The sequence below is a fragment of the Vanellus vanellus genome (assembly GCF_965231255.1).
Source record: "Vanellus vanellus genome assembly, chromosome: 5".
NCBI classification, from domain to species: domain Eukaryota; kingdom Metazoa; phylum Chordata; class Aves; order Charadriiformes; family Charadriidae; genus Vanellus; species Vanellus vanellus.
The window spans coordinates 31,529,552-31,590,237 of NC_138910.1; the positions used below are offsets into that span (position 1 = coordinate 31,529,552).

General features: G+C 42.5%; 5 protein-coding genes across 6 annotated transcripts; 3 read left to right on the forward strand and 2 right to left on the reverse strand.

The window, feature by feature from the left end:
• Positions 1-3,836: 3,836 nt before the first annotated feature.
• Positions 3,837-19,274, forward strand: ORC2 (origin recognition complex subunit 2). The gene is made up of 16 exons (XM_082484249.1): positions 3,837-4,250; positions 5,274-5,417; positions 5,708-5,794; positions 7,083-7,172; positions 7,947-7,978; positions 9,184-9,241; positions 10,139-10,323; positions 10,913-11,011; positions 12,650-12,759; positions 13,919-14,051; positions 14,460-14,556; positions 16,225-16,371; positions 16,971-17,142; positions 17,467-17,528; positions 18,306-18,424; positions 19,057-19,274. The coding sequence occupies exons 1-16, from the start codon at positions 4,160-4,162 to the stop codon at positions 19,141-19,143; spliced, it is 1,713 nt and encodes a 570-aa protein (XP_082340375.1). The 5' UTR covers positions 3,837-4,159; the 3' UTR covers positions 19,144-19,274.
• Positions 19,275-22,356: 3,082 nt separating this feature from the next.
• On the reverse strand, positions 22,357-27,617 carry NIF3L1 (NGG1 interacting factor 3 like 1). Its single transcript, XM_082484327.1, has 6 exons — positions 27,162-27,617; positions 26,248-26,413; positions 25,672-25,798; positions 25,169-25,307; positions 23,696-23,779; positions 22,357-22,723 (listed from the first exon to the last, which is right to left on the reverse strand). Exons 1-6 carry the CDS (start codon positions 27,595-27,597, stop codon positions 22,539-22,541), a joined length of 1,137 nt encoding a protein of 378 aa, XP_082340453.1. The 5' UTR covers positions 27,598-27,617; the 3' UTR covers positions 22,357-22,538.
• A 508-nt stretch (positions 27,618-28,125) lies between these two features.
• Positions 28,126-34,706, forward strand: PPIL3 (peptidylprolyl isomerase like 3). Its single transcript, XM_082484329.1, has 7 exons — positions 28,126-28,233; positions 29,212-29,259; positions 30,468-30,542; positions 31,342-31,435; positions 31,979-32,046; positions 32,506-32,624; positions 34,299-34,706. The coding sequence occupies exons 2-7, from the start codon at positions 29,257-29,259 to the stop codon at positions 34,423-34,425; spliced, it is 486 nt and encodes a 161-aa protein (XP_082340455.1). The 5' UTR covers positions 28,126-28,233; positions 29,212-29,256; the 3' UTR covers positions 34,426-34,706.
• A 3,725-nt stretch (positions 34,707-38,431) lies between these two features.
• CLK1 (CDC like kinase 1) lies at positions 38,432-45,722 on the forward strand. Its single transcript, XM_082484324.1, has 13 exons — positions 38,432-38,535; positions 39,909-40,192; positions 40,389-40,584; positions 41,665-41,755; positions 42,198-42,264; positions 43,171-43,287; positions 43,423-43,589; positions 43,664-43,758; positions 43,845-43,974; positions 44,122-44,204; positions 44,783-44,862; positions 45,089-45,179; positions 45,271-45,722. The coding sequence occupies exons 1-13, from the start codon at positions 38,479-38,481 to the stop codon at positions 45,481-45,483; spliced, it is 1,671 nt and encodes a 556-aa protein (XP_082340450.1). The 5' UTR covers positions 38,432-38,478; the 3' UTR covers positions 45,484-45,722.
• An 854-nt stretch (positions 45,723-46,576) lies between these two features.
• BZW1 (basic leucine zipper and W2 domains 1) lies at positions 46,577-56,483 on the reverse strand. Of its 2 annotated transcripts, XM_082484325.1 has the most exons (12): positions 56,368-56,483; positions 55,709-55,782; positions 53,411-53,587; positions 50,991-51,085; positions 50,678-50,743; positions 50,262-50,397; positions 49,564-49,673; positions 49,276-49,446; positions 48,780-48,926; positions 48,325-48,463; positions 47,286-47,408; positions 46,577-47,022 (listed from the first exon to the last, which is right to left on the reverse strand). In XM_082484325.1, the coding sequence occupies exons 2-12, from the start codon at positions 55,770-55,772 to the stop codon at positions 46,991-46,993; spliced, it is 1,260 nt and encodes a 419-aa protein (XP_082340451.1). In that variant the 5' UTR covers positions 55,773-55,782; positions 56,368-56,483; the 3' UTR covers positions 46,577-46,990. The 2 variants fall into 2 exon arrangements, with proteins under 2 accessions (XP_082340451.1, XP_082340452.1); XM_082484326.1 differs by lacking the exons at positions 50,991-51,085; positions 56,368-56,483.
• Positions 56,484-60,686: the final 4,203 nt, after the last annotated feature.

A 60,686-nucleotide genomic window follows, 5' to 3' on the forward strand; every position in this document is an offset into this window, starting at 1 on the left:
TGTATACTGTATGTAAATATGAACATATTTTTCAAGATTAAGGGGGAAACCTGCATCTTAATGGTGGTAAAGCTACTCTGTAGTAAGATGACCCCAACTCTAACCCCCTTTTGTCTCCAGGTATGTGGTTTGTTTTACTTCTTTAATGAAGATTATTAGTGTTCTTGGAAAATTTTAGCTCCAGGGAAATTTTCCTCAATATTTAATGTATAACATGTTCAGAAGATTATATTTTGGAATAGTTAATTCTATGCTATGGCTGTATTTTAACCTAAGAGTTTAAACTTGTCCTATTTATCATGAACCAATGGCTATATCTTTCAAGTGTTCAGCATTTAAACATCGGTCACAAACCAGAAAATTTTGTTTATCTTGGCTTACAAATTTAAATTAATTTGAAGACTAAGTGAGAACAAAGAATAACTTCTTGAGTAAAATCATAAAAATCAAGCAGCACAGACCTAGGTACTGTACTTATAATCCTGGAGGAGGTGTGGAAAATGTAATGGAACATGTTTGAATTAAATACATGTACTGCACACAAACCAAAAAGATGTTTCTGATATTAGTAAATATAATAATCTCATCCTTAAATTCTGCAGTTCTCTCATTGCCAAAGATATTGCTACCTTGGCATGTTTAATATAGCATTAAAGCTATTAGTTAGGTCTCATTTGTAATAACCATTTACATCACAGGAATAGTTTGCATCAGAAGAGTAAACGTGCCCCTTTTATTTATTTAAATTTCTTGTTTTGGATAATTGCAGGACTAAAGTTGCAAAATATCACTCCTTTCCAAGCATGGTAAGCAAAGAAGCCAGATCTTCTGTACTTGCATTGCATTCTTGGTTTATATCAAATTGTTCAATATTTTATATTTTCTTCAGTAGTTGAAATGCTGTTTGTTTCTAGCATATGGGCCTTAATCTCTCTTGATTATTTTTTAGTTTGTTTTCCCAGTGGCACTCGGATAAACTTTGCTGTGGAAAGCTTTTCTGTAGGTGATTCAGGGTAACAAATCACGACATGGGTGTTGTATTAGTTAATACATGTATCAGTCTGTCAAAATTTGCACGTCATGACCAGCTGAAGAGCCAAAATACTTACCTGCCTCTTATACAGTGCTGGAAGATGGAGAGCTGTGAGCAGCTTGGTTTGTCAGTAGTCCCTGAAGACAAGCAGTAAGTGGATTTTGCAAGACTGATATGTATGAGGATTTCCATATAGTCATTATGAATTTTTATTTAAAATAAAACAAATCTTGGAATAAGATTTTAAAACTAGCCGTTTCAGATAAACTTGCCTAGTAAGTTTGGCAAGCGTCAAGGCCTGTGACATTAAAAGTTCAGAAGCAAGCTGTAGAAGTCTAAGGGTACCTTACAGCTTCCGGAAATGGATTTAGTAAAAATCTGTCCCATGTTACTTGACTGTATTTGAGACTTCATAAAAAAATTAATATTCTTGCTTCCATTCTTTCATTCATTTATTTTTCTTTAGGCTACCCTTTTCCCCTGATTTTGTTGTGTGTGGTGTTTTTTGTTTTTTTTTTTTTTTTTACTGTGTTCATCAAATTTTACCAAAGGTAGTATCTGAGGGACCAAATGAATCTGAAATGGGTCCATAAATTATCCCGCCTATTATTAATGATTACTAAGCTATTTCTGTAAGGAGCTATTGATGGGAACAGATGTATAGTAAAACTTCGTGTCTCTACAGTAAAACCTTGCCCTACATTTTAGCTTGTGCATGATAAGCAAAGTGATGAGATCAAGTTTTATTAACCACTTGGTTGTGAGCTCCCAGTGTTTACAGTCGGTGAGATATAAGCAATTTAGAGTGGAGTATCTTTGCATTCTGATAGAACTCTTTAAAGCAGTTTAAGTTTTGACTCTTGAGAATGTGATTAATCACTCATTAAAATGTGGTATAGGATTCACACAGGTTTTTGGTTTTAGTGGGTAAATGGTCAGGAAAGATTTCTGTTTAGGAAAGTAACTCTATGGTGGGCTGTCATGGAAACTTCCTTACAAATCGGTAGTGGATCCTGTGTGTTTGAGTCCAGTCCTGCCCAGAACTGATCACAAAACTGAAAAAAAAAAATAGTATGAATGAAGCAAGCTTTTACCTTTTGTTCTAAAATAAGGAGGACTTGGGATTGACAGAAATACTGGCTATTGACGCTCTTTTTTCTGTTAAGTTATTATTGTTGTGCTAGACTTTCATGTTATTAGTTTATGAAAAATGCAAGTAGTAAAAACTTTGTGGCTCCAAGTATACAGTAGATGTGTGTTAACAGTCACTCAGGATAAAACAAGTTGTCCAAGTATTAATAGATTCCTAGTACTGGGGTGTGTCTGTGTGTTTTTGTGTGCCAGTGTTCAATGATTACTTTGGAAGAAGACTTCTTACTGTTTTCTTGCAAATAGTGAATACTTCTGGGATGGATATTACTAGCTGGTTATTTATGGAAAATACCATATGATTAAATAAAATTGAGTCATTTAACATTTTTTTCCATATTGAAGATTCCAGGAAAAAATAATAAAGATTTTTAATAATTAAATCAGATACAATAAATTTTAGCTACTATGGTAGCTTTTATTTGCTATAAAAAAAACCAAACCCAACAACTAAATTGAGGTACCCCATGCTGCATTTTTTAAATTTGTAATTCCTGTACTTTACAATGAATCTTTTGATCTGTTTTTGTCCTTGTAAGAATACAGGATACGCTGTCAATTTTACTAGCAAAAAGAAACATTCTGCAAGGGTTAAAAGGTTCTTTTCTTACTTTTTTCTGTCATACCAGGTTTGTTTTGCTGAACTAAGGTTTCTGAGGATTTTTACTACTTTAGCATTATGTAATCTTATCTCTGTCACAGAAGGAGCATAAGCAGCAAGTAGCCCACTTCTTGTGGACAAACAGGCTAGGTGAGAGGATGTGGCTTGGTGGTGTGCCCCCTCTTCACCAGGAGAGCCCTGCGTGCTGGGATGAACCCCAGGCAGTCAAGATTCGGTACTGGTGAAGGACTAAAGCAAACGGGTTTTTAATAACCACGACCTCTACTGTATGATGTCCTTTGACCTGGGACCAGGGAAAATCTTCATTCTTAGACCTGAAGATGGCACGTATTGAAGATCATGTTATTGGTGCATGTAAGCCATTATCTTAACTGTCTTACTGAGCTGGTTAATACTGTTGACTGTTGTTGAAATGTGAAATGTAGTTACTATTGACTTTGTAAATATCTGCCAGAGATGAAATATAATTATTTTAAATCATTGTAAATAGAGATGTATAAAACTCGACACAATCTGCAATGCAGAAAAAAAATTATATATATATATAAATATATAAAGATGTTAAATAAATATTGTGCTGTTTCTGAACAGAAATGAATACTTTGCAAATTGCCTTTTTTTTTTTTTTTACGTTGATGTGGGTGTGTAACGCGGGGTACGGTGTGTTAACACGGGGGCTTTCACGGCGTGGACACCCACGAACACGCGAGTGCGTGGAGTGGGAGGCGGAGAGCAACCGCCAGGGCTTCCCTGTGCCTGGGAGGAGCGTTCCCCGTACCTGCTGTCGTAGTGAGGGCCGAGCGGGGCCGGGGCCGGGCCGTGAAGAGAGCTCTGTCCCGGCGGGAAGGCGGGGGCGGGCGGTTTCCGCCCGGCGCTCAGGGCGGCTTCGCGTCGCCACGGCAACCCCGGGCGCCCGCCCGACGGGGACGCGCTTAGCTGGCAGCGGAAGTCCTGCCCTCTCGCCGCTCCCGCCGGTGGAAGGCGGGGCGAAAAAGGGGGGCGTGGATTGGCCCAGGCACAAGGCAGTCAAGGCGCCGCAGCGGCGGTCAGCGCCCGCCTCGCTGTCTCTGAGAGTGGAGTGGCCCGCTGTCTGGCACGTGAACCCGCTTCCGCCTTCTGCTGCCGCCGTAGGGGGCGGCTGGGAGCCCGTGGCGAGGCGGCGGCGGCGGACCGGGCAGGAGCCCGAGGCTCGAATCTCGGGCCCCGGGGCCTGGGCCCTCTGGAGGGCGGTGCGGTGAGGCAGAGGACGTTTCCGACGGTTCCAGCCGCCTGCTGCCCTGCGGCAGCGCCCCCTGGCGGCGGGGCTGGGCGGGACCCCACGTGGCTGAGCCGGGGGTGCCTGCGGGGTGCCCGCCATGAACCAGCTGGAGGGGAAGGGCAGCGGTGCTCTGCAGGTGAAGTTCGTGCCCGACGAGGAGGTCCTGAAGCACATTGCTGACGACGCAGGTACAGCCGGCCCGGGGCAGCGCCCAGCCCAGCCCAGCGCCGCCTGCTGCTTCCCAGGGAGCTGGGAGAGGGGTCCGAGCAGCCGCGCCCCTCCCCCCCCCCCCCCCCCCCCGGGAAGGCAGCCCTGCCCCGACACCGGGGGCGGCTGAGCCCCTTGGCCGGGCTGCAGGCAGGACGACGCCTCCAGCGTCATTCTTCTCCGACTGTCTCTCTTCCGTAGTTTATTCCCGTCTCCGCCCTGGCGCATGGAAAGGGACAGCTGCGGCACCGTGGCGAGTGCCCGCAGCTGAAGGTGGCGTGGCTACTGGCTGTGGGGACCAGCTTCCCCGACAGCAGTGCGTGTGTAACGGCCTGGGAGAGGGGGAGCGAATAGCCTGGCTAACTTTCCAGCCCCTGACGTGGTTAAACATACACACAGAATCAAATCAGAGCGAGGTTCCAGGTGGTTGCTACAGGAGTCTTTTGCTGCAGTTTTAACTACTTGTAAGGTTTGGAACCTCTGTGGAGATGCTTAAAACTTGCCCGTACAAGGCACCGAGCACCCTGTTTCGCTGTTTGTCCTCCTTTAAGCAGAAAGTCAGACAGAGGCTCTCCAGAGGTCTCAGCCTAAATTCTCTCGTGAGTGTACTGACAGACTATAAGTCAGTTCTTTTCCACTTACTCCCCTTTGCTAGGGGAGATGGGGATGCTGAATACCGTCCACTCTGCATGCAATTTGATCCTTCTATGTGTGAGTCACGGCCATTTCTCCCAAACTGTGGAAGCTGGTGTGTGCTGAAATGGGAATCTTGACCTCATGGACTGCAGGAGCCAGCTTTTGTGGTAAAGGAGGGACTAATGGCTGTAGGGTCATCTGAACATCAGGGCATAGACCAGCTATTCTTTTAGTGGGACATTTTTTCAGCGTTGTATTTGTTTAGTGATTTGCACAACAGGAACTTGTTCTCTAAATGGTGTAGCTGCATACTACTGTAATAGAAATAACAAAATAGCAGGAGGTTAAAGCTTTTATTGCAATCCTAGGTATTAAACTACGGAAGGACAAGACTCAGCTGACAGCCAGTTTGAAGACATTTGTGAAGAAACTTGAGAGCATTTCAGATGACGAAGCTCAGGAGATCCTGGAAGAGAGGAATTATGTTGCTGCTCTTGGAATATGTGCCCAAGGTATTAAGTGGGGAAAACGTAACACAGCTGTGACTTCAGGAGATTCTTGCAGTGTCAAGGTTTTACAGTGTTGATAAAAATGGTTTTGAGGGCTGACCAGTTCTGGCTGTGCTTGTGGTAACAGAGGAGAGGATAACAATTCTAGGATTTTATTATGCTATTTATTTCATCACACCTGCAATATAAAAAGTTCTTTGAGCCAAATAGTAAAATGTTGCATTCCATCTTCCTTGGGTTGGGAACGTACCAGTGTTTTTTTAAATAGCTACAAGTAACCTTTCTTTTCACAGATTCAATGGGAAATGGCTCAAGTATAAGTGGTGGTGAAGTTTACTCATTCCAGACTCCCAAACGCTCCAGCAAAATGGCAGAGCTGGGTATGTTTTCTTCTTTCTTCTTTCATTCTTGCTCTGGCTATGGTCTTTTTTTAAGTACTTTGTTAACGTGATTTGTCACTTCAAAATATATGTTTGCAGTATTTCAGTAGCTTATATCTGGCTCTGAATCAGCCTTTCTCAGAAACAAAAGCACAGGGCTAGGACAAAGCAAAAGCATGGTAGGGATAAGAAGCACGGATAATAAATAAACGCATAAGAAAAGCAGATGTTTCTTAATGCTGGGAGAAAGTCTGTGCGTAAGTGCCAAAGGATGGCAGGGGTTTTATTTGTGTAACTTAGAAGGATGTGAGAATAAGTCGTTATGTAGCAGAGAGTAAAAAAAGGCAGTATTAGCTTTGTGTGTCAGGGGGTTACTCCTACTCAAAAGTGTCTGAGCATGCTTGCTAGGCTAACTGTGGACTTAGGAGAAGCAAGCAGAAAGTGGCAGTTCTGGAGAGGGTGGGCTGTTCTGGTTCAAATAAGATGCTTGAGTCCTGCTGCCACTACGTCTCTTCTCACTTGAAGAGTCTTTGTGTGCTCAGCACCATTTGAACTTAATGGGTGTTTAGCTGTCACAGCTACTGATATATCCTACTAAGGATGATCCAAGGGAGACAGGTCATCATTCTGTATCACTATATAGAAACTGTTTTCCATACCTCTTTACTTCTCTTCTGGGCTTCTGCGTGTGTTTCTTACACCTCCTTCTGCAGCAGGGTAGGTTTCACTGGTGCTCCCTCCTGGAGTTATGACTCAGTTTGAAAACTGAGGCAAGTCATACAATGGAGGGCTGGTTTTCTTGAGGGACTGTTAGGAGGATATGGGGGACTTCCATATTCAGATCAGTGATTCAACTTCAGCTTGTGCTGGTAAGTAGTAGAAAGAGGTAAATAGGATACAAGAACCCACCTCCTGGGAAACTGATGTGTTTGCTATACCTGCTGTTCTCCTAAGTCCAGTTGCAGTTTTAAAGGACTGAGTGAGCATGACCAAACATGGCTTTGATTCAAAGACACGTGGTCTCCCAGGAAGAAAAGCATGTTCTGCCATTACCCGAGCTATACTTGTAACATGAATTAACTGAGGAGTTCAGTGTTTGAAAATATTTGTTAAGGATTGCATTCGCCATCAGGGTTAGAAAAAAAATGGAAGTATCTGGTGTGCTTCCTGAAATAGCTAGGAAATTAATATTTAGAGAGTGTTTCAGGTGTATGGCTCCATGGCTGACTAGCCAGAGCTGGGAGCTTTGTACCTGACGTGAAACTTCCATTCCCCCTATTTCCTACAGCCTCTGAATTAGCCCAGACACCAGGACAGAGTGTTGCACCTGATCACTCTGAGTGCCCTGAGAAGACAGCCAAAACCCCTCAAAGTAGCAGTAAGTCTTGTGATGCTTTGGGGAACTGAATCTAAGTGAATGGCTGCTATGTTTCTGTTTGGGTGGTGGAGTGCATGCTTGAGTGCCAGCTTCTGTCATGCTTGAGTATTCTAGTCATCTTAACATTGTAGACTCAACTGCTTGGTATGCACGGCCTCTGGTTCACCTGAGTGTCAGATCTTTTATTCTGTCCTGCTGGTGTAGAGAAAACAGGAACTTCTCTCTCATCTGTTGCTGTGACTCTTAATGATTTCCTTTGTGTTCAACAGAAATGCTTGCACTTGAGAGAGTTATGAGCTGGGCTGATTTGTTGAACATCGAATGGGTAGGATTGTATGGGTGTTCATGTGTAAATTCACTTTATTATATAATATTCAAGTACCCAACGCTGTGGGGAGAAATACAGGTGGGAGAAGTCATTGCGGGTCAACACTGGCAAGAGCATGTTACTTTGTGCTCAGAAATGGAGTCTGGTGTGCTCAGGGAGAGGAGATGAGCTCATTTTTCAACCTTTTCCCTCCTGCTGATGGCCTCCCAAAGCTGTGACCAGAATTAAAAGCTTCCATCTGTGCTAATAAGATTGGCTGTCTTTGTTCTTTCCTTGCCTACCTGTGAAGAGCTAGAGGTTTCCCTCATAGGATTAACCACCCAGAGAGCCGATATGTTGGTGCAGTGTACCTTTGAATAGTGAATGTCTTATTTTTCTAATGGACCGTCTTGTACTGGTGTTGAAAATATGCAGTACTCTGAACAATGCTGTTTCTTGCTTTGCAGAACGTCCAAGTTCAAACAAAGTGCAGCCGAAGGTGAGTGATGACTCTACCTTGCTTGGGGTTTTTTTGGTGTGGTGTTCCCCCCCCGCCTTTAAAGCTTGAACTGGCCGATTACTACAGTTCTGGAAAGAAAGGACCTTGAAAAGCCTCATCCACAGTACAGCTGTGTAACTGGGCAGGAGTAACTCAAGTGAGAACCAGAGCTACTGTTAATCAGAACTATGGGATTTAGAATCAGTGGGCAAACAGTGGGTTTGACAGTTTAAGTAGCATGGGTGGAGACTATTCCCCTAATATGCAGTTAAACTCATAGCTTTCCAATTTCTCATCAAAGGAAGAAGCAGCCTTAATTGTACAGAGTACTGTTAGAACAAGAATTCAAGAAGTGTGGTGCTGTTCAGTTTTGTACTGTAACATTGGTTTATAAAAAATAAATTGTGATAATCGGGGGGGTGTAAGTTGATGTAATCTTTTGTGATGCTACAGAGAGAAACAGTCCAGAACTGCCAGCTGTGTTGGTTATAGAGTGCTGTGAAACGGTTGGCTTTCTGAAATGGTATAGCATCATATCAGAAATGTGTGCACAGCTTTTCCAGTGTAAGGTTCCAGGATGAGATATACCTGTAACAGATGCTGTTTTGGGATGCCATGTTCACTCCTTGATGATTTCATATCCACTTTGACAGGATTAACAATGGTGGTTCTTAAGTATTGCAGACTTGTTCTGGTGTCCGAGTCAGACGTGTGCTTTACACGTATGTAAGGAAGATGTGCCTTGATGAGCCCAGGCATCTTGGGTTCCCTGTGCTGTACTTCTTCTGGGCTTATATTCCAAGTGGTCTCCCATTGTTCTGGTAGTTGTTTTCATAGTGGACTTCCAAATGATTTGGAGTAGACAGTGTGAAGTGGAAGATGACTGCTCTGGGGAGCTGAAGCATTTCCAGTTTGTCATTGCTTTGTTTTGACTCTTCCTAAGGGGCCAATATTGGCATCTTGGTTGGAGATTTCACAGTTTTCTACCCTCCATCTCAGGAATTAAGTCCCTTTTGGAACCTAATCCTGCTTCCCTCTAGCTCTGAATGGCAAAACAAGAACTCTCCATACTTACTGCCTCTGCTTTCCCAGTTTCTTGTGGGCTGAAAGAGCTTGGAAATGTAACCTGATTCTACTCTTTGCTTGGCAGAGGGCTGTTTTACAGGTTTCTTCTTCTAATGCATGTTTTTTCTTTGCTCTTACAGAGTAAAAAGAAAGAATTTGTGTCTACCACACCTTACAGGCTCAGAAAGAGGCTAGCAGGTAAAGATCAACCTTTGCAGTCAGCTTCCACAGTCATTGAGGCACTGTGTTCAGAAGAGGGTGTTTCTCCTGGTGGGCTTCTGCCTCTAGTAGCAGTCTGATTGAAGCAATCTGATTCATCCTGCAGAGAGTGTAGAAATGTGCTTAAGGAAGTCTGCATAGACCTTTTCCCTACAACAGATTGCTACGTAGTTAAGGGGTGGAAGGGTTAGAAGCACCAAGTTGCTAAACTTCAGTAGCATGATGAAAAGAGACGAAACTCTCAGTAATCTAACCTATGCTGACACTTAGGTCTGGCACAATTGCTTGAACCAAGTCATAAAACTTTTTGATGATGGCTGGGACATTCACGGTAAAATATTTCCAATAACTGGTTGGCTCTATGTGTTCAGAATGAATGCAGAGGAGATTTTAGTGTGTGGTTGGTGTTTCGTGTTCTATTTCTTCTTTTGTGTTGAGAGACCAAGACAGCCAGATTCCAGCTGTGCTCTTCAATCAACATTGCTAACAGAGGTCTTTTACAAAACCTATTTTGCAGAGGGTGACCCAGAAGATACTCAGCTTGCATGATTGGCATTTGGGAAAACTGACATAGAGATGCTAAGAGAAATAGAGAATTTGATTGTCCATTTTTAGTCACTTTTTATGATAGGACTATGTTTCTTAGTATCAAGGAGCAAAAAACTTACTAAACAAGAATTTGTAAGCCTAGAACTGGGAAAGAAGTGGCTGTGTGTTTGCAGTCCTCTTAAGCATTGATGTTACTTTTCTGTGAAATATATTTAGGAATCACATGCTTGCAAAACATATAGAGAATGCATGTGAGAGCAAGATGGTGCAAAATGTGTTCTGTGTAAGAAGTTGTTGCTAGCTTTTGACCTTAAATTTATGCCATAGCTCCAGATCCCTATTTAGAAAGCGAGAGTGAATATTCTGCTTCCTGCTCAGAGGAGGAGGATGAGGAAGACCAGAAGGAAGTCAGCACTGTTTTATCAGGTCGAAAGACCCCAGCAAAAACTACAGCTGCATCTACGCCTCCTCCCAGAAACACCGTAGCCAAAAAAATTAAAGAGAGCAAGATGGTGAGTGTGCAGAAAATATACCCCTGAGCTAGCAAGCGTGAAGGAATGTTTGGTGACAATAAGCTCTCGGTGACCACATCTAACTGTGGAGAAGAAGGACTAGACTAATTTCAAATCTAATCAGTTGGGTTGGCTTTTGCTGTACTTCTGAGCAATCCCTCTTGGACAGGCATGATGTGAGCCTGTGGGCTAATCCAGTCTGTATTCTCAACAGCTCCCTTGTACTGAAAAGAGATGAAGAAATTGACTCCCGTAGCACCAAAAGAAGCACACATTACTTTCTGGCTTGGTGTTGAGCTGTGTTGTCTGTCTGATTTCCTTCCAGCAACAGTGATCCCCACACGCCCTTAGAATTATTGCTATGTTCTGCTCTCTCAGAATCACTTTTCTGTCTCCAGGAAATAATTGTCTGATTAGGCTAGCTTTGGCAGAATGCTACTGTAGAAGCCATTTTTGCAAATATCCTCTGGCTTTCTGTTCATCCTTGCTCTATGTCTTATATTGGCCATCTTCAGGCATGTTTGTGGGTGCAAAGGCAGAGGGGTAACTTGACAGCAGGACTGTGGCTGATCTTGCTGTCCGTTTTTAGAGCAACCTGGTGGAGGAATACTTTGAAGCTCACAGCAGTTCCAAAGTGCTCACTTCGGACCGAACACTGCAGAAGTTGCGGAAAAGAAGATTGACTCAGGTACACTTCGTAGTGAAGCACACAACTCTCGGAGCTTTTGACTTCTTTGATGAAGATTTCCCTCATCAAAAGTTCCTGATGTTGCTGTTTTCACTTTATCTTTGCTGATTACATTCTTGGTGGTAATGCTGATATAGGTAGCATTTTAAGCATTATGTCTCCTACTGCTGCTCTGAGCAGGGACAGTGCCCAGTTGTTTGAACTTGAGACAGTAGGAAAAATGCAGGGAAAGGGCACTATCAGGGGAGCAGATAGTTGAAAACTTCAGTTACCAGAACAGGTTGCTTTTCGGGGAGAAGAGAGAGAAGCAGAGTTGTAGAGATCTGCCTTAATAATTATCATCAAACCAGTATCTTTGACAATGAAATACTTTTAGGAATTAATACAAACTGTCTTGACTATTTACGTGTAGAGGAAACGGAGACAGCCCTTTTCATCTGAGTGTTACTCGGTCAAGCCACATGCCGGACTGGGACAGCTCTAAATGTTGTCGCCTAGTTTGCGAAATGCACTTTGTCCCTTTCCGGTTCCTGGGAGACAGGAATCATCTAATTGTGGTGACTGAATTACTGTATTTTTTTTCCATATGCCACTTCTACAAGACAGTTCAAAGCAAACAGCTGCATCCTACAGAGACAGGTACACAAGGACAGGTGCCAGGAAAGCATGTAAAATACTTGGAGCTCTTGTTTCTATGACTGCTTTTTGCACCTATCTGTGTTTTAAAAGATGGCATATATGCAGATTACTTGATGCCTGCTGTTGTCTGGAACTGCTACCCAGAGAAACATCTGGATTCTTAACAAGTTCTTTCATAACAGCTCTGGAAGGAAATCAAGGCTTTCAGTATTAAATCTACTGCTGGCTCCAAAGAAATTGAAGGCTTAGCAGTTCTGTCGCTCAATGTTTTATGCTTGTCTGATACATTGCAGCTGTCTTTGTGTTCTTTCCAGACTAAACTGTCTTCTACTGCAAGGGAGTGGAAAGCAAAGCTGTTAAAGTTGAAGAGAGAGGAAGGCCAGTGTAGATTTGATGCCATTTGTTATGCTACTGTGCTGTTTAAACATCAACATCCCAGCATATCTTTAAAACTGAATTAGTCCTTTGATTCTTGATGCTTTTGAAATAGTACTTTTTCTACATTTAGCTGTCAGCTGCATATGATTTCCTTTCTGCTGTATTTCTTTTTTAAGATGATGTTTGTGAGCGTTCTCATGTAGTGACAAACACCTGAACCATGACTAAGCATGTCAATTGGAGCCCTTGCTCCTGTGAGAAGCATTGTGATGTTGGTATCTTCCTGGTACAATGCTTGGTGCTGTGTAAGCTCTGATTGTGTCCATTATTTCAGTAGTGGTTTTCCTATACTCAGCAGGAAGAGATAAAACACAGTGTGATATCAGTTCTAGTCCTAGTCTGGCTGCCATTTCCCATAATAAGGTTACTTAATTGCTGTTTTGTTTCTCTAGTAGTGAACCTGTGCTTAGAGGGGTCTTCATGGAAAAAACCATGAATTGAGTGCACTGTCAGTGAAAACTGTTCTGCTCCCATACTAGAGGGGTATTGGTAAGGACTCCAGAGATATGTCTTGTTTTTTCTCAGCTTTGAATGACTGTCGTCTTACCTCTCTCAACATAGGAAACACTGCATGACCTTTTGAAAAAAGCTCCCCTTGCCTATGCTGCTGAAATTAAAGAGCTAAATCAGCAACATGAATCCCTGTTTTCCAAGTGGATGCAGCAATTACAGTAAGTATCCAATGAGAAGCATTGAAGAAGCCTAGTAAACAGGCACTGCCAATAAACTTACCCTCACGTCAACATCTTTTGGATGAGTTAAGGACTGACTTTTTTTCTTTGATTGATTGCTTAAACTAATGTAACCTAATTTTAAACTTAATACAATGTTTCCTGCAGACCAAATCATATCTGACTAACTCCTTGAACTGAATGCCTGAAGTGAAATGAAGTTGCATTCTGCCCGGCTAGTTTGTCTGCGCCTCTGTAAACCAAGCTAGAGGGCATTCAAAACCAGGGAACATGAATAATGAGAAAATGAGGAACATGAAAGACGAGACAAGTGTCCTTTGTGAACAATCAGTTTTGTTTACAGCATCATAGTTGGTAGTGAGTAGCCCACTACTTCAGTATGTGGCTATCCCCAGTGGTGTAGCAGTGAACTTTGAGTGCCTATGGTACCTAATGATCTATGCATGAAGAAACCTTAATGCTGTTGGAATCATTTGCAGTATAAATGTTATGTGGGTTTATGTGTATCTTCATGGGGAGGAGAAAAGAGTAAGCATCCAGGAAAGCAAATGGAGAACTGCAGAGAGCTGTGAGATTCTGAAACGCTTTAGAGAAGGCAGGTCACCAGCTCTGAAGTTAAGTGCTGAGTCAGGAGCAGATGTTGGTGAGGAGAAAGCCTCTTGGAAGCTTTGCAAGGGACTGGAGTATGAAGAAATTTGGGGTCCATGGGGAGTGGCAGAGCGTATGAGAAAGACATTAGCTTTGAAAGCTGGAGAGTTGCAAGAGGCTGAGTTCTCAGTGATCTGGGCAAATGGTTAGAGAAATATGTGGTAGGGTAGAAGGAACAAATCCGTAGTTGATACTGAAGTCCATAACAGTTGTTGAACACCTTACCTTTGCCCAATGCTATTTGAATGACCTGATACTCAGCTTTCCGGTCAAGATGATGCTTTTCCTGCTTCTCAAAAATAAACAAAGCTTTGCGATTCCCTACCATGTTCTCTTTATGCTTTCCTGCCTCTTTCTCTGTGGAACAATTAGGATAAGCAAGAGATATGAGAATAGTTTAATTTTGCTTTGAAATTGTGCCTGTGGATCAGATTAGAAAACCACTATGAAGGCTTGTTTTCATTTGGTGTATTTGCTCACTTTTCTGCAGCTTGGGTTTCAATATCCTGCTTTATGGACTGGGCTCAAAGCGTGATTTGTTAGAGAAGTTTCGTACCTCTGTCCTCCAGGATTCTGTTCACCTTGTGGTTAACGGATACTTCCCCAGCATCACTGTGAGATCTGTAAGTGTGGGAAAAGCTTATGGGTTTGTCTAATCGTATTGTGTTACAGATACCTCTAAAGTCTTTCAGTGTAAAACGTTAAGGAAACCTGCTGCATCCTATAGCAGCAGACTCTTGAATGAAGAGCAGTTCCTGCCTCTAAGAGTTTAAAGAAATTAGCCCATATGTTTTCCGAGGAATTGCAGTAATTCATGTCATTAATAGATACTCATCAGTCTAAAGCCTTATTTTATGTCACTGTTTTGAAAAGGGATATAAATTTTTGGTTTATGTTGACTGTTTGGGGGATTTGATGGTAAAAAATCAGATTACCTCCCTCATGACAGTCAGGGGCTCAGTTTCAGATTTTCTTCACTGGGTCCTTCAGTGCCAAAGCCCTTCAGAAGGGACTACTGTTTTCTTTTTCAGATTCTCAACTCCATCACAGAGGAAGTACTGGAGCATATAGGGACCTTCCGCAGCCCCCTTGACCAACTTGAATTCATCATTAAAAGGTTTAAAGAAGGTAAAATGACTAACTACATACATAAAAATGTTAGAGTGTACACACTGTTAGGAGAGCCTGGACACTTTCTTTCCTCCTAGTTTTCACATGTGCAGTTACAGTTTCTTAGTTCATTGTAGCTAGTATACTTTCTTGATTGTAATTTATGCCACATATATGAAAATATGTATATGCCAGGAATATATTGTGTACGTGATCCCAAGCTGTTACCTCAGTCAGTGTTTCACACACTAAGTTCTCTAGAAATGGAAGGAGGAAGGCGCAAGTGTTCTAACAAGATAGAGGCTCCTCAGCCCTTTGGCAAACTGAAATGCTCATCTCTCTTGCATTTAGCCTTTGTGCTTCATTTCCATGGCGTTTCTGTAGGCACGTGTTTCCTGGTGGAAGGCAGGATAGGTAAACTCCAGCTACATGAGGGAAGATGGTTCTTAGTGGCTGCTCAAGGACCTGATATAAACCTCGCTGAAATCAACAGAACAAAGAACTTGCAAACAATTTGGAATGACAGTTGCTGACAGATATCGAGTCCTTTGAGCTCCTCTGGAAAATCATGGCCTGAGGGTCTTTCCATAAATTTCAGTATAGGCTGTATTAAGGCTTAAATTTAGATGGTTTAGAGGAATGGTCATTTAAATTTAATATATGCGAATACTGATATTAAGATATTAAGGACAGCAGTGTCAAAGAAGCAGGTTAGAAATGGGTTCAAAAGCGAAATTAAATAGGTTTCACCACACTGAATACTTGCTGAAATCTTTTTTGAATGTTAGTTTTACTGCTAGCGTATACATATTCCAATTGCCACGGAATCTTGATTGTGCATAGTGTTGGTGTTTTAAGTGTTTACATTCTGTATTCCATCATTACCTTATGAGTATTTCTGGTGGGACTAAGTGGAAAAGACTGATTAACGGCATACCGACCTGAATCTACATAAATCAGTCTTGTGTAGTACGCTATAGCTGATCTGACTGAGAGTCTGAGGAATCTTTGGTTTCCATTGGCAGCCAAGTATGTAGTCATTTGCACAAAATCTGGCTACTGGACTGACTTTCTGGACTCAGAAAATAGGTGTTCCCATGGATAAGTACAGCAGCAACAAGCTAGCTGGAAATTTTAATGTCTACCATTTGCATTACCCAAGCTTTGCAGCTTCCTTTGAGGACTCAGTGGGAAAGATTTCCAGTGAAGTTAGTATGCTTTGGATCTGACCCTGAATAGAAAATACATTTTCATTGTGTGAGGAGGAGCTTAAGGATCCTAGTCATGTAACTCAAAAGCAGCTGAACAAACTGTGCTTAGACTTCCATCCTAAAATACATTTGAATGACCTTGAATCACAGGACTAGAAGTCATAGCTAAAAAGGCAGTTCCTGGTAAAGCCATGAGCAAGTGGAAAGTGGATTATAAGAAAAAAGGTTAAACTGCAAAAAAAGTAGCTGTGATGAGAACTGCAATACAGTGAATTGAGAAAAAGCCTTTTAGCTGCTCAGAAACACCAAGTGTGGGATAGAGATCAAAGTAAGCTCTATAAGGAAAGTGATTTGATGTTGGAGTGATGAATATGGAGCCTGATGGAATACTTGTCCTAGGCTGCACTGGGAATGGGGAACCACTTTGTGGGCAGTTTCTTTGATTGGTTCTCTGCTGTTTTTTCTGACCTTGCAGATTCATCTTTAGAGCTCTATGTCCTGATTCACAACCTGGACAGCCAGATGTTGAGAGGAGAAAGAAGCCAGCAGATCCTTGCACAGTTATCCTCTCTGCCTAGCATTTACCTCATCGCCTCTATTGATCACATCAATGCTCCTCTCAGTGAGTCCCCTTGGGCTGGGTGTACCAAAGAGAGAAGAGTCTGCGTTCTACTTTAGGGATGCTGAGCATGTTTCATGAGCTCATGTATTACTGTTGATGTGCAAAATAGACCTGGTGATGTATGTATGGCGGTAACAGCTAGAAGCCACGATTGGGATTATGGCTGTGTTGAACCAAAACTGTATAAAGATACTGAGAACTACTAGTCACTGATCATAATATACAAATAGACTCCAAGTTTCTGGCATCCTTTGATTTAGGGACTTACTGAAATGGAAATCGGACGTTATGTCTGTCATTGCATCTAAACAATTTTGTTCATCAGCCAGAAGTTTCTTTGCACACTGCTGATTCTGGAAGGATTTACAGTATATCCATGAAGCTGGTATGAAAAAGGGATGTGTGCAAATGTTTTGTTGCAGAGTATTTGTCTTGCTTGAACTGCACGTGTCTGGGTGTAGGTACTGTGAATTACACAAGTGTACATTGTTTCCTCAAATCCTACAGTAGAACTAAGTACGTTTTAGTATTGCTTATTTAACACCTTAGAAAAGCTAAATCTCCCAATTCTGCCTGCTCTTCCTTTTTTCTCTGTCTAGTGTGGGATCAGGCAAAGCTAAGCCTCTACAACTGGCTTTGGTATGAAACAACCACATTTAATCCTTATGTGGAAGAAACATCTTATGAGAACTCGCTTCTAGTACAGCAATCTGGATCTTTGGCTTTGAGCTCCCTAACGCATGTCTTGCGCAGTCTCACTCTCAATGCCAGGTAACACACTGTTATTTGTACTTCATAGTAGCACTTGCTGAGGATCCATTCCTTACTGGGTTACTCTGGTCTCCACCTAGCAGGAGGTAATCCCTGTTTTCTGACAACAATGTTCAAGAAGAAGATGGTAGGACCTGGGTTCCAATTGGTTGGTTACTTTAAACGAACAGTGTTTGGATAGCAAGCCTTGTCCAGTGATGAGATTCATTCAGAAAGTCCTGATCACGAGGGAAAAGTCAGTTAATCTTTTCTAATGATGAGGTTTGGGGGTTGGGTTTTTTTTATCCTTTCCTTTTGATTTTCCTCCCTCTTCCTTTCACTTAGGGGGATATTCAGACTGCTTGCTCAGTACCAGCTGGAGAACAAGGACAACCCATCTTATCCAGGTATGTACCCTCCTTTTATCATCTGTTTGGGGCGTTGCCGTTGCCAGCTCAGTCACAGTGGCTCTGGCTTTTGGTATGCAGGTCGCATCACCAGCAACAAAAGTGCTGTAACTGTTCGCTCACTGAGACTCAGTGGCATAGACTATCTTTCTAGTGGTGCTGTGTCTGACTGACAGGAAATCAATAGACTGGCTGGTTCTGAAGGACCGCCTCTTACTGTTGTCTGCTTTGATGTTTAGACGAGACTGAGACCATTCATGTGGGACTGTGGAGTTAAAATTTTGATTAAAATAAAGGAAGAGTATGAATTTGCATAACTAGCACTTAAAGGACCAGGGAAAGACAAGAGATTCCATTCCCGTGCTGTTCCTATCGGAGTGACTTCTGATGTCTCCCTGCTATCTCGGATACAGGTGGAATGTTCTGTCACTGTCTGACAGATGCTGCAGGGGATATGAATAATGTTAATGGTAAAGAAAGTTGGAAGTAAGATAGAGGAGTCGGAAATTAAGAGAGATTAACCATGTTGGGAAGTGCATTTAAAGCACTCTTAAAGTTCTGTTAGGCAAATAGGGTGACTGGAACATTAATTCAGCTGTTTTCCATTAATTACTGAAATATTAGCTTGGCTGTATACTTGAAAGAAGTGACCATGTTACTGGAGCCACTGCAGTCTAAGCCAACGCAGTAGGTGGAGATAATGTGCGTTGTTAGACCTGGAAAAATCTTACAATCTTACCACTTCAATTTCTTGTTCTTGCTTTTTTCTATCTCCAGGGCTTTCTTTCCAAGACTTCTATCAGCAGTGTCGGGAGGCTTTCCTTGTGAACAGTGACCTGACACTCAGGGCACAGCTGACAGAATTCAAGGACCACAAACTCATCCGGACCAAGAGGGTGAGTTGAGGGAAGAAGATAATTCTGGGTATTCAGCCACCGTAAACAAAAAAGATGCTTACTTGCTACTAAGTATCCCTAAGACACCACTCTGCAGCTCACAGTGAGGCTCTATTGTTTGAAGCACCTAGGAACTAGCAAAGGGCTGAAATTCTGTAATTGCAGCTTTTTTCATGCCTCCCATTTGTCAACATCTTTTACGTGGATAGCGGGCTGTAAAAATGCAGTGTGCTTTGGTTACTCAGCAACCTACAGGTCTCCTCTTCCTGAAGACCTTGAGAAGTAACGAATGCTGGAGCCTGCCAGTCTGCTTCCGATAGTCACCTCTATTTCCACGATGGAAGAATGCAGGCTGGTCCTAATAATGAGGCAGTATAGTGTTGAGGAGCTGTGTAGTGTCAGACTAGCATAGGCCACCAGACAATTTCTCATGTACTGACTTTTCTCGGTATTTGTGCATTTCCAGTGTTGCTCTAGTGAAATATTCCTGGTTTTTAGCAATGTAGTCCTGCTGAACGCCGGCCAGCTCTCACCCAGGCTGTACATAAACGTTAGCATTGCAGTGCTGTCTAGTGGCTTGCATTGCACTGTGCACTGGTGTTAACAGAATGTGTATGCATGTCTGTTCTCAGGGAGCTGATGGTGTGGAATACTTATTAATTCCTGTAGATGACAGTACCTTGACCGACTTCTTACAGAAAGAGGATGAAGATGTGTAACGTCTCTCTGTTCTCAAAGCATCTACGGCAATTGCTCTCAAGGGCTGCTGGAGAGTGGCCTATACTCAGCTTGCCCTCCTTCCAACCCCAAGGCTGCTGGACTACTTACTGAAATGTAGTAATTGTTATGAATGGTGCTCGTTGTTCAACTACTTCAGGTAGTTTGAAATGATGACTTCTGTAAGCAAGGCATCTCTTGCTCTGTAGTTGGATTTGTCTGCTTTGTCTCTTAGCTCAGATGATGCCTTCTTCATATCTATGCAGCCAAACTTACAGCCAGAAAAACAAACTCGGTAAGATTGTGCCTTCTGCTCTCTACCTCACCAGGCATGAGGGTTTGATTGGAGCAGTTTACTTGGGAAGTGCAAATCACTAGATGGTCAGAGCTTTAGTTTGTACCAGTGGTGCAACTTTTCTCAACTGAGTTATTTCCACTACTCCTTCACCAGTTAGACAAGACTAGCTTCCGGTGTATGAAGAAGCCAAGATTTATAATGCTAAGAGACCTGCCTTGACTGCATGAGGAAAGGACAATACTAGTGGGTTTGGGACACTGTGAGTAACTTATTAAATTCTGGCAATAGAACTGAAGAACTTGCCCCCAACCCAAATCCTTTTATAAGAGTTAGATAACCAAAATTGTGATGGACTCAAGTCATTGCTTGTTGGTAAGGGTGAGGGAATCCAGCTTCTTTCATCTACTTTCCAAGTTGCAATCCAGAAATATGAAGAGGCTGTTTATTTTTTAAAAATGTGATTGTATATATGTATTTTTTACATCGGGAGTGTCCACTGATCCTGGAGGAGGCCTTAAATGCCACTTATAAGCTCTCCCTTTTTTTAAGCCCTTAGAGGTTGGGAGACTGCTGAAGTTTGACAGCTTTTCTTCACTTTTTTCTCAGGTATGTGGGAGTAAGCCCTATAGTTCCATCAACTGTAGTCTGCTAGTCAGACTTCAGGCACTCTTTATGTCTAATATTTGGTAGCTATGTTACAGCTCAATGTTGTAATAGTTCAAATCAGTCAAATAAAGTACTTTATTAATTTTCATTAGCTTGTCTTGTCTTCCACAATCTTTTTATGTTATAGGAAGATAGAGATCTCCTGGCAATTGTATGAAAGCCTCATTTTCATTATTATGTCAAATATCTGTGCGAATCCTCATGCAGCGTGCAGAAGATTTCAAACTAATTAGTAAAAATATATTGTTTCTTATAAGGTATGAAAATTCAAAATAGTTTGCCTGGGTTTTAGTACCAGTATATAGCTTTTGCAGAGAACCAAAACATCACACGGAATAATATTGTTACCTGGTCTACCCGTGACTGACAGAAGCAACAGAGGTCTACAGCCTGACTTTTGTTTGTACTGAAAACATGGGATACCTACTTATCCCACTGACAATTACAGGACCTAATTAGCTTTGCTGGAAAGTTTGATGGGGAAAACTGGTACGTGCCAGCAGTACTCTGCAGCTTCCTCCCCCAAAACATTTTCCAACTAACATTCTCTTTTGGTGGCACTTGCATCTGCATTTTACAGGCTGCAATTCCAAAACTTTGCAAAATGCATCAGATCCTGCCTATCACTACATAGGGTCAGAGCTGCTAAAACTGCACTCGGGGCACTGTGTCTTAGCAAGTTCTGTAAGTTAAGTGTAGAGTTCAAGAACAAGAACTCTGCCACTTGAAGAGATGTGTTGTTGGAGAAACTTAAAAAGTATTGTAGCTAAGCAGCAACCACATCCTGTTTTGCAGTCCTTTGACTCTCTCCACAGTTCCTGTGAAATTCAAGATTTAATTTATATTCTGAGTACATATGGAAGATACCACGTAATGTGTGTACAGATAGTGATACCATGGTACATTTTCAGGGCAATTATATCTAGTTTTCTAGACGTGCAATTTACTTCAACAAAGTGCTATAATCATCCTGAGTTTAGAGTTACCCACTAACAGTTTTGGTACACTACCAGGTGTCCATACAGGCCAAGGGGAGGGCTGCAGGAGATACCATGCATCTGGTAAGAGGTTAAGTTTGAATCAGTTCTTGGCTGCTGCTGATTCTGTGATGCAAGCATGCAAGCTAAAGAAAATTACTGTGAATTAATCCTGTGGGTTTTGTGTTAAAAGTATTTTATCCTGATTTCATGCAGTTTCTGGACAACTACCCCATCTATGCATTAATTTCCTGTCTCTTGAATTCTGTGTATGTAGTAAGGTGGTAGCACTTTAATGTCTTCTATAGCAATACATAACTGTTGGATTTGGAGGGATCGCTTCTACAGTCATTTCCTTTACTTGGGAAAGAAGACATTTCTTCGCACTTTCTGTTCCTCAGCTTACTGAGAGGTTTTCATGGTATTGATAAGAATGATTGCCTTTATATAGCCTCAGTAGTTTCACACAATACTGGAGTAATCTCTTTCCACTTATATTTAAATGGAACAAGACATGCAATTATGGGGTAAAGACATTGCTTAATGAGCCAGTTTTATTAACTTAAAAGGATGGTGCCAAGATCTTTACAAATTTCCAATGGAAATACTTTCATTTTGCTTAAATATTCTTCTGGCATGCACATAATCCAGAGATGGTAAGGTATGCAACTGGGAGATTTTTTTTTTTTCCTTTAAAAAAAAGGACAAAAAATCTAACTTAAAAAATAAACCCCAAGCATTGCCGGTGGTGAAAATGCTACTTGTTCAGTTTTAGTAATCCTGTAATTAAGACCCATAGTTATAGAAACTGTTTTTAAAAGAAAGTAGCAAAGGCACATGAAATTAATTTACAGCTTTCTTAAAGAATTAAGTTGTAACCTTCCAAAGCTTTTTTTAATTGAGAGTCCCTCTGTTAAAAAGCCTTAAAGCTGCATTAACGGTAGACTGTGCAATTGAATACTAGTACCAAATACCTGAATTGTGTTCTATATTTGCATATGAGTGGTGTCTTAATAAAACTGTTAATGCAAATGGGTGATCCACACCCTTTCATTATCTATTATCAGGAGATTTATTAGCTAAAATATCAGTGACTTGTACTGACATGATTTGACGCAACTGCAGTAGGGCAGAACTAGAGATAAGTTGGGTTTTTATATTTTAGCCAAACCGATCCTTGAGTATCACAGTTATCAAATATATCTAGTAAGAGTATGCAGTAACAGTAAATTTATTCACGTGCAGCCCAGTAATTGAGTAAATCAGCCTTTTGTAGCCCAAAACAAGCATTTATTTGACACATGACAAAATACATCCCAAACTTTGAGGCAACATATATTACAATTATTCTGTACTGAACCAATTCAGAGCATCTTCATTAAGCTTGCAGTTGGATAGGTCTGTGCGAGATACCATGAAACCCTTGACTGAATTGTCCCACTTTTTTTTTTTTTTCCTATGCCACCTGGAGGGGATCTCTATCTTTCTCAGACACAATTATGTTGACTTTGGAACATAGGTGGCTAGCTAGCATGTCACGCAGCTCAGACAAGAAGCCTCGCTCAGTGTTACTGTGCTCACACAGAATAACGCTTATCCCATTGGCAACTGCATCCAGAACGTCATGGTGGGACATCTCTCCTGCCATTTTGAGAAAGAAATGCCATGTAAGATCACTAAAAGTACAGTTCAAGTAACCAGTTTTTTGCAATGTATGCAGAACCTTATCTAGAAGCTGGGAAGACGTAACAGGGGATATAGTCTACAAGGGGGAATGCAACACCATCTGCTCTAAGAATATGGTGCACTCCAACTCTAGTGTCCGTTGAAGGACTTTCAGCTGATATGCCCCATATACAACTGAAACAAACCCACAGTAATTCTTTGCCCTCTTTGAAAAGCGGTAGATTCTGCCACTTTGGGCAGGAAATAAGAGTGTGCAGAGTGGTTTGGAAGTGGACTGTGGGTGTCAGTGTGACTGTTTGCTGTGATGGAGGACGGCAATTGGGAAGCCTTGCGAAGAAGCTGTCCGAGGGTCACCTCTGCAGGGCTGCATATAAGGGGGAGGTGGGACATGCCTTGCCAAAGAACTTGCTTGAATTAAGTACTACAGAATGCAAAGCACCCTTCACATTGTTGAGCAAGCTGTAGGGAGTAGCTGTCCCACTTTCAGAAAAAAAGGGTAATGGACTAGGTGTCCCTTTGGTCAGATAACGCTATGGAGTTCCTTTGGAAGATTCTGTAGGCTACATTATATTCCATTAGGGAATTCTGTAGGGAACTGAGGAAGTACCTTGTATCTTGCCAAAGGACAAACACACTGAAGGTTGCAATAGACTGCCATCAACACTGATTTTGTGTTGAAATAATGCATGTATAGCAATGTTTTAATTCAAATAACCTTTACTGTGCCACACAGCCATCGGATCCACATTATCTCTGCTTTAATGTTATTCTTCTGTGATTCCAATAACTAACTGATTGTTTCTCAATTATAACAGGCAATTCTTTCAGGCCAAATCTTTCACCAGCCAGTCAACTCTTCTTTTTTTCCTTTTTTTTTCCTAGTGACTATTTTTATAAACATAACGAAACAGCAACATAATCTTTTACCTGTGAGATAGAGGTCAGCCTCCGTTCCCTTCAGGATGCTGCTCCCAGAACCAGCACACAGAGCAGCTTGCTTCACTGGCGATTCTGCAGGATACAAGGTGCCACAGTTAAACTCCTTTCCCTCTGTCCAAGCCTCATGTCAGTATTGCTATTAATTGTTTCACAATAATTACTACCTTGATTTTAGGGTCAAAGTAAATTTCTTGGAGGAAGAGACAAATCTGTCAGTTTGCAAGAGTCATGGGCCCATAACATCTCTGATAATACAGCAAAATCCTCTGTGTACCAAATAGATGTGTATATTTATTTTCTTCAAGGGGTAGGAAAGTTTGCAGAAAACTACAGAACAGAGGCTGGCTATTGGCTAGTTCTGTCCTAGTGAGGTTTCTGAACTCTAAAATAGACTGCTATTCTCTCCAGGACTCTCACATTCCACCATCATTAGTTTTCCAACTAATGATGCCACTAAGGGAGCGTTTTGCCTCTGACATATACTGGCTCCTAACTTTTAGCTCTCAGAGGGCCGATCTCAATGCAAGCTGAGAGCTGCTCCATGCCATTAAAATTTTGCCTGTTTGCTATGATTGCTGATTCCAAGCTATTACATATGTGACAGTGACAGGAAATTCAATTCTCCATATCTATTACATTCACTCAGGAGAGGGGATGCATGACACACAGAGAGAGTTTTCAAATTCTATTAAGGTTTTACAGTATGTTGCCATGTAATTACTGTGGATTTAAGTGGAGTCACACCACTACAATCCCATGCCATGAGGGGCTTCAAAATAGTCTGGAGTTTTTTGAGTGCAATTGGTAGTATAAGCGGCTTCTAATATGACTTCTGTTTCATAAGTTACAAAGAGTTCTCAATAAATTTGCTCTCACAGATACTAGTAGCTGTGCTCCTTGGAGATTAGGGTAGGTAACTGGGCTAAGAGGATGGTTGCTCCACGTTTTACTAGTGACCCACTGGTTGAGCTAGCATAGTTCACCTTCTTTGCCACTATTCCTCTTCCATCAAAACATGGATGGTTACATGTTCGTAATGATAACATAAAGTATCTTACTATTTTAAGATGCTTTGAAATTTAACATTCAGTCACAAAAGGGAGTGTACAACAAAATGGTACTCATTTGTGTCTGATATTCTGGCAGGGGGGAGAAATCTTAGTCATTATACAAATTATGAAAAAGGATGTCTCATATTCAACTCGTACTGTCTCTTCTTCACAGTGACAACCAGCATAATATAAAACTTCCAATTAAAAATACAGATTACATTCTTTTTGTGTGATTGTATCACATAAATTCTAAAATAACTGTTTCTTGCCTTTAACAGTGCTTCATACTACTTGGAAGTAAACCTATCCATGGCAGCAGTATTTCACACACACACACGCACACACTCACACTCCTTGTCTTCCTGGAATACTAGTTCTAATGGACAGTCTTACTTGCAGGCCTGTTTACCTAGTGTCTTGCCCATTCCCACAGCTAAGCGGATGTGGGGCAATTTTAGGTGGCTTTTGATACGCGCAATTATGTCTGACAAGGAGACTGGCTCGCTCAGTGTGCACAGACGTCCCATTCCAGTATGGGGAAGAAGAGGCTGAAAAGATAAAAATTACTGTGAAAAAGCTGACTCCAGAAGTTTGCATTGCTTTTCATAGTGTACAAAGATGAGTATATTGGGCATTCAGAAGGAATGCTTCTGAACTTTATCAAAAAATATGTATGTAAAGTTCTTGAATGTAACATACTAACTACACTAGCTATTGGAACTGATTTAAGAATAGCACAGACCACACAGCTATTTTCATTGTTTTGGAAAACGTGTGTGGCTTCAAATCCCCACAGGCTGGTATTTCAGAGCAGTGACGGGGTAGCATAGGAAACCTGTGATGCTTCAGTGTTTAGGGCACTCAGCTCACACAAGTAATACATTCGCTGGAAGTAATACATGATTTTGTTACCTTTTGTAATAAGAGAATCTCAGTCTTGTTATAAAGAAGGCTGTTCTGGGACAATAATGCCACCACCTCCAACAGTGCTTTCTGAGAGCAGTTCAAACTGACTCGTGTTTGCTCCTCACCTTCAACCCTGAGGAAAGATATGCTTGACGCTTGCTAAGAAACTAGATAAAATTTCAGCATCATATCAATATAAAACAAAGTTATTCTATCCCAGTGTCCATTCTACCACACAGAAAGGAAAAAAGAAGGCATTGTAATAGCCTAGCCTAGTCTAGTCTAGTCTCTTGGAAGAAACAGATACTGGAATTTAACTCAAGTGACCTCATCAAATTTCCTGTTAATACTCTTCTTTACCACCTCTAATCTACGTGATGATACACTGAGTTGCTGTTACCATTTAGTATAACATAGATTGATCAGAAAGGGATGATTATCCTTAAGTTTCTAGATCTGTTGCTGAAAAAATTGGCAGCAATGCACAGAGGAATAAAGTGATTACAACAGTAAAATACAATTCCATCCACTTACTGTTTCAAACAACATAAAGAACACAACATTAGAGAACAAAGCAGATACCTGGCAGGGAGAGTAGTGAGACAGGAGATCTCTTGGATGTCTTTGATTTTGGACAGCATTGTGTCCAGATGCTCACTGTTGTCTGTGCAGAATTCTACCCGGTGAGTGCCCTCAGCTGGATAGCTTGGCGCAGTTGATGGATGCAGTGGGATGGAAGTACAGGCACCTGAGACAACAGTACAAGATTCCTGTTTTATAAAGCTGGATAAGTGTTCTAATACTCATTTAGCACATATACTACAGAGATTCAATAAAAAGATGCAAATTTTGCACTTGAATCCATCTTCCCTGACCAGAACGAGGACTTCTTACCCTTTTGTCTCCATTATAGGCACAGTCTGCTTTAAGTGCAAAGTTGATGGATATATATTATTTGTAGTTCTTAATGCCAACCGTTTTATCCTAAGAATTGTAAAACACCAAACTAGTTTCTGGTTTGTAAATCAGGCTGGAAAAGACAGCTGTTTTCATTTACAAGCCACAATACAGGATAAAAATCTGAAAGAATTTCAGATACCTTAAGTGCTTTGCAAACAATGAGATCTTGCACTTTATAAATTAAAGGTGGTGATGTAAAGTCTGTGGCCTAAGCTTTACAACCAAGATGGACAATAAATATGCTGCACCAGTTCTGAGTACATTCAGTAGTACAGTCATGCATCTGAAAATGTCCTCTAGTGTTTGTATCTGGTATTCCTCACCAAGATAAATTCCCTAAAATAGTTTAGGGTACTTAGAAGTACTAGAAGAATATGGCCGGGGGGGGAATGAAAAAAAAAAAAAAGTCCTCAAACCTCAAATCATTCCTGTAAAAGTTGGAAGAAAGGAAAATGAGGGAAGGTCCCCACATAAAATAGCATACACTAATAAGTAATTTTAACCTTTTTGTTTGTTTGTTTTTAACAGAATCTCACCAAGTCCCTTTGTTAGCCAGTTATTAACTCCATGAGGTATGGCATCGTACGCTGTATGAGGAGAGTAAATCCCGATTCTGTGCTCCAGGGCCCGGACCACCAGCCGTTCCATCCAGGTCTTCCACGTTACCCGCTTGAGCGGTGCGAATATGGGAGGGTGGTAAGAAAGAATAAGGTCTGCCTTCTTCTGCACTGCCTCTTCCATCACCTCCTCAGTGAGATCGTTAGTGAGGAAAAGGGTGTTCACAGTGTGGGGAGGACTTGGTTCCACCAGCAACCCCACGTTGTCCCAGCTCTCAGCCAGAGAGAGGGATGCAAAGTCATTCAGGGCAGAAACGAGCTCCCGGAGGTTCATGAGGGAGCGTGAGGGCAGACGGCCCAAAGCGCGGATGCAGCAGAGAGGGCGGCGAGCCAGCTGTGTGCCAGGCGGCAGCATGCAGCTCTCTGCACAGGGGGTTAAAAAAAAAAAACAAAACAAAACAAAAAACAAAACAGCAGGAATAAGCCTAGGCAATTCACTGGCTGAAATAACAGTTAAGAGCGTTCCGGCTGCGAATGCCGCCCCGCTGGCAGAAGGGAGCGCGGCCCGGCCTCCCCCCAGCCGCCGCCGTCGGTGGGGCACGAGCCGTGGGCACCACCCCAGGGGCTCTCAGAGCGAAACACCATAAACGACCCCGCAGAGCGGCGCAAGAAGCGCACGGAACTTAAAACTCATCCATCTTCACACGCTAAAACCGTCCCGCGGAATCCAGCCACAGGGGGAGCAAGCGGCACCGGGACGGGCAGCCTTTGGGGCACTGCCAGCGGCCTCCACCCAGGCCTCCGGGGTGAGCTCACCGCTGCCGCTGGGCCCGACACTCACCTCACACCGGAGCAGGAGCAAGAGCTGGGTGAGGGCTGCGGGGCGGAGCCTGCGCCCAGGCCCCGCCGCTTCCGCCGCGCTAACGGGGCAGGGGGCGGCCTCGGCAGCGCTGGGGATGAGCTGCGGCGAGGGCGGCCCAGCCCCTTCCTGCCCGCCTGAGGGGAGCCGCTTGCCGGTGGCGGGCCGCGGGTCTGGGTCCAGCCCCGGCAGGTTTGTGCGAGGCCTCCATGAGGCTGGGCGAGGGTGAAGGCGTTGGGGCGGCGCGGGAAGGCCGAGCTGGCGGCCGCGGGGAGGGCGGGCGGAGTGGGGCGCCGCCTGGCAAGAGTCCGTCGCCGGTGAAGGAGCCGGGCCGCGTCCTGCAGCTGTGGGGGGCGGCGGGGCGAATGGCGTCCACGCGTCCCGTGCCTGGGTTTTGGGTGGAAATACCTCAAAATCGGCAGAAGAGGCGCGGTAGCTCCACGCTGTCTTCGGTCCGATGGGAGCCGAGGGGCAGGTGGGGTGCATTGAGCGCGGTCGGCCCTTGGGGTGCTGAGCCGGGACCGGTGGGCCCTCCTGGCGCTCCGCCGCCCAAGGCGGGCTGCAGCCCGGGCTGGAGGGGGGGCGGGGCCGGAGCTGGCTGCCGGCGGGTTCCCCGGCGGCTGTGAGAGGCCTTGCCACGGCTGGGGGCTAACCAGGGAGGGCAGTATGTACAGAGAAGAGATTAGCCTGTAAAAGTGTTGGTTTCCACGCAACTGCCGTTTTATTATCGTCGTTCCAAACGCTTTATTTGAAAAATTCACTAAGATCCGGTGCTTGGATGTGGGTACCCGTCTGTTGCCGGTGCTGACAGCTGTCAGAAGGTGACTCCAAATCACACTTCTGTTTAGGTACTGGCACGTGGTTTTTATCTGTTAATTTCTGTCATTTATAAAACCATAATCTTTGGAAAAGCTGTGATGGCTTAGTATAAACTTTCATTTTGGGAAAAGATGTTTTTTGCCCCCACCCCCTTTTTGTTCCGCTCTTTTCTAGATCTTTATGTGCTGCATAGTTGCATAATGCAAGTAAAACATTTATCCACAGAGTCACTTGAATTGCACTGTAAAGCTGTGTGGTGTAAAAGTATATAAGCACACAAATATTTTGGAATCAAAAAGAATTGGGGATTGGTGGGAAAAAAACAACAAGTTGCATATGTTTTCTTTGCAGGAAATTGGCATGTACAAATCTACCTCAGCTTTTTGATAAGCAGACATGGTGAGAACAATAGCACCTTTTTATACATTTTATTTCTTTCTGAAATGGTCATCTCTTGGAAAGTGAATAGCTGCTCTGCATCTCAAAGGATTACACATTTTACTCTGATGTGGTGATGAATTTATAATGAAAAGTTTAGGTTTTCATTTTAGACTTCTAACAAGGTATTGTGAAAAGGAAAATAGGTCCATCTACATCAGTCTAAAATATAATTAGACTTTCAGTTCTAAGATCCTAAATTTTAATCCTACTTTGGTTAGTATTTGGTAATCTGTTTGTTTGTTTGTTTGTTTGTTTTACCACAGCAGCATTATTCAAGTTGCAAGAACACAGCCTTGCTTGAGCGTATGTAACCTCCTACACTTGGAGGCTTTTAAAAGTTTAGCAAATCAGGATATAGAGATAAGACTATGTGTCTTAAACTGTTCATACACCTTTTACAGCATCTTCATGGACATTGCAGGCAACTAGCTTCTCTTCGTTAGTTGTATACTTCTGGAACAATATGCCAGTATCAACATGATTCTGATTTTTATTAGTTTTCCCGTACACTTATCTGCAGTGTAGCCCCACAGTAATTGTTTTTGCATAGTTTAGCCTTTTCTATGGGAGCACTGTGATATATTTGGCCTATAGAGATATATTTGCTTAGGTGGCTGGGTAACTGCCATTTTATAGTTTATGAAGGTTATTTATAAATTCTTAAGAAAAGTGTGTAATTTTGTAGATTTCCTTGTTTGTAAAGGCAGATTATATATGGTGCCATGCAGAAGCCTTATCGCTGAGAAGGCTGCAGGCAACTAACATACATCAGTTGTTTCCCTGATTGTAAAACAGTGATGTATGTGCACCACACTGTCATCTGAAATAGATATAGCCTTGATTCTTCAACTTGGCAATTAAGTGACTGAGTAGGTCCAGTTTGCAAATGAATAATGTAACTCTGGAGTGTGGTAGTGTGAAGCAGAGCTTCTGCATTACCATGGCGAACTTGATTAGTCCTGAAAGTAAATGAAACCAAGAGCTTTCTGGTGATTTCACTGGAAAGGTGGAAAGTTTGTTACAGTAGCCTTGCCTATGGCCAAATATTGAAACAGTGGTTATATGCAGCGGGAACTTGTTTATGTTCTTGGTAGGACTGGGAAATAAAACTGAGTCTGTTAGTATTTCATTGCCTATTTAATTATTATTTTATCTGTCTTGCTCAGGCTGTCACACTGCATACTGACGTCGGAGATATTAAAATTGAACTATTCTGTGAGCGTACACCAAAGACTTGTGAAGTAAGTCAAGTAACAGGAGCAGGATTGCCTAGTGTTGAAAGAAAGCAGTAGAAATAGTGAAGACTGTAGAGGAGGTAAAGTGCTTTTGCAAATCCATCTTTTCACATAATGGAATGCTAATGTTTTAAGCTGGTACAGTGCCTATTCTACTTATGGAACTTGTGCACTGTGTCATACTGCCTAGAGGTTTGCTGCCTTTTTCTAATCAGGTAAGTTTTATCTAAGGGCTGCTTTTCTCCAAAATCCAGCATCTCCCAAAGTGTCCTTTGTCCTTAAAGAGAAATAAAAGCACATGGCCTGGGATTCCCAAATTTCCCTGTGTTTGCTCACACTCACACAGATTTGATTTTAGTTTAAGAGAGTGAGAATTGCTCCGTTTGTCAGAGGACCCGGTTTTTCCTTTCTGCAATAAACTTTAGCATGAATTGAAATAATTTACTTTGTAACTAACAAAGCTGAGGCATGAAGTTATTGATTACAATATTATATTTACAAAATAAAAATGTTGAATGGAAGTGATACTTCTGAGCTTGTCTCGGGCTTCTTGTTTGTTCCGCAAGTCAGACAACCTTGTGCTGTAAGCTTTATTTAAAATCTTTTGTCTCTCTGACAGTGTCAAAGGAGCATATTACCTATAATTCATTTATGAGTATTCTGTGGCAATACTCTCTGAAATTCACATGGTCATACTGCAAAGCAGAGGCAAAAGAGTTAGTCTTGGTCTTGTCAATGCTGTCATTTTAGTAAAAGGATACTATTTCTGAATTGCTTGTTAATATGGTTTGTTTCATTTCCTTAGAATTTCCTGGCTCTTTGTGCTAGTAACTACTACAATGGATGCGTATTTCATCGGAATATAAAGGGTTTCATGGTTCAGACAGGGGATCCATTAGGTAAATTCTTCTTTCCGGGTGTCTCTATAGAAAAATGTACATAACTATAGAATATAAATAAAAAGGAAAGAAATAAAAATAAATTATGAATATTAAAACCAAAATGTAAATAAAGTAAAAGTAAAATATAAGAATTATTATATTGTTGATAGAGGTTTTTATGATGAGATTCGTTTTCTGTGGTGAGCTTACAGAAGAGCAGCTGTTACCCTAGTTCTAAATAACCATGCAGTACTAAAGCATTCTACAAACTTTATTTTTCCCAGCTGTTTCCACCAAATATGATGGTTCTGCTGACTTACCAGCTGTCAACAGGTAGCAGTTGCTACTGTGGTTTCTCTGGTTTCTGCCTGAAAGGCTACACTGCTTCTAAAGCACTGGGGGGGAGGGGAATGTCCCAAACAGTGTCAGCTGTTTGAGAGAAAATCTGATTCAGCTGTGTGTCTGTACTCATACTGAATTTAATTTGAGGATATGTCAGTGTTTTGTTTTGCTACTTAATAGGTGTTCATTATGTAATCTATTGTGGTGTTTCTTTGTCAGGCACTGGAAAAGGAGGTAACAGCATCTGGGGCAAGAAGTTTGAAGATGAATTCAGTGAATACCTAAAGGTATTTCTGTGCTCTCAATATGCAGTTATGTTTTCATATGAATTTTCTTTACAGGTTGAAAAATGATCAGCATTGTGTTGTACTGTGTTAAATACCTCTTTTGTAATTGTGAAGCAAAGTATAATCTCGCAACAAAGGGATATAAACCTTATTATTGAAATAGAAACAGGCATTTCTGTACTTGGCAAGTTAGGTTTGAGGGTTTTCATCACTGAAAACAGAAGTAGAAAAAATTTGTAACAAGTTGTTTTTCATGCACTGAAGGCAAAGAAGTAATTTTTTGTTGTAAGACCGATTTTGAGGAGCTAATTACAGATTGTGATGGAATACATTAGCAACCAAGTTTTGTTCTTAATACTGGTATTGAGGCAGAGTACTAAGTCACAGAGCACTCCGTACAGGTTAAAGTCCTGCTTTCACAGATCTGTATTCATGTTGAGGTTTTTTCCCCTCTTGCAGCACAGTGTGCGTGGTGTAGTTTCAATGGCAAACAATGGTCCAAATACTAATGGATCGCAGTTCTTCATCACTTATGGCAAGCAACCGCACCTAGACATGAAGTACACAGTGTTTGGAAAGTAAGTGATTCAACTGCATGCCTCCTTATCATAGTGTGTGAAGGATCTGAATATTTCAGGGCACATGCAATGCAAATTTAGAAGCGTCTGGTTCTAAAACTCTTTAAAACATTGGATGTGTATATGTAAATATATGCTGTTGCACTGTCACCAGAATTAGTTACTGCAAAATGCTGTCCCCTTTTTCTTAGTAGTGGGGAATGCAGTGGAAATAGGCATATTAAAAATTACCTCAAGAATGGAATTTTTTTTCCTTTCTTCTTCCCTCCTCCCCCCAGCCAGTTATTCCAGCTTGCCTTTTCATCCATACCCAAACGGATGCAGGCTGATTTTAAGCAAACTCCAGAACAACTGGTTACACAGGTGCAGGGTTTACTGAGAAGCAAGAATCTGATTTGGGACTGGATGGGTGTGGTACTGACGTGGTCATGGTTCTGTTCAGGTGGAACTCCTGTTGGTCAGCTAAAACTCATGGAACTAACAGTTTATAAAATCAGATGAGGTTGTTTAAGATGCATCATTATTTAAAAACATGCTTAATTTAATAGACACTGCTGATAATATATCATCCTTAAAGCAAATGTTTAATTTTTGAGTCTTTCAGATACTGCTTTTTTATCTCAAAATCATGGCAATGTCTTTTCTTTTGTTTGTTGTTAAAAAGTCTCTAGTGTACAACTGAATCTGCAGAGAAAAAGTTGTCTTTATTAAATGGAGTTAAATATTCAAAGGAAACTATTGAAATGTGAAAATACTATCTTCTACTGCTTGTGTTGTTTATAGGCATCTAAGTATAGGTGTTCCTTTCATTTCTGAGTTTTAGAAGTGTGATTGAAAGTAATTTTTTTAGACATCTTTCTTAGAAAGGAGTAGAGACTCTTCACAGATTAACTTTGCCAGATTGTTTTAAGATACTGGGGCAGTTTTAAGATACTCCTGCCCCAGTTGCAGAATCAGCAGAACAGCATATGCAGTCCCCGCTGGCCCACAATCCAGCATCCTAGGTTCAAAGAGTTGATGAATGTGACTGAATTGAGCTGTGGACAGCACAACATGTTTTCTGCCAAGTGGGAATAAACTGCCAAGATTTACCAGAGCTAGTTATTTAAACAAAAAAGCAAGAGGTTTATTAGAGCAGTCTCTCTTGCCATTTCTGTAGCCCAAACAGGAAATCTGAAAATCTAAACACATTTGTGCCATTAGGTTTATACAGTTATTAATGATTCTGTCCAGTGTTGTCTTTGAGTCAGAAGGTTAGGAATTATAATCTCATGTTTGGAAATTGATTTTCCAGTCATAGGATTTCAGTAATTCACAGTGAAGTTGGGTATGGCCAGTATCTTGCTACTGAAGCCTATACTATGATTGCTCAGTCCTGTCTGCCAGGAAGTACAGCCAGGGTCTTTATTACAGCTATGGTTGGTATAAAATATGATACTGTCAGGTCAGTGGGAATTATTTGTACTTTTTATCAGGATCTGTCATAGATGCTTAATATTCCCTTTCAAAATACATTGTATGCCATATATAATGTTTTGGCTGTCTTATTTGTATCATTTGCTTGCAAAGTCCTTGCCTTATGATACTTAACTGCAAAGTGCTTTGAGGTATCTCAGTTGTGAAATTTAAATTGTTATTGGAAGGATATTCCTAGCACTTCTGCTTTTCTTCCAGAGTTATTGATGGCTTGGAGACCCTGGATGAGCTGGAGAAGCTGCCTGTGAATGAGAAAACCTACCGACCTCTTAATGATGTTCGCATTAAAGATATTACAATTCATGCCAATCCTTTTGCTCTGTAGCCACAGAGTGTCTCGACACATTCCTTAGAGACTGATCAGATCAACTGCTGGATTATGGGGTTTAAAGTGTCACTAAAAAGGGTTACTTGAGCTGGATCATACCTTTGTTTATGGAATGCAGGATTTTCAGGAGTTGTGACATTGTTTGGGAGATGTCACAGAAGAGTCTCATGCGTTAGAAGCCAGTTTTTCCAGAGTATCTTCCACGATTTTGATTTTTAAATATTGCTTTTTATACTTGTAAAATAAGAAAATACTTTTAAAATATATTTTTTTTCAAATCTTTGTTTTCTGCCTTATCTCTCTTAGCGATACTGTGTTGAAACAATGTCCTTTGCTACAATTTCATACTACCAGTTTTCTGAGACTTTCTCATGTAAATTCTAACCTTTCTTTCCTTTACTGTTTTTTTTTTTTTTTAGAAAACTGAGTAAGATATGCAATTTTTTCCCCTAGGTGAGAGCAGTGTCATAGGTAGATGAAACCTTTCTCTCCTAGAGGATTAAAGACCATGTTTAGAGGAGTGCTTGCTCTTGTACTGCTGTGTTGGAACGGTAACCTCTTCAGCCTCCCCAAAAGGTAGATCAGAAGCAATCTCTCTGGCACAATGATTTTGGTGTGAAAGAGTAAGTGTTTGTGTCTTTACATGGCTGTTGATCGAAACTTAAGTAACCATGGATTTACTGTAACTTGTTTTTCATCACTCTGTTGCACAAACAGTAGAGGGTAAACACCACAAAGAGTAGTGACAAAAAGACTGTGGTCAGACTTCTAAACAAGAATATCCTGATGCACCCAAAATAATAAAACTTACTGTGGCCAAGATGACGTTGAACAAATAAGAGAGCTGTTGTTTGGTCTTATTTGCGACCAAATGTTGTTGGGCTCTAATAGTCTGCAAGAAGGTACAGAGATACCTGAATATTGACTGGTCAAGAGGAAAAATAAAATACGTGCGTGCATATGCATGTGTGTGTATATATATATATATATATTGCTGATCCTACGCTCAAGTCACTTAGTATAGTAAGCATAAAATAAACTGACTTAAGCAGGGAAAAGAGAGTGATTTGTACACATCAGAAAAGCAGTTCTTTGCCTTGGGCATGCTGGGAAAAGCAGAATGTTCTACTCTTTCCTTGTAGATTTAAAAAATGCATTTTGGCATCAGCTTGTTTTCATAAAGCAGGAAAAAATCAACTTATTTCCACAGAGGTTCACTTTCTGAGTCTATAATATGTAGAGGTGAGAGAGTATATTTCTAGTTCCAACTGTGCATGAGGGAGCTGGACAGGAGAGAGTGCCCACAGTTCCTGCATCCAACTCCTACTATTCTGGACTTTTTCTCCAAATCCTCCTTGTACTCGCTGAACATCACTTAGCAAGGTCCATTCTCATATATATGCCCTGTAATCCTTGGGAGGTCCAGGTCCAGCTGACTTACAGTCTGCCTCAGACCAGTATTTCCTTTTTTGAGACTTTGCCTCTTAAAATATTAAGAGGAGAACTTATTTGCAAGAGAAAGGCAAAGGTATGCCAAGTACGGATTCCTGAGGTGTTAATGAGCAAAGTTAATCGGTACCCTCTCTGGGACAAAGTTTTATGTATTCTGTATGGAGTGTGGCTTAAAGCTCCTAGCCCTCACTCCAGACTTCATACGTTTTACTACAATACTTCAGTCAGTCAAGTAAAGGATTTAATTATTTTATCTCTGTGCTCTTTCTGTCTCTTCCATATAACCAGTGGTAATAGCAAGTAGACAGAAGCATGCAACTGCATGCTTGACTGCCACACTGATACTACTGCTATGCAGAAGGAATGACATACTGGAAACTTTCCTACAGTGCAAAAGGAACCAGTAATTTAAAACGCTGACATCTAGCACTGAACTGAAAACGACTTCAGGTCTATGTTTGTTTTTTCTCCCCAGAAAGAAGGCTGTTACATAGAACGTGTGAAATACAGGGACCCAAGCAATTTGCTTTCTGGAGGATGCATTAAATTTAGATCCTTTCTTTTTTTTATCTAAAGCTGTTTATTGAAAGGAGAGTGATCTTATGGGACAGGATTACATCCTAACTTTTAAAAATTGTATTATGTCTTTTTTCCTGTTTGTGGCTCTGAACCTCTCCCAGGTTCTCCCTGAGAATACAACAGGAAAAATAATGGTGGGGTTGGTCCCCTCCACTTGCTGAAGAGAAAGCAAGACAGAGAGTAGGAAGGAGGCCAGCTGTGGAAGTGTGTGATTTTGCAGGTGATTGCTGGGTACAGCATATGTGCAATTTAGTTCTTGCACACAGTCAGCTGTTGTGTCACCAGCTGTTTGGACCTTTGTGACATGTATAGTCCTTTAAATAGGCAAAAATGTTGCAGGCAGTACTGTTCTTACTGTTATCAACTTGTGCTTTATAAACTCCTGTGTTTAATTCCATCAGTCTGGTCCTTTATCACAAACACTACAGCCACAAAGTGAGTTCTGTCGAAATAGACCTACTCATGCAAGGAAAGATGTGTACCTTACCACAACGATCTTGCATTATGACTCTGATGGAGGGTCTCATCTTGTATATTCCAGATTGTCTCTGACCTTTGCTGGCATTAGAAAAACAATAGGTAAAGTTGGTGTTAGAAGTATGTCATGCTGGGGGCAGTACTTAGTCTAAGCTGGAGAGCAACTGACAAAAAGAAAATAATGGTGCATTATCTATGGACAGCGACAAGCTTGCAGGTGTAATGCACATATGGTATGTTGATCACAGGGTCAGTAGGGAAATAAATTTAAAAAAAATACAAAGAGTGAGGAGGGTCATTTATCAGGGGTGGAAGTGTTTCAGAAGGTTTAGTCCTTCCCAGGATAAAAAAAAAAACAACTGAGTTTTAGGGAACTGATGTGTATAGGCTGTTGTAGTGTTTCAGGACTGTTTTATCCTTAGATGCTCTTTTACCACATAAATTAGATTGCACATGAGATGTTTGACTGCTTATTACGGGTTTTGGAGAACTAAATTCCAGGCGTAATGCTCGGTTAGCTTTGCTGAGGTGATGACTGATAGATGGCTGACTGGCTCGTAGGTTCCTTCTGAGAGAGGTGGTGGCTGTGAAGGGCTGCAGCAAGGCACGGAGAGAAGAGAGGGGTGGCCGTGACTTCAGCCGCCACGTGTGCTGTAGTAGTGAGCAGCAGAGGAAGCAAGGGTTAGCTTTGTGGGAGGGTTTGGGGGGATTTTGTTTTGTTTTTTTCATTCTGTGGATATAGAAGACTGACCTGTACATTGACTTGAAGAGTTGCATTTAGTTGGTTTGTTTTACAGTGGGTATTTATGTGCTGTCCAGACTCGGAAAACGTGACTAAGTGCTTGTAGAAGATACCAGGAAACATAAAAAAAAAAAAAAAAAAAAAAGTGTTCAACTATTCAAATGTTTTTAATGCCAATGATTTACAAATATATCTTTGTTAGTCATAGGTGATCCTTTAAACCTGTGTTGATTTAAAGCTAACTGGGTATGTGCTTTGAGAGCCTCTAATAATTTGGCCAGAGGAGTAGAGACAAATAACAGGCTTTACCACCAGCACTGAAAAATGATTTAGCAATTAGTCTCACAAAAAAAAAAAGAAGCAGCCTTCTGCCAGTCATTCTTAAATGAGGGTTAGAATTTTTTTTTCCCCTAGTGTTCTGTTTTTTTTTTTTGCGGGGCGGGCAGAGCGGGGGGCTCTCCTACCGCCCAGCGGGGTGTGGGGACAGCGCCGCTCTGCCAGGGGTACCGCCGGGGCGCTAAGGGGGCGGCGGCGGCGCCCGGAGGGTCCGCGATCCTGAAGCGCTGCCGACTCAAAGCGCCGCCCCGCCGCCGGGAGGGCTCCGCCGCCGGCCCGGCCCCGAACAGGCACCGGGAGCCCCCGCGAGGCGCGGAGGGGTAGCGGGGTGTCGCGAGGCGGCCCCGCCCCGCCGTGTGACGCCGCGGGTATGCCTCTGTGACGCGCCGCAGCGCGTCCAGAAAGATCCTGGGAACGCCATTTTGTAGTGGGCTGCGGGTTGCGGGTCGGCGTTGAGCCCAGCCATGGCGGGAGAGAGCGGCGGCTCCCGGAGAGAACGGCGGCGCTCCCGAGGCGCGGAGGTGCGGCCGAGGGGAGGGGCGCCGCGTGCTCCCGGCGGCCCTGTGCCGCCGGTGGGCGGGAAGGGGGTAAGGGGGAAGGCTGGAGGGCGCTGGGCCGGGCCGCCGCTGGGGGGAAGGCGGGGCGGAGGGAAGGGCGCCGCCGAGGTGCGGAGGAAGGAGGTTGTCTCCTGCCGTGAGGGAGGGCGGCCGGTGGCTCAGCTCGTCCCCGCCTGAGCGGGAGGGTCGGGCGGCCGGGGCGCCCCTCTGCCCCCGCCTCCCCGCGGCCGCCATATTCTCTGCCCGCGCCTTGTGGCGTGCGGAGAGAAAATGGCTTCGGCCGCTTTAACGGGGGAGGCGGGACGCGGACCCCGCGTGTGGGCCCGACCCGGCGCTCCGTGTCTGGGCGTTATCGCGGAGGGGGGGGGGGGGGGCGCGGGGCACCGGGCGCCTGGTCACCCTCCCGCGGGAAGGGAAATGGCTGCGCAGCGCCCGTAGCCGCCGTGTCTCGGCGCCGAGAGCGCCCGCGTCCCGCTCGGCGGCGTCGCCGTCGCTGCGAAGCCCGGACGTGTCGGCCTGAGGCGCAGGTTGTGAGCTGGGGTCGATTTTGCGATTGGAAAGTGAAATAAAAGACGTGTAGTGAGTTATTTTATCTTTTCGTCTTCCAGAACAAAGAGGAGATGGGAGGTAACCTAAGTTTTAACTAAAAGAGTTAGTTTTAGATTAGATATTGGGAAGAAATTCTTTATGGTGAGGGTGGTGAGGCACTGGAAACAGGTTGCCCAGAGAAGCTGTGGATGCCCCATCCCTGGAGGTGTTCAAGGCCAGGCTGGATGTGGCCTTGTACAACCTGTTGTAGTGGGAGGTGTCCCTGCCCATGGCAGGGGGTTGGAAATAGATGATCTTCAAGGTCCCTGCCAACCTGAACCATTCTGTGGTAATTTTGACTTAGCATTAGGAATTCTCCAGGAATCTGTAGAAAGAAGCATGATAAGAGTTAATGACAAGTTCCTTGAAGTCTTCAAAAGCATGCTGGGCAATATTTGTTTGCCCTTTTTAAGTACACGAAAGCTTTTTTTTTACCTACCGTATGCCCCATTGGGTGCCTGAGCAGCTTTGCAGAAATGACATGCGTGGTACGTGTTTAGTGTCTGAACCATCATACTTAAAATATTTTCTAAGTAGGTTATTGGTTTATGTTCCCCTATCAAAGGGGTTAATTTGGAAAAGCTCTTGAGTTAAAAATAATGTGGAAGAAAGAACAGAGAAAGAATGAAAATTGTGTAGTGAGGAAAAAAGCAATCTTCATTATAGTGTTAATTTGATAATTAATGGCTTTGGAGATGAATTATTTGACTTTGGGATGTAATTCAAAGAGCAAAATATCTTTGTTACAGAAGCGGCATTCCAGGCAAACTAGTTATCCTGACTCGGATAAAAAAGAAAGTCCGGATCGCAGAAGATGTGACAGTGCTAATAAGAGAAAGAGGAGGTCATTAACTGGTCCACAGGAGAACAAGCGCTGCAAACGGCATTCCAGGCAAACTAGTTATCCTGACTCGGATAAAAAAGAAAGTCCGGATCGCAGAAGATGTGACAGTGCTAATAAGAGAAAGAGGAGGTCATTAACTGGTCCGCAGAACAAGCACTGCAAACATGGTCTTTCTAAACTTCCTGACAGGTAAATAACTTTTTGACTCCTGATATCAGCAAGCATATGTTTTAAGATTTTATTGTTCTCATCAGGTCATCTGATAATGTATTAATTTCTGTTGGAGATATTTCAAGAGAGATGTCTTACAGCTTAAAAAAAGAAGCTGTTGTGTTAGGGGTACTAGAATTATTTTAATTAAGTTTATTTGATCCTTTGTTTGTAGTACCTGTTCAGAAACCAAATCTGTAAATGAAAGAGACCATCATGAACGACACTATGTTGAAGAATACAGAAACGAGTACAATCAAGGATGTGATACTGGGCATCACAGTAGCAAATCATCAGGTTATAGTGGGACGAGTAGTTACAAAAGGAAATACAAGACACATCACGCTACCTGTCATCATCATCATTCACAGGTGGTGTGACCAATTTTAATTTAGGATTTTTTTATTTTAAGAAGATGGATTCTTATCTGGGCAGTAGTAATTGACTGTGGGGGTTTGGTGAATTCTGTCGATAATATTAATAGTTTATTCCTTCAGCTAATAGTAGTAGATTGCTAGGATTTTATTTCCTTGAGTGAGAATGTATAGTTTGTAGGTATGCTTGTGATACCACAGAACAGTCTTGCTATTTGTTCATTGGCTATATTTGAGCAGATTGATGAACAATAACTATCAATTGGAGTACTTGAAATACAGGCATCACTTCTATGCCTTCAAAATTTTTATTATGACAATCATTTATTTCAGCCCTACTCAAAAATCCAAGCACGAGCCTTTAAATTTGCTTTTGACTAAGTATCACTGAAATAGCAAGGAGATAATGTCAGATTTTTACTTTTTTAAAATTTATTTAGTAAGATGTTTTAAGTGTCGCTGAAAAATCTGTAGAATCAGATATGTAAGATATCTGCCTACTAGCAGGTCAGTTTTTCTGGTCTTTGTTATATATTTAAGTCAAAAAAGCTGAAGATAGGATTTATAATTTAAGATCTTCAGCTGAGACAGCCTAAAGTAAATGTATATGCTATTTATGACTTTAAAAAAATTCTTATCAAATATTCAGACTAGTGATTTAATCTCTGTTACTTAAGATGAATATTTTAATATGGCCACAAGGCTATTTTTATGTACATATATATATGATAATTATTAAATCCTTTTGCTTTAAAAAAATTGTGGGCACTGAAATCCTAAGGTAAAATTCAGTGAGCCACTCTTTTAAAAGAAAAACAATTGTGTTGTAATTTTTTGTTGCCTTGCCACTTTGAGTATCTCATCTGAAAATCTGTTCCTTGCCATGTTTTTCTCCTGTAACATAAACTATGTGCCCTGTGAATTTCTGGGGACTGAATTTGAAATTGCTCCTGCCAACCGTTTGTGGCCTGGCCTGTATCTGAATGCCCGAATATCTCCCTGCTGAATGAATTTCGTATTCTGACCTGAATTCACTCGGGTTTATTGATTGGCTGGACGATCTTGGTGCCGTTCCAGAAGAGTCTTCGAAGGAAAAGATCCAGGAGTGTAGAGGATGATGAGGAGGGTCACCTGATCTGTCAGAGTGGAGACGTACTAAGTGCAAGATGTATAGAAAATTTTTCAAAATTTATTAACTTTTCAGCTAGAATAAGTTCTTTTAGCATAAGATGTGAGGGGGCTTTGGAAGTCTTTTCTTTCTGTCTTGACTTTTTTTTGTGTTTGGGGGTGGGGATTGTTATTCTTTTTCTGTAGAACTTAAATATGTTTCTTTTTCCCTTTTCCTCCCTCCCCCCCCCCCCCCCCCCCCCAAAATAGTAAATGGAGTTAATGAACCTACTAGAATGAGATCCCCGTAAATGTGCCTTGATGAGAGTTGTCCAGTAACATCTCTCAAACTAGATACTTACAATTTAAAGAAGAACAGTCTAGAATAATCTTCAGTGATAGTACTTAGTGTTTTTGTTTGTTTTAATTTTGTTTGTTTGTTTGTTTTTTAATAGCTGAGTAACATCATAGCTTCCGTGACTGAGAGTTCTTTTTCTTTATAGATGAGATTGTTGCTACTTTGGGTGAAGGTGCTTTTGGAAAAGTAGTGGAATGCATCGATCACAAAGCGTAAGTCTTTTTAATTAAATACATGTAATTTTTCTTACTGCTACCATCACTGTTTGGTTCGGGAAGTGCTTTCTGGATTGTACCAGCTTTTATCTTTACTTCGTCATGCGCTGCTGTGTGTTTCTTTAAGGCTGCTGCATGTGGCCAAACATAATTTCATGTTAGTCGTCATGCTAAAGCCAGCATGGAGGCAGGAGGGTGGTGCAGGGCTGGTGGATGAGGTGATGGGCGCGTCTTCTGCAGGTGCCCCCCAGCCTGGCAGGGGTCAAAGGCTGATGGGGGACAACGTGGGGTGAAGCTGAACTCCCCACGCTGGGGAGTCCTGGGGCCTGTGCCAGCCCAGCTCTGTATAACGAACACGGTCTCTGATGTCATGTAGCTTACCTTGAAGTATCACCTGTGATGATGCAATGCCATTTGGGTTCTAGCAGTGAGTATATTATAAATCAAGAATGTATTTTGCCTTCAATGGCAGTTTTGCTGTGCAAAAAACAGTATGAAACTAGCTTGTCTTTCTAGTCACTGTAGAAGGCATTTGACGCCTCAGTTATGTTTTCACTACTTAAACAAGGGAAGGCGGCTTCTCATTTTTGACTGACAGTCGTGTTAGGCTGAGATGTGGAAGTTTCTCCGATATTAGCCCAGCATACATAAATACAAAGGGGAGGTAAATGGGACTTTTAACCTTTAAGAATAATACCGATATATAAGGTATCGAGTAGGTTTTCAAAATTTAAAGATAAAATTTTAGTTGTGTTTGGTTATATTATGTCTTTTTGTACTTAAAAAAAGACCTGTTCTGATACGGTTCCCATTGTTTTAGACAAGGCATATTGTGATAATTACTGAATATTCTTAGTTAAAACTGCTCATTATTCCAATCACTGTTAAAACCTGTCTTTTCAGGGAAGGCAGACATGTAGCTGTGAAAATAGTAAAAAATGTTGATAGGTACTCCGAAGCAGCTCGTGCAGAAATACAAGTACTGACACATCTAAATGCATCAGATCCCAGCAGTACATAGTAAGTATATGAAACTGACTGTACTTTGTTTTGGCTTTAAGATTTCTATGACATCACTTTCTGTAACATATGATGTATGTATTTGAGCATTACACAATTTCCTGTTGCAATTCATGTATTTTCCTGCTTTTGCAGTCGCTGTGTCCAGATGTTAGAATGGTTTGAGTACTATGGACACGTCTGCATTGTTTTTGAGCTCCTGGGGCTCAGCACCTATGACTTCATTAAAGAGAATGGCTTTCAGCCCTTTAGGCTGGAGCACATTAGACAGATGGCATATCAGATCTGTAAATCTGTGAACTGTAAGTATGTTTCTTTTTTTGCGTTACTTGTTCAATTTTCTTTGTGGAATTTGCTGACAATATTTATCTTGCAGTTTTGCATTTGAACAAGTTGACCCATACAGATCTGAAACCAGAAAACATTTTATTTGTGACGTCTGACTACGTAGAAGAGTATAACCCCAAACTGGTAAGTTGCTGTCCTCTTCCCCACCTACCCCGCAGCCATGGTCTGGGTTTATTTGGTCACTTGCATCCCATTGTGGCTCATTTCAGAAATGTGATGAACGCACGCTGAAAAATCCAGACATCAAAGTTGTGGACTTTGGGAGCGCAACATATGATGATGAATATCATAGCACTTTGGTGTCTACAAGACATTACAGAGCTCCTGAAGTTATCCTAGGTCAGTAGAATGCTGTTAGGCTGATCTTTCCTGTAAGATTTTTTTGTATGCTATGGACTGGTGCTACAGAGGTGTTATGCGTCTCGCTTGAACTGTGGAACTGTTTGCAGGCAGGTGTAAACATGAACCTTCTGAATCTTTTCACAGCACTGGGATGGTCACACCCATGTGATGTTTGGAGCATAGGATGTATTCTCATAGAATATTACCTTGGATTCACAGTATTTCCGGTAGGTAACTATGAACCTTAAAATGATGCCGCGTGTCTAACGCTCCCCAGCTCGGTGGAAATATGCTACAGAGAGGTGAGGACTAAACAGAACAGTCTGTGCAAGAAATTAGGTCTGCAGTCTTCTGTAGCACCAAGCTGAAGAGAACAGATGATGTAAGCACAAAGGAACTTTCTCAGTAGCTTTCTGTAGGTTGCTTTCAGCAAACATTTTGGCAGCAGCTTGATAGGAAGGCTCACCCTGTTAACATTTGTAATTTACAAGCCATGCTAATAACAGCCATAGCTGTTTCTGTCACCATTGGCAAATACTTCTCACATACCTGATTTCTGTCATCTTGACAGTATTGCTGAAACTTAGAATTTATGAACAAAGAAAAAAAAAAAGGCAGGACCAAAGAGATAAAAACACATCCAGTAGATTTTAACGTATTTCAGGAAGCAGATGACTACAGCCTCTCTTTTTTTCTTACTCTGAAATTGATTATTGGTTGCAGGGTACAGTCAGAAATGAAGGCAGGTTAGGGGGGGTGGTCTTAATTTCTTCTAACAATGAACAAAAATGTCTTTTCCTTCCAGACCCATGACAGCAAAGAACACCTGGCAATGATGGAGAGAATCCTGGGGCCTTTGCCAGATCACATGATAAAGAAAACCAGGTAACTACATTTTTCCATAGCTGGACTGCTGTAGTTTATGTATTTTCACATTTGGTTTAATAGCAGATTTTTAAAAATGGTTCATCCTTTTGCTCTACCTAACAAGCTGGCCACTGTTGTAGAATATTCCCAACTCAGTTCTCTATTTGTGAACAAACTTGCTAATAAACATCTAGTGAAGGGACAAACAGACTCTGCATAACAACCTGTGGTCTGTTTGTTTAAGGAAACGCAAATACTTTGTTAAGCACCGGCTGAATTGGGATGAACACAGTTCTGCTGGCAGATACATCTCAAGGCGCTGTAAGCCACTGAAGGTAAGATGACAGAAGGAAAAACGCTTTTGGGGAGAGGAGCTTTAAGTGCAATTATAAGATTAAAAAAAACACAATTGTTTTTTTCGTGAAGGAATTCATGACCTGCCATGACTCTGACCATGAGAATCTCTTTGACCTCATTCAAAAGATGTTGGAGTACGACCCAGCCAAGCGCATTACTCTTGAAGAAGCACTGAAACATCCTTTTTTCTTCCCACTGAAAAAGGAAAAAAGGGCGCTGTCGCCTGTAGCTGAGCAGGCTGACCCAGCTGTCAGTCCACCAAAGAAACATAAAAAATATTAAAGTATTTATTGTACAGTTATTTTGTAAATGCCTTATTTTGTATTGTGACTTTTTGGATACTGAAGTTTAATCCAGCTGCTGTAATAAAACTTATTTAAGAAAAAGATACTGATGAATCTGGTTGTGTGTCCTCAGTAAATAAAAATCCTGGGACACTTGCACTTCCAACATTTGGAAAAGAGCACCCTCTAACTCTATAATAAATAGGCCTCCTAGCAGCAAAAAAGTATCCTAATTATCTTTTACTCAACTGTCATTGGAATAGCAAAAGACAGAACTGATTTTTACCCTGTAGTGTGACTGATGCTTCTTTTTTGGCTAAGAGAACAGAGACAGCCCTTGCCATTAAGTGTAAGGATGGCCTTTATTTGGTTAAAAAAAAAGTTACAAAGTAAGGAAGATGACTGTAATATTGAACAGATTGTTTTGTGATCACCAATTTTGTTTTTAAATTTTAGTAGGTGTATTTCAGTTAATGTTCAGTATTAGCTTAGAGCCGTATAGATTTCACTCTTACCAAATCTTTCTTGTATTGCTGTCCTGAGAATTTACATTAAGAATTCAAAGTTTCAGGGAACAGATAAGCTGTTTGGTTTAACAGGTCAACTGCCAGCATAAAATAATCTCTGAACTTCAGAGGGAGGGGGTAGAGTTTTGTCCACCTCACCTGAGCACCACAAGCACACTCGTCCCCCTGCCCCAGCCTTGCCAGCAGCACAGGCCAGGGCTCTCGAGGGCCCTTGGGCAGCTGTACTTGGAACATTCTCCCTTCCATGAGAGAAGTGGCAGACTCCCCCAGAAGCAATGCTTCAGGCTGTGTTGTGCCCTGGGGACACAGGCCACCAGCTGTGACAGCCAGCAGGCTTGGAGATGCCACGCCTCATGCCCCAGCATGGTTACAGTTCACTGCCACCAGAACAGCTGCTCTCCAGTGGGATGCTGAGCTGGGATAGAGGATTGCTTTATGCTGGAAGTATAGTAAAGAGATGATAAAGTCCTTGGGGAGACAGACAACCACTTATGAATGGGGTTATGTGGAGCACATGGTACAGATTGAAGTGTCACACCAAGTTACCACACAAACCACGGCCTCTTCACTTCGGAGGCTTTTTACAGTTTAATTTGCAAACAGAACTGCCATAAATCTCATTCACCATATCATGTCTACTCAAATATAGATAGAAAACCCAAGGGATAAAATGGATTTCATTGTGGAAGGCCTTAAATTACATTATTACAGTAGAAAATACAGGAGGTAGAATAACTGAAAGGACAAATGAAGGTTAGAGTCAAATCTATAATAGCTCCTGTAAGCTACCCAAAACATGGTTTTAAAAACTAAACCCAGTATTTCAATAACGATAGAAAACAGTTAAAATAAATTGCCATGAGAGCCCTTATATCATGCTTGATACAGGGAGGTAGGATGTAAGAATCAGAAGGACACATGAGACATGACACGTATCTACAGCTCCTGTTTGCTTTACTGAGGACAGAGTTTCACAGGTCAGTCTCCCTCTTCAGCTTCAGACTCCGACTCTGGAACAGAGAGACTTCATCACCACGCAGGCAGTGGGTTCAGTGCCCACCAACCCCGAGTTCAGCCCCTGCCCCTCATCCCCTGCAATAAATAGCTGCTACTGGATCCACATGGATTTCACCAGCAAGCTTTCCTAGCCAGTACTGGGGGGCACACCCAGTTTCAGACCAGCAATTAACACCCCACCCCCCAAAGCAAAGCATTATCACACTAAGGTTCCCAAAACGAACAACCTGAACTTGTGAGCTAAGCTGCTGGTTACCTTCTTCAGCATTCTTGAGCCATTCAACAAACTTTTTCATTTGCTCCAGAAAAACACTCTTTCCTTTTGCAAGATGCGCATCTTTATACCACTTCAGGATGGGTTCTTCACTCAGAACTTCAGCTGTAAGTTGAGCGAGAGCAGTGTTATCAGCACAAACCACTGAACACCACCTACCCAGAGCCCGTGACTGGCAGCCTCTGCTTCCTCCCCTGGAAGCATCACAATCCACACTCCTTCCCTGGGTATGGCTGGACACACCTGTGCTAGGAGTGCCTCCTATTTTAAAATTCGGAGAACTGTGCTTTTCAGATTGGCTGTTGGGGGTTCCCCCGAGCACTGCAATTTCACTCCTGCCAACAGTCTTGAGGGCTTCACAGCTATTTGAGATTACACACTCCAAGGAAAGCTTCAGTCAGCTGAAGCAAAGAGGCTTTTCAGAGCAAAGTCAGCAGAGGCAAATTCTTTAAAGCCTGGAGTACACCACAGGAAGTGTTTTTTTAAATTTTACAAGTACAATATAATCTTCAGTTTAACAAGTTTCCTTGTGTACCTGTGGTGTTTCCACAGCTGTACAGCATGTTTTTCAGTTACACCTTTTAACAGCAAGCCTAAAACCCCAAAACACCTCAGTGGTCTCAATCTCTGGCTGTTCACAGTCAGTGTTCAGAGAACAAGAATACACTATCATGTAGCCCTTCCTAACTTAAAAGGGCCAAAGAGCCTTAAAATCTACACTTAGCTTTGATCCACCACAACTCTTAAAAAGCTAGAAGACAAACAGCACCCCTGACTAGAGGGGTACTTCCCCAAGGACAGACGCATCCACCTTTGCATTCTACTGCTCCACCTTTGCAAAGAGAAGGTGGAAAATTCTTCAGCTCATGAAGCACAATGATGTAGCACTGATTGCCCCTACAGGTCTTATCAGGACTGAAGCATTCTGCAAACACAGGATTTAAAAAAAAAAAAAAAAAAAAACCAAAAACAAACAACCAACAAAAAACACCCCCCTAAACTATAGCCCCACAGAAGTTACCTTTATAGAAGAGCACCACTATTTTCTGGAAGGCTTTCATGAAGTGAATGTTGTCATAACAATACTCCTGAATCTTCAACAGAAGAGTCAGCTCTGACTGACCTTGGGTGGTAAAGGCAGCAAGTAGAGGGCTGTATTGCTGTAACAGTAATGACAGATTGGCACACACAGAGCACTTACCTCCCGACTAGACTGGTTTCACAGTTTCCATCAGCCACTGCTTAGAAATTTGCAGCCCCCACCCCAACAGTGCTTCTACAGAAAGAAGTGCTTCTGCTTTGGCCTCAGTAGCTTGGACTACAATGCCACAGTTAGAAGGGGAAGAGTCCTCTGTCCAATGCTGCCTCTGCATTAGGGGCTTTGTAGGTTTTAACTCATTTTCAAGGCAGCTGGAGACAGAGGGAAGCCCAAGCTCTACCCGACGGCTGCAAGGGTCCATACTTCTGTTACAATACCTTCAAATGCTTAATGGCTTGCTCTGCTACCAGCTCCTCCTTTTTGTTCCATTCTACCGTGCTCATTACACTGGACCAGATTATGGCTACCACAGTCTGTTCCGAGATGTTGTTTTTCTTCATCTCCTCTTTCACGTACAAGATTATCTGCCAGTTAGAATAAAAGAGTCAGCTCGTAGGCCAAATATGGCACTAAGCTAAATTAAAACATCTGTTCTAAAGGCAACCTAGAAGCCTTCAGAATCACAAACAACCCTCTTGATCATACAGCAAGATGCAGGACGTTAAGGAAAGACTACAAAGCTAATACTGAACACACTGGTCCTAATTTTAATTCTTAGTGAGAGCTAGGTGTTCAACTCAGTATTTAATTAGGCATATAACTTCAGATTAGTATTAGATGCTATTGTATTTCAGATAATTTGAGCAAAGTTCCTACAGAAAAAAAGGAATACAAAAAAGAGCACCTACACCTTGTCTACAGACAAATACTTACATCCTTGAACGGATCTCCCCGTGACATCTGCTCCTGAAGTTCCTTCTGCAGCTCCTTCCGAGCTCCTATGGTTTGCTGGTTCCGAACATATTCAGAAAGTTCTTTTAGTCCTGCTTCAGTGAAGTACTTGGAGAAGTGTTCAACACTTTGTTTGTTGGCTGGGAAGAGTTCCTGAAAACAAAGTTTATGACAACTCTTTCACAAGAGAGGCATCTTGGGTACTTTGCTGGTAAATGCCGTTTACTAAACTGGCTTAAGTAGTAAATCAGTTATTTCAGTGGTACTCACCATCAGCCTGTTATCCATGTTTACTTTACGAAGACTGACAGCCACTGCATTAATATCTTTCTCATTTATCCATGATTTGAACAGTTTGACTGCAAAAGCTGCAGAAACACCTGTGCAATGGGAACAGTAATATTATTATTGAAATTCAAAACAAAGGGTATCATAAGGCCTGAGAGTACAGGGCACCTAGTTTGCCAGACCCCTGCTCAAAGCAGCAGCAGCAGCGCTCAGAGGCAGCCCCAGTGCGGTCTGCAGTGCCTCTGCCCGAGGATACTGCAGCCTCCGGCATGCTGGACTTTCCTCACCACTCCACATCACGAAGGCTTCCCTGTACTAAACTCAGCTCTCCTTGCTGCAATTTAGGAAGGAACCTAAAGACATGATGCACCTTCTGCATCCTGGAAGGTCCCTCTCCAAAATACATTACTGCCTTGCTGGGTAACACTAGCGATGGCAGCCCCCAACGTCATGCAGGGAAGTCCTACACACAAGCTTTCTGAAAAGGCCAGTTTTCTAAAGTCTTAGCAACACCTTCCACGTTGCGAGGCAGCGTGTCACCTTTGCTAATCCTGTAGTGAATCTATCACCAGATGAAACTAGTGAGCTGCAAGGGTGTACTGTCATCACAATTTCCACCTACTTGTCATGGTTCTGTCTCCCACCATCCTTCCCTAAAGGAAGAGTTGGGCAACACTTACCTTCTTTAACCAAGTTCTCATTGTAAAGACTGTTGAGAATCGATGCATTAAGTGTCCCGTTGGCTAGCAGAATACCCGTCAACATGGCCAGTTTGTTCCGCTCAGACTCTGAGAACCCTTTCAGGAACAGCAGCAACTGCAAGGGGGTGTAAGAAGAGTTGCCATCAAACTACCATCTCTTACTAAAGTTTGGCTACTGCCTCCATGTTAGACACTTTTGTTTCAATCAAGCTATTCAACTAGCAGAAGCACTTCTTCACCGGTAGTCTTCGCAACTAGTCATACAAGCTACCTGTTCTTCTATTAACAACTTAAATGTTCTATTTTAATAACACATTGTACGATACAACTCTTCGGTATAGAGTGATTAACCAGCACAATTTGAAGGTTTATTTCTCTGCTAGTAAGGCCCATACCTTTTTGACTTCATCTTCAAAGCCTTTCTCCAGGTACTTGTAACGCCTGATTAGCTTGTTAAAAACCTAAAAAGATAGAGTGCGTGTTATTTTTTGCTCTGAACTACCATTTAACGAGAATTTTAAAAATCAAGTTCAGTAAAGTTGGTCTGAACTCTTTAGAGCACTTTTAGATTAGAACAGTGCTACTCCACCTCTTCTAGTACACTTCTTAAAGCCATACTTTATTACTTTTTTTACTTTCAACCACACAAACATTTCATTTTTGACCACTAATCAGTTTAAGTTAAATTGTACTCATTTCAGAACTGACCTGAGCAAATGCTTGCATGGTTTCTAGGTCTTCCTGTGCTGCAAATACACAGACGTTTGTACGTGTCATGTCATCTGCCAGGGTACCACCTGGGGCTAAAGAAGGGTTTCAACATTAATGGTATTATTCCCCAGTGAGAGTACTGAACAGTGTCCACAGTAAGAATTCTAATACCCATAACATGCAACACGTTGCCCTTTCACGATACACTGAATGACTGGATCACTGAAGATGCCCCTACATTTCCACCTGCTCCACTGCTGTAGCGGAACTTTAAAATCAGTAGTTTAGACACGAACATGTAAATATTCTGACCTCCTACTGCTAACTGCATTGGCAACACATCTTTGTTTAGATATTGATAAGTTAACATGACCATGAGCTCCTCTCCCCTTAAAGGAAGCTGTTAAAGCTGCTTAATCCTAGCAAGCGTCTTTTTAGTGTCTGCTGCAATAGTGCTGCTTTATAAGTGTCTTTTAAATAACAGTGAGGCACAACAGGAGATGAAACATGTAGAGATGCATGTTCACAATTCAGTGCCCCAGAGATGAGCTTGAAACTTCAGTCTTGAAAGGCACTTCGGATTTTTAGCTGCTAATTAGAAGATGGCTCTTCACTATCCCTCATCAGTTTAATACAGGCATTTGACTGGTAGCCACGCTGCTTCACTAGCTAGAGTGAATGCAAGTCACCAACTCCAGTGCCAGAATACCTCATCACCGATCTCTATTCCACACTACATATAAGGAAGATCCTTTAATTATGTATTAGTCAAAAACATGACTTAAAAATGGAGATCAGCATCAGCAGTAAGCATATTAAAAGGTGGTAAGGCAACAAGACGCCAGTTTTTATTTGGGCCTTGTCTGACTAAAGATCAAAGCTAGTCTACACAGCTACTTGTTACAGAGAGGGAGTTGAGTAAATGACCACTATATGACCATTGCCGCAATGCATTTTTCCCTTCCCTCTCAGCCTCTTTCCTAGAAGGAACACTTCCTAACGCAGTATGCAGTGGTTAAGACTCTTGAATGTAAACCCACAGACTGTAACAATTTGTACATTACCAATTTCAAGCAGCGATGCTCCATGTGGCAGACAAGTTTACTTACTTATACTACCAGCTCTTGTAACATCAGCAAAAGAGCCTCTTGCCAAAAGGCACATCACAGTAATTTCAGTCTATATAACACTGTTCCAACACACTGCTTTGAGATAAGCGGGCACACATAGTGAAGTTAAACCATTTTTAAAGCCCTGCTTTTCAGCATTTGTTTGAGGAAGCCACCTGGCATTTTTACACTATCAGTATGAAGACCACCTGAACACACAACAGATGCACTCTCCCAAACCAGCTGCCCCCACTGCAGAATTGCCACCTCCAGTCTGAGTGCGGCACAGAATCAGGTATTTCCTCTCCTCCCCCTATGCATTTAGGTCATTTGAATTTTATTTCTGTTGCATTACAGAAAATATTCTGCAACTGCCAAATATCTCATTTAAGTCCTCCCCCCCACCTACTGCATAACTAACGCTAAAATCTGACAGTCCTTTTCCAGTCTAGGGAGGTAACATAAAGGGTCCTCTGCACAGCCTGTATTTTAAATGGGTCCCTGCCATCTGAACCCCTTCTCACTAAACAGTATTTAGTCAAGCAGGAAATGTAAAGTCTAAGTCTAGTGGGGAAAAAAAAGGGGTTATTTCTACTTTTCAACCTTTATCTACTTCTCACCTGGTCAGTGAGCATCTGTTCTGCTCTTTACACACAGTGTGCACGTGAGTTTACAAAATCTTCCATCATCACGTTTCACTTCCTCAGTTCCCTGTGTTTTCTGCTGACTCGACCACCCCCTCATTTCTCACTCCCTGACATCTGCTAGAGCCCACGACCTCACTATTGCCAACAACAATTTGTAATAGCATTACCAAGACTAAGCACCTCAGATTCTTCTGTAAACTATATTACATTCCAAAATAACAGGGCAGGGAGCACAAAGCACAGGACCATGTCAGAATCTTTCAGGGCAACTCTGTTGGCCTTGTGATCACAGATCTGAAACAAACATTCATCCATATCACATCAGCAGAAGTGAACTTAACTACAGAGTCAAGATCCACTCCTGATTTAAAAAAAAAAATAATCCAATATATTTTCCTTTAAGCCAAGTTTGTAGAGTCTACACTTTGAAGAATGCAAACCGAGCCAAGCAAAAGTGCAGTAGGGTATATAGAGTATTTCTACAGTAACCTGACTGCTCAGTTAGTCCCTAAGATGGTCAGACAGTTTACCACAGATAACTTAAACCCTGTTCTACATACTCAATGGGCTCTTCAGCAGAGTTTTTACACTGAAAAAAAAACTGTGCTTTTGTAGAGTCAAGTGAACAAAGGCTGACAGCAGCCCTATCAAAGGGACTTACCCAGCATTCCACCAGCCACCAGGATGTCAAAAAGTGTTTCTGCATAGCGGCGATAGTCAAGTTTTGCACCAGAAGCATCAAGAAACTTCGCTACTGCCTCCAAGTCAGTGCCAGTTTCGGTTAAACCTTGAATAATACAGTCCTGGAACTGAGTAGGGTCAAACCTCTCTTTTTCATCTGTAAAGACAGTGTTGAAATGCAGTTGCCACACACAGCTAGTTGGTTTTTAAAGTCTGCAATTTAGATTTTATTAATAAAAACAAATCCAAACCAAAACTTGCACTGGCAAGCCTGAAATTAAACAGAACTGAGATCATTCCAGTCTTCCAAGACAAGTGATACTAACTAGCACAAACAGCAACTTAACAGTGAAGCCTAAATTGAATTTCAATGGCCAATATAGCAGTAAGAAGTCCTACTGCTTTCATTCCCCTATTCAAAGCTGGGGGAAAGGCTATCAAAAGCTAAAATATTCCTTAGTTACCTCTAATTGAATTCTTACAGTATTTTCACTACGAAGAGCAGTTGTTTGTGATATCATTAGTTGGTTCTAATAAAGCTTATCTGACTTCTCAGTTTGATTATTATACCCTGTTCATATGTTAGATCACTCTTTCCCTCAAAAAAAAAAAAAAAAAAAAGGCTTAGCTACATGCTGGAGGGCAATTCTTAATACGTGCTCCTACAATTCTGTACATTTTATGCTATCACTCATGTTCTGTTTCAGCCCTCTAGGACTCTCAACCTTTTGGACAAAATATTCTGAAATGCTGCATACCATTATCACGTTAGAGCCAACTGACAGTACTTGCTCTTTGGCTATGCAGACCATCCCCTCCTCTTAATACGGAGTCAAATGAGTCTGAAACAATTGCTTTTCCTCAGGTGCTTGGGGGAAATGTAGAAATCCAAGCTAACTTCTTATTCTTAAAATAAACATGAAATGGTGGACTATAATTGCTTATCAATTTAGTATCTTTAGTTGTTAAAGCAGAACACGTGCTTTTTCACATTTGAGATACATGAGTTGATCATAGCCTTGTTTTCACTATGGGTAGGGCATAGCTAATATGGACAAATCCACCTGTGTAACTAGAAAGCCTTAAATGGAAGACATCTTCAGCTTTACTCATCTCAATTTGTCCTTACATTATGCAAACCATGAGAGGAAAAGCTACCAAAGAAGCAGAACTCAGCTGCAAACCTTACTTTGAGTGCTGCCTAGAACAGCTTAGCCAGTTTTGCTAGCATCTGTTAGCAGCCTCTCTGTAAAGGACATACTAGTGTCCTTGTATTCAATGCAAGTATCAACACATTGGTAGAGAACAGTTGGGTGGAAGTCTGGAAATACTGGATCAGCTATTTTCCAGGACAGATCCATGAAGCTTATTGTTACCGCAGAGCTGCTTAGAAGCCAAACCATGGTTAAATGATTAAAAAGAGACAACAATACAGAATGCTAGCATTTCATCTGCCAGACTAAATTCAACTCTCACTTCCACCAGTTTCTTGGGGGACTATAACATTAAAATAGACTCTGTAAGTCAATGTGTACTTCTGTATGACTTAATTACTATTTCAGTATCTACAGCATCCTTAGTGCTGTCAGTTTGAGCTGGAACACTGTGAGCATATTGATAAACAGTATTCAACAGAAACTAAGTGCTGTCCCCACTTCCTCTTTAAGTTTGAGAAAACACCACCAAAATACTGAATTACTTATCACGCTTCTTCAGTCATCAACTCTTCTTATGGGAGTAACTGTGCACAATCAGAGATATGCACTTGCACATCCCACACTTTGGTGTGTGTTTGTTTCAGAAGGGGAGGCGCGTGTTTGTTTTTTAAGTTAAATCAAGTATTCTTATAGTATTAAAGGGACAATGCAACTTTTATCCAGCAGCTAACACTGAAATTCCTACTAGGTTAGGTGCTCCTTAGATATATGTGTTAACCTGCAACAAGCCTGTGCTGGAGTCCCCCTGTAACTCACGGGCACTAGATACTTCCGCTTTCAGGCTAAGCACATACGCTTCTAGAACAGCCGCCTCTTCAGCCAAGGCTATCTAAGTAAATTCAGCTACAATTCTTACCGCCAAAGATTTTTTATTAGCGCAGAGAACATTCTAGCACCCAGAGTGAGCCTCAAGACTTTGTCTTTAGTGTGGTCTCATTTAAAAGATTTATAAGAGGAGTATAAAAGTATTAGTTTATTGACAGAAACTGACTTTTTACCGGTGCCCACGCAGCCAGCACTGGCCGCAGGTACCGGCAGTATGCGCACTGCGACTTACTTACCTCTTTTTCTAGTTTTAAAACGCTGGCCTGATAGCGTCGGCTTCTGCGGCTTTTGATTATTCATAAAAGACACCCTGCAAGGAAGCAGAAACGCACCTCAGGGCCGTGACGACGGGTCCTCCCGGCAGCGGGTGGCGGCCTGCCCGCCCCGCCGGCGGAGGGCCCCACGCCCGCCCGGCCTCCCCCTCACGGCGGCCGCTCCCAACTCGCCCCGCGCTGAGCTGCTGCTGCGGCGGCGCCGCCTGACCGCGCGCCGCTCCTCCTTCCTTTCCCTTCCTCGGCCTCCATTTTCGCTGGGCCGCTGGCGGGCAGGCGCCGGCCCCCGCCCCGGCTACCCGGCACGCACCGGGCCGCCCCAGGCGGAGGCGGCGAGGCGTTGGCGGGACCAGCACGGAGCCCGCTGCGGCGGCGCCCCTCACCCCCACCGCACAGCGCTTTGCTGCCGCCGCCCTCCGGCGCCCGTGCGGGGGAAGTTGGAGAACGAGCAAGCCTTCCCCCCCACGCCACCGCCGCCATCTCCACCCGAGTGCGGCGCGGCCGTTACGGCCCGGTCGGGTCGGGTCGGGCCAGGCCAGGCCTAGCCTCGCCCGGCGGCAGCCAGGCCCATCCGGCCGCACCTCCCCCCGGCGGCCGCCCCCCGCCCAGGCCCGTCTCCTCACCGACTTTAAGGCAGAGAGAAAACGCCCGAGCGGCCCGGAGCGGAGACGGGCGCGAGCAGCGGCAGGGAACGGCGGTGGCGACAGCAAACGCTCTCCGGGCGGAACCAACGCGAGAAGGAAGAGGGGAGGGCCACGCTCCGCCCCGCCCGGGGCAGACCATCCCGCTCCGCCAGAGAGGACGGGGGGAAAGGTGCCGGGCGTCCACGGGGCCGCCTGCTCCCATCCACCGGCCGTGCGCTGCGGAGCCCTCGGCACCGACGATGGTCCTGCCCAGGACGCTCCCCCTTCCCCGCGAGCAGGGCTGCCCGTCTGATTCCCCACTCTCTGGGAGTGGGCGCGTCCGCCCCCACCCCGCCGCCATCGTGATTGATCGCCACGCACAAGTAGCCGCCTGATGCCTCCCCCCCCGGGCTGGCGGTCCGTGTGGATCAGTCCACCGAGAGGAGCGCGGCGCCCCCTGGCGGCAGGACTTGGCGACGCCGGGGAGCGTCCCCGCGGGTGGAGAGGGAACGGCGTGGGGCCGCGGGCCGGGACGGCCCTCCGGGGTTGCGGGGGCGGCTGCCCTCCGGCCGGGTTTTCCCTCAGAGGTGCCGCAGTTCGATAATAGGCTGATCTTCAGTCGAAGCCCTCTGTATTTGCCCGCACAATGCGCAAAGGCTGATGCTGGGACCGTTGTGCTCCATAAAGTTGGCTGCTTTGTCCCAAGCTGCTCAAAAAAAAAAAAAAAAAAAGTCATTTGTTTTTGTCTTTTCCGAGGTGGTCATTGAATATTCAATAGCATATTGACTGGGTGTGTAGAACCCGGCAGCCTGCGCTGTCAGGCGAAAGGTAGGGAGTGGAACAGCTGACAGTACGGTGCCAGCGGTACTGATTCCGGTGGGGAGGAGGACAACCTGGGGCGTACCCAGGGTGGAAACTGGGGCCCATCAATATCAAAGGGGGTTTTGCTATTGACTTCAACATTTTAAGATTTTGCTTCTAATCCTGGAATTATTTGTTCAGCAGAAACATGGCTTTTCAAGGGGAAAGTACTAGTCAATATATTATATTCTTTCCCGTTCATTGGGTTGTTTACCAAGAGCTGTAAAGCTTCCTGACAAGGTAAATTCACTGTGTTTTAGAGGGGCTGATGTCTTGATTAAGCTTAGAAAAATCAAACTTGTAAACCAGCTTTAGACATAGCTTATGTCAAGCCATTTTCCTTGTTCATTTAAATATCAAGCAACTGGCAGAAAATCTGCTAGCCAGACTGTTCTCACTTTCAAATGGATTAGATACTCCAGTTCCAGATTTGACAAGCTGTTTCATACAATTTACTTGATGTGTGTATCAGAGGGATCAGAAACATGATTACTGTGTTAAAAGTTATGCCCAGAATCTGTTCTTTATTAGTGTCTTGATTAGCCTTCATGCTGTACACGAAGGTAGGTGCTGTACCAATGTATATACACTATATACGTTAAGAGCACTCTGTTCCAATAGGCACGCTTGACTGTTCTTTCGTTTGTGCATTCCTCCAAATAAACCTGGTTTTCAGTAACTATCAGAGCTTCTGTATGTTTACTAGGTCTCTCTTTTTCGTATGTAGGGAACGTATAAAAGCTCATGAGACTTTACAATGTTAATTTCACACCACTGTCAATACCATACCTGCTGCACTATTAGGTTCTATGTTTGCTATTGCAGTTGTAATAATGTCTTCTTTCCTCAGATCCCTATGATGACATCACTGTGTAAAGACTTCATGTATTCTAGCCAATTATCAGTTAAAAACTACTTATGACTGGCACAGAACAATGTTCCTTACTTCCACAAGTGCAGGCCTTCCCTACTGCAGTTAAAACACAGGTTCTTTCACTAGCAATTAGAAAAACAGGTCTTACCCTATCTTCAGGCTGTAGAGCAGTCTGTCTGTTAGCAGACAGCATAAACAAACCCAGTACGTCAATGTAGGTCCTTCAAATACTGTCTAAAAAACACACTCCGGACTCATACAGCAGCATGTAACTGGAGATGTCTACAAGATTGCATATAACAAGATGCAACATGGTCTTGATGCTGATACAGGACAGGAGATGCAATTGCAACTCAGCTCTTTGCTCCTCAAAAGGGCAAATCACTAAACTAACCTAGAGATTGCGAGTTTCCCTTTACACCTTACACAGCTGCCAAATTTCCCCCAGGTGTAAAGTATAATGTTCCTTTGACTAAAGCTCTTGAAATCACCAGTTATCAGGTGTATAAACGGAGCAAGTCACTGTGCTTCAGGAGGGGAAAATGGGGTCACCTGCACAACCGTGACATTTTAATTAAGGTCATCCCCAGCCCTGTTTCTTTTTTATCCCAACAAACCACTTCCTTGGCTGTGAATCTTTCCTTTTGTCTTGTCTGGCCTAGCAGAGAGGTTGTCACACCTCTCAGCTAAATTGTACATTTTTCAGAAGAAAGCAAGGAGAAGTGCTGTCCTTTGGTGTTCTTATATAGTGTTACAAGTGATCTGCATCAGCCACTCCCAATTTGGGGAACACATCAATTCTGGTAATTTTTTTTCAGTAGACATTCTTTGAAAACCTTATCCCCAAATGTATCTATGTTTAGGAAAGCAAATAAGCATTCCTTATCTATCCATACAAGAGGTACAAGAGATTACATTTAAAGCCTGGAAAAGAATATTAGCTTTTATCTGCAAAGTTCTTTCATCCAGGCAGAACTGGTTAGCTTGCATTTGATCCTGCTGTCTTATTCAAGTGATTAGCTTAAAGTCAGGCTATACCTCCCGTGAGACTGCCTACCTTCCACTGTCTGTTCTCACCTGGACTACATGCGTTGCAAAATTGCCCAAGTCAGTATTCATTTAGTCACACTACTCTTACAGGTTACTAGAATACAACTTGGAAGCAGTAAAATCAATGCTTTTTTTATTCTGCAAGAGAGATGTATACTGGGTACATAAAAAATGGAAAGCTTTAAAAATAAGGAAAATTAAGTTTATGCTTGCCATGTGTGGACACATGAATGTGGAAATCAAACCACCATCCCTTCCGGAGCTAGAGTGCTTGCGCTTACATCTGGAAATATAATACAATTTATCTCAATTGTACGAGATGACTCTTCTGTGCTTATGAGAGCCTCAATTGCAATAAATAAAATTTTTTTAGATGGATGTGTTAGGGGCTGCATCAGCCCAATAGAGGTGAGTCTGATGCAGCTCCATTCCCCAAGGTCCAACTGGTAGCAAGGCTGGGCATGTATTCTCAACAGGCAAATGTGCAAACACATGTGTAAAACAGATACAAACACAAACACAGCTGGCCACACAGATCAACACAGGCAGAAACACTCCGTACCCTTGCAGACACAAACAGCGCCAATGGACTCATCCTGTTCCCCTTTCTGACTGATGAGCATGAGGGTTTCTTAGTGGGAAACGTACATATACACACACACTAAGAACCCCTCCGGTAACTGGTCTTAGACACTCAGTCCGTCCGGTCCCAGATCTTCCACCTTGCTGTCACCTGTACATGACACCCCCCAAGGCCCACAGCCCCACTCCAGTGTGTCTGTTGTTATGAAATTCATTACAGCAGCAGATTGATGGGAAAGCACCAGGCTCGCCAGGTCACATGTTTTGAACTTTAAGCTCAAACACGGGTCATTCTTATTGTCAGTAGGAGCCAGATTTCATCTCACACCATTTTCATTGCTATTTTTTCCTTGAAACATTGTTGGTTATAGATCAGTGTCACAAAAGAGCAGGACAGCACCTTACAAGTTTGCTTTTATTGAAGATATATTTAAGCAAATTCCAGTCAACAGCCCAATGAAATCCCCAAAATACCACATTCAAAAATACCCTAAGGGGTATCACATTCAGAGGGAGGATTTTCACCTTAATATTTGCAAATATTTGTTCATTCATTTTAAACCCAAGGCACTGATTGCTTTGGTACTCATTAAAAAAATTAGAGCATTTGTCTAAATCACAATTAAATGAAAAGCCAAGAATATAAATCACAGATTTTGAAAACTGCATTTTAAGGAAAGGAACAGAAAGACATGATAGTTCCTGCTGTCAGCTCCGTGAAGTATTACGAAATTGCAAAGCATATTGCCACTTGAGCTTTTCCCATTAGCTGTAGTCACAATTTACCAATAGAAATGAAAAGGAAAACTTTACCAACAAAATCTAGCAATTTCCTCATTACTTGTAATATTGATTTATTTGTAAAGGAATAAAATCTTGTTGTACCTCTACAGATTTAGATTAAATATGACTTATATGGGGTGTGTGCAGGTCACACTCTTTTTGATACCAT

What these genes read in the sequence shown, in the direction of transcription:
- PPIL3 (XM_082484329.1), top strand. An exon ending in TCAGACAGGGGATCCATTAG is followed by an intron (nt 31,436 to 31,978) that starts GTAAATTCTTCT and finishes TTTCTTTGTCAG; the next exon opens with GCACTGGAAAAGGAGGTAAC. An exon ending in AATTCAGTGAATACCTAAAG is followed by an intron (nt 32,047 to 32,505) that starts GTATTTCTGTGC and finishes CCCCTCTTGCAG; the next exon opens with CACAGTGTGCGTGGTGTAGT.
- CLK1 (XM_082484324.1), top strand. Translation starts at nt 38,479, where the DNA reads ATGGCGGGAGAGAGCGGCGGCTCCCGGAGAGAACGGCGGCGCTCCCGA. An exon ending in GGCGCTCCCGAGGCGCGGAG is followed by an intron (nt 38,536 to 39,908) that starts GTGCGGCCGAGG and finishes TCTTTGTTACAG; the next exon opens with AAGCGGCATTCCAGGCAAAC. An exon ending in TCAGATCCCAGCAGTACATA is followed by an intron (nt 43,288 to 43,422) that starts GTAAGTATATGA and finishes CTGCTTTTGCAG; the next exon opens with TCGCTGTGTCCAGATGTTAG.
- NIF3L1 (XM_082484327.1), bottom strand. Translation starts at nt 27,597, where the DNA reads ATGCTGCCGCCTGGCACACAGCTGGCTCGCCGCCCTCTCTGCTGCATC. An exon ending in CTGGCTAACAAAGGGACTTG is followed by an intron (nt 26,414 to 27,161) that starts GTGAGATTCTGT and finishes CTGTTGTCTCAG; the next exon opens with GTGCCTGTACTTCCATCCCA. An exon ending in GGCTGACCTCTATCTCACAG is followed by an intron (nt 22,724 to 23,695) that starts GTAAAAGATTAT and finishes TCAAAATGGCAG; the next exon opens with GAGAGATGTCCCACCATGAC.
- BZW1 (XM_082484325.1), bottom strand. Translation starts at nt 55,772, where the DNA reads ATGAATAATCAAAAGCCGCAGAAGCCGACGCTATCAGGCCAGCGTTTT. An exon ending in TGAGAACTTGGTTAAAGAAG is followed by an intron (nt 49,674 to 50,261) that starts GTAAGTGTTGCC and finishes CCCATTGCACAG; the next exon opens with GTGTTTCTGCAGCTTTTGCA. An exon ending in AGTGGTGCTCTTCTATAAAG is followed by an intron (nt 47,409 to 48,324) that starts GTAACTTCTGTG and finishes CTCAACTTACAG; the next exon opens with CTGAAGTTCTGAGTGAAGAA.
- ORC2 (XM_082484249.1), top strand. Translation starts at nt 4,160, where the DNA reads ATGAACCAGCTGGAGGGGAAGGGCAGCGGTGCTCTGCAGGTGAAGTTC. An exon ending in GGAAAAGAAGATTGACTCAG is followed by an intron (nt 11,012 to 12,649) that starts GTACACTTCGTA and finishes CTCTCAACATAG; the next exon opens with GAAACACTGCATGACCTTTT. An exon ending in AAGTGGATGCAGCAATTACA is followed by an intron (nt 12,760 to 13,918) that starts GTAAGTATCCAA and finishes ACTTTTCTGCAG; the next exon opens with CTTGGGTTTCAATATCCTGC.